This window comes from Hypanus sabinus, unplaced genomic scaffold, assembly GCF_030144855.1.
Source record: "Hypanus sabinus isolate sHypSab1 unplaced genomic scaffold, sHypSab1.hap1 scaffold_338, whole genome shotgun sequence".
Taxonomy (NCBI): domain Eukaryota; kingdom Metazoa; phylum Chordata; class Chondrichthyes; order Myliobatiformes; family Dasyatidae; genus Hypanus; species Hypanus sabinus.
Genome location: NW_026781242.1, coordinates 418989 through 491077, shown reverse-complemented (window position 1 = coordinate 491077; position 72089 = coordinate 418989). Strand labels below are relative to the sequence as shown.

Genomic DNA, 72089 nt, shown 5'->3' with positions numbered 1-72089 from the left:
AGATTAAATTCTATTTACGATTTCCTTCGAAATTTAGTTCCAACTTTACCTGCTTTACCAGCATTTGAGTTGTCACCCGCTTGTTATTGGTACTTTTTCTGTTTTGAAGAATGTATAGCATTATTTAGCAAAAAACAAATAAATATACAAGCCATTCTAAATGTACGGATTGTGCAGTTCCTTGATTCACTTCATTAAACATGGGGATGTTGGTAATGGACACGGCAGGGGTAAAAGATTGAGACGTCTTCCTTCTTCAAAGAACGAGATTCCCCTTCCTCTCTCATTGCTGCTGCTCTCACCCTCTTATATCCCGTCCATTTCTCAGACATTTGCCCTTACCCCATTTTCCCACTGTCATAACACGGTTACAGTTCCCCTTGTCCTTGCTTACAACCTCCCGTGTGCTTCTATCCAGCAAAACATTTTACATAATATCCACTATCTTCAAAGGGATTCCAGCACTAAACACATCCTTCTACCTGCCCCACTATCCACTTTCAGCCGGGATCACTCTCTTCGTGATTCCCTTGTCCATCCATCCCTCTCCACCGATCTCACTGCTGGCACATCCCTGTAATCGGAACACGTGCTACACCTTCCCCTGCACCACCATTCAGAAACCGAAATAGTCCATCCAGGAGAAGCAAACCTTCACCTGCAAGCCGGTTGATATCATCACCTCTATCTGAACAACACACACAAAATGCTGGAGGGACTCAGCAGGCCCGGAAGACTCTATGGAAAAGAGTAAAGTCGGGCCGAGTCCCCTCAGCAGGACTGAAGAAAAACAGATGAAGAGTCAGAGTTAGAACCGAGAGGAAGAAACACAAGGTGAGGGGCGAAACTGTGAGAGGGGGCGGTGAAGTAAAGAGCTGGTGATGTGATACAGGGCTAGAGAGGGATAATCTAGTAGAAGAGGACAGAAAACCACGGAAGAAAGAAAACAGGGACGAACACCAGAGGGAGGTGAGGGGCAGGTAGGAAGATAATCTGAGATGGAAAAGGGAATGAGGAATGGTGAAGGAGGCATGGGACATCACCTGAAGTTGGAGAAATTGAAGTTCATGTCATCAGATTGTTGAAATATAATGTGTTGCTCCTTCAACCTGAGTGCGACCTCATCGCAACAGTGGACGCGGCCGTGGATTACCTTGTCAATTGACCGTATCCAGTGCTTACTGTGTGGCGTCCTCCACTCTTGACAATGGATTCCATTGATTCATGACCCTCTGGCTGAAAAAAATGTCCTCTCATCTCTGTTCTGAGGACACATTCTTCTATTCTGAGTGTGTGCCATCTGGTGCTGGACTAACCCACTACAGGAAACATCCTCTCCACGTTCACTCAAGTGGTTATGATGTGACTCTCCCCTCACTCTTCTAAACTCCAGCAAGTACAGGGCCAGAGGCATCAAATTCTCCTCATGTGTTAACCCTTTCATTCCCGGGGCCATTCTCGTGAACCTGCGCTGGACCCTCTCTGATGCAAACACATCTTTCCTTGGATAAAGGGCCCAGCATTGCTCACAATACTCACTGCAGATTGACAAATGTCAGCGTGGACAAGTGGGTCCCGGTTTTCACATTTCTGTGAAAAAGTAACATTTTCATTCTGATATTTTGCTGATTTTAATCATCTCTCTCAGATGTAATTTCTATTTCACTTCAACAGTGAAGACTTTGCATTCAAAGTCTGCAACATTTCCTCCACAATCACCATCAGCACTGATGTAGCGCAAGGCTGTGTGCTTTGTCCACTACTCTACTCATTTATACCCGTGATTGTGTGGCTCAGTACAACTCCACTGCCATATTTAAGTGTGCAGATGACACCACTGTTGTTGGATGAACCAAAGGTGGTGACACATTCGCACTCAGGAGGGAGTGAACGATCTGGTTGAATGATGCACAACGACAACCTCTCACTCCATATAAGCAAAACCAAAGAGATGATCACTGACGAGAGAAGGAAGAAACCGGAGATCCATGAGCTAGTCATCATCAGGGACTGGAGATGGAGAGAGTCAGTAACATTAAATTTCTCAGCATCATCATTTCAGACCGTCTGTCCTGGGACTAGAATTAAGTGCTATTATAAAGAAGGCAGCGACTCTACCTGCGTATAGTCAGCATGACAGCTAAAACTTTGACATAAAGAGATGCACAGTGGAGGGTAACCTAACAATTTTCATCATGGCCTAATATGGTAACACGATAATCAGGAATAAAAAGGAAAGGTCTACAAGAAGTTGGTGGAGATGACAAGGGTAAGGTTTTTACACAGAGCGTGGTGCATGTGTGGAACGGACTGCCGTCAAAGCTGGTGGAGGCGGATACAATGGAGTCTTTTAAGAGTCTCTTGGATAGGTGCACGGGGCTCAGAAACATATAGGGCTATGGGTAACGTCAGGTAATTTCCAAAATAAGTACGGGTCTGGCAGGGCATCGTGGGCTGAGGGGCCTGTATTGTGCTGTAGCTTTTCTATGCTTCTAACTCGTGGATACATCCCAGTTCGTCTGAGGCAAAACCCTCCCCATCATTCAATACATTTACAAGATGCACTTCTAAAAGTAAACTGCATCCATCATCAACAACATCCTTCAGTCACCTCTTGCGCCTCAGATTCCATGATCTGCAGACACACTTTCAAATATTCTACAATTGAATTTCACTGTACAATATATTTTTTTTATTATTTGAATGATCTGTCTTTTCCTCATTGGTTGTCTGTCAGTCTTTGCTGTTTATAGTTTTCATACATTCCATTGTATTTATTTTCCTGTAAATACCTGAAAGAAAATGAATGTGAAAGTAGTACCCTATTGTGCCAGAAGTCCCAACATACTAGACCTCTACTGCACTACGATAAGGAATTCCTATTGTTTGCCCTCAACACCGCATTTTGCTAACTCAGATCATTTGACAGTACTCGCCTACCTGCATACAGATGGAACCTAAAGAGCAAGACTCCAGAAATTAAGTTTGTGTGGCATAATAACAACAACCACTCGCTCAGTGTCAGTAAGACCAAGGGACAGATCGGAGACTTCAGGAGAGGGAAATCAGACATCCATGAGCCAGTAATTATTGGACAATCAGAGGTGAAGAGAGTCAATAACTTTAAATTCCAGTGTGTCACTGTCAGAGGATCTGTCCTGGACCCATCATATAAATATTATTGTGAAGAAAGCACGACTGCACCTTTACTTCTTCAGGGCTCTCAGAGATCCAGCATGTCATCGAGAACTATGCCAATCTTCTATAAATTTGTGGTGGAAAGTGTGCTGACTGGTTGGATTACGGCCTGGTATAGGATCATCAATGCCTTTGAGTGGAAAATCGTACAAAAGTTAGTGGATTCAGCCCAGGTACATCACGGGTAAAACATTCATAACCACTGAGCATATCTACAGGAAAAATAGCCGTAGTAAAGCAACATCCATCATCAAGGATCCTTACCTCGCAGGCACTGTTCTTTTCACACTGCTTCCATCAGGTAGAAGGTACAGGTACCTGACGACTCGCACCACCAGGTTGAAGAACAGTTACCACCCCTCAAACATCAGGGGCCTGAAGTAAAGTGGACAGTGGCTCTCGTGCAAAGACTCCTTTAGGGGTCTGCTATATTGTTATTTCATGCTCATTATTTATTGCTATTTATTTTTCTGCATTTGCACTGTTTGTTTACAGTGTATAGTTCCTCATATTTACAGTTCACAGTCACTGTTCAATAGATTCGCAAAGAATGCCTGCAGGGTTGAATGTGGTGACGTGTATGCACTGTGAGAATTAACTTCACTTTGAACTTTGAACTATATGGTGAAATATGTGCACTGTGATAACAACTGGGAAATTACCCTTGTCAGGTGTCAGATCTCTCAGTGGGAGAGCATTTTGGAGATAGTGATCATAATTCTATCTCATTTACAAAAGCATTGGAGAGAGATAGGAACAGACAAGTTAGAAAAGCATTTAATTGGAGTAAGTGGGAATTATGAGGTTATCAAGCAGGGAATTGGAAGCTTAAATTGGAAAGATATGTTCGCAGGGAAAAGTACGGATGAAAGGTGGCAAACGTTCAAGGGATATTTGTGTGGAGTTCTGGATAGGTATGTTCCCGTTAGACAGGGAAGTTATGGTAGGGTACAGGAACCGTGGTGCACAAAGGCTGTAATAAAGCTAGTCAAGAAGAGAAGAAAAGCTTACAAAAGGTTCAGAGAGCAAAGGAATATTAGAGATCTAGAAGTTTATGAGGCTAACAGGAAGGAGCTTAAGAAGGAAATTAGAAGAGCCAGAAGGGGTCATGAGAAGGCCTTGGTAGACAGGATTAAAGAAAGCCCCACGGCCTTCTACAAGTATATGAAGATCAAGAGGATAAGATGTGAAAGAGTAGGCCCTATCAAGTGTAACAGTGGGGAAATGTGTATGGAACCGAAGGAAATAGTGGAGATACTTTAATGAATATTTTACTTCAGTATTCGCCATGGAAAAGGATCTTGTTGATTGTAGTGATGGCGTGAAGCAGACTGAAAAGCTTGAGCATGTAGATATTAAGAAAGAGAATGTGCTGGTGATTTTTGGAAAACTTCAAGTTGTTTAAGTCACCAGGACGAGACGAAATGTAACCCAGGGTACAGTAGTAGTCAAGGGAGGAGATTGATGAGCCCCTAGCAATGATCTTCACAGCATCAATGGGGACATGATAGATTCTGGACGATGGGAGGGTTGCGGATGTTGTTCCTTTATTCAAGAAAAGGAGTAGTGACAGCCCAGGAAATTATAGACTGGTGAGTCTTGTCTCAGTGTTTGTAAGTTGATGGAGGAGATCCTGAGAGTCAGGATTTATGAACGTTTGGAAAGGTATAATAAATAGGAGTAGTTGCAGTCAGTATGGCTTGGTCAAGGGCCGGTTGTGCTTCCGATCCTGATTGGAATTTTTGAGGATGTGACTAACCACATTGTTGAATGAAGAACAGTAAATATAGGGTACAAGGATTTCTATGGCTTCCACATCCTTCCTGTAGTGAGGAACCCAGAACTGAGCAAGAAGTTTGATAAGGTACACCATGCAAGGCTTATTGAGATAATAAGGATGCATGGGATCCAAGGGGACATTGCTTTGTGGATGGAGAACTGGCTTCTCCATAGAAGGCAACGATTGGTTGTAGACGGGTCATATTCCGCATGAGCCTTAGTAACCAGTGGTGTGCCTCGGGGATCTGTTCTGGGACTTTGTGATTTTTATAAGTGACCTGGATGAGGAATTGAAGAGATGGGTTAGCAAGCTTGTTAATGACACAAAGGTTGGATTTGTTGTGGATAGTCTGGAGGACTGTCAGAGGTTACAACGGGACATTGATAGAATGCAAAACCGGGCTGAGAGTGGCGGATGGAGTTCAACCCAAATAAGTGTGAAGTGGTTAATTTTGCTAGGTAAAATATGATGGTAGAATATAGTATTAATGTTAGGAATCTAGGCAGTGTGGAGGATTTGAGGTATCTTGGGATCCGAGTCCATAGGACGCTCAAAGCAGCCTCGCAGGTTGACTCTGTGGCTAAGAAGGCGTATGGTGTATTGGTCTTCATCAATCGTGGAATTGAATTAAGGAACCGAGAGGTAACGCTGCAGCTGTATAGGAACCTGGTCAGACCCCATTTGGAGTACTGTGCTCAGTTCTGGTTTCCTCACTTACAGGAAGGAAGTGGAAGCCATAGAAAGGGTGCAAGGGACTTTCCTCCTTGGAGAGACAGAGGATGAGTGGTACCCTTGTAGAGGTGCATAAGATGATGAGAGGCATTGATTGTGTGGATAGTCAGAGGTGTTTTCTCAGGGCTGAAATGGTTGCCACAACAGGACACAGGTTTAAGCTGCTGTGGAGTAGGTGCAGAGGAGATGTCAGGGGTATGTTTTTACTCAGAGAGTGGTGAGTGCGTGGAATGGGCTGCTGGCAACGGTGGTGGAGGTGGATACGATAGGGTCTTTTAAGTGACTTTTGGATCAGTACATGAAGATTAGTAAAATAGAGGACTATGGGTAAGCCTAGTAATTTCTAAGTTAGGGACATGTTCGGCACAAATTTGTGTGCCAAAGGGCTAGTATTATGCTTTGTTTGTATTAACTTACTTTAGATTAATATTTTGGCTTTGACCATGTTTTTCGGTAGCTTTCGTTTCTCAACAAGGGGTCAGTGGTCTAGTTACAATGTTTTATGAGGTTATGACATAAGAAGAAAGAGTGAGGAGGTCCTGAAGAATGAATATAGAGAGCCTGGTAGGAAGTCAAAAAGCAGGGCCTCAAGGGTGGTAATCTTAGGATTCCTACCCGTGCCACGTGCCTGTGAGGGTAAGAATAGGATGCTCTGCAGGATGAACACGTGGCTGTGGAACTGGTGTAGGGGGCAGGGTTTCACATTGCAGGGTCATTGGGACCTATACAAGAGTGACAGGTTACACCTAAACTACAGGGGGACCAATATCCTTGCAGGGAGGTTATTTTAGTGTTATGGGGAGAGGGGATTAAACTAGATTTGCAATGAGATGGGAACCAGAATGCCAGATTAGATAGTAGAGCGGCGGTAATCTTCTGAGGTGTGTTATTTCAATGCGAGGAGTATTGTGGGGAAGGCTGACGAGCTGAGGGTGGGAACTGATGTGGAACTATGACATTGTAGCCAATTGTGAAACTTGGCTACAGGAGGGGCAGGACTGGCAGCTTAAGGTTCCAGAGTTCTGATCTTTCAGATGTGATAGCGGCAGAGGGATGAGAGGTGGGGGGTGGTGGCATTGCTAGTCAGGGAAATGTTACAGTAGTGCTCAGGCAGGACGGATTGGAGGGCTTGTCTACTGAGGTCATATGGGTCGAGCTGAGAAACAGGAAATGCATGACCACATTAACGGGGTTGTTTTATAGTCCACCCAATAGTCAGTGAGACTTGGAGGAGCAAACGGTGGAGAGATAGCAGACCACTGCAGGAAACGTAAAAGTTGTGACATTCGGGGATTTTAATTTTCCAAATATTGATTGGGACCCCATACTGTTAAAGGTCTAGACAAGTTTTGATTTGTAACATGTGTTCAGGAAAATTTTCTAAATCAATGTATAGAGGTCCTGATTAGAGAGGATGCAATATGAAATGAATTAGGACAGGTGACGGAAGTGTGTGTAAGGGAAACTTTGGTTCCAGTGATCATAACACCATTAGCTTTAACTTGATCATGGATAAAGATAGATCTGGTCCTCAGGTTAAGGTTCTAAACTGGAAAAAAGCCAAATTTGAAGAAATGAGAAAGGATCTACAAAGTGTGGATTGGGACAGGTTGTTCTCTGGCAAGGGTGTGATTGGTAAAAGGGAGGCTTTCAATGGAGAAATTTTGAGAGTGCAGAGTTTGTATGTTCCTGTCAGGATTAAAGACAAATTGAATAAGAATACAGAATCTTGGTTCTCTAGGGTTATTGGAACTCTAATAAAGAAGAAGAGAGAGATGTATGACATGTATAGGAAACAGGGGGCAAATAAGGTACTTGAGGAGCATAAAAAGTACAAAAAATACTTAAAGAAATCAGGAGGGAAAAAGGAAGACATGAGGTAGCTTTGGAAGTCAAGGTGAAGGATAATCCAAAGAGCTTCGACAGGTATATTAAGAGCAAGAGGATAGTAAGGGATAAAATTTGTCCTCTTGAAGATCAGTGTAGTCGGCTATGTATGGAACCAAAAGAAATGCGGGAGATCTTAAATGGGTGTTTTGTGCCTGTATTTACTAAGGAAACTGGCATGGAATCAATGGAAATAAGGCAAACAATTAGTGAAGCCACAAAGCCTATACAGATTGAAGAGGAGGAGGTGCTTGCTATCTTGAGGCAAATCAGAGTAGATAAATCCCCAGAACCTGACAGGGTATTCCCTTGGACCTTGAAGGAGACTGGTGTTTGAAATTGCACGGGCCCTGGCAGATATATTTTAAATGTTAGTATCTACAGTGAGGTGCCGAAGGATTGGAGGAGAGCTCAAGTTGTTCTGTTGTTTGAAAAAGGCTCTAAAAGCAATCTGGGAAATTATAGGCCAGTAGGATTGACGTCAGTAGTAGGTAAATTATTGGAAGGAGTACTAAGAGATATGATCTACAAGTATTTAGACAGACAGGGACTTATTAGGGAGAGTCAACATGGCTTTGTGTGTGGCAGGTCATGTTTAACCAATCCATTAGAGTTTTTCAAGGACGTGACAAGGAAAGTGGATGAAGGGAAGGCAGTGGATGTTGTCTACATGGACTTCATTAAGGCCATTGACAAGGTCCACATAGGAGGTTAGTCAGGAAGATTCAGTCAGTAGGTATACATGGTGAGGTAGTAAATTGGATTAGACATTGGCTCATTGGGAGAAGCCAGAGAGTGGTAGTGGAGGATTGCTTCTCTGAGTGGAGGCCTATGACGAGTGGTGTGCCACAGGGATCAGTGCTGGGTCCATTGTTATTTGTCATCTATATCAATGATCTGGATGATAATGTGGTATATTGGATCAACAAATTAGCTGATGATACAAAGGTTGGAGGTGCAGTGGACAGTGAGGAAGGTTTTCAAAGCTTGCAGAGGGCCCTGGACCAGCTGGAAAAATGGTCTGAAAAATGGCAGAGGAAGATTAATACAGACTAGTGTGAGGTACTGCACTTGGGAAGGAAAATCTAAGGTAGAACATACAAGGTAAATGGTAGGGAACTGCGGAGTTCAGTAGAACAGAAGGATCTGGGAATACGGAACCAAATTTCCCTAAAAGTGGCGTCACCGGTAGATAGGGTTGTAAAGAGAGCTTTCGGTACATTGGCCTTTATAAATCAAAGTGTTGAGTCTGAGAGTTGCAATGTTATGTTGAGGTTGTATAAGGCATTGGAGAGGCCGAATTTGAAGTATTGTGTGCCGTTTTGGTCACCGAATTACAGGAAGATATTAATAAGTTTGAAAGAGTGCAGAGAAGATTCAGAAGGATATTGTCGGTACTTTATTCCCTGCAGCATAGAAGAATGAGGGGAGATTTGACAGAGGTATATAAAATTATGATTGGTATAGGCAGAGTGAATGCAAGCATGCGTTTTCTACTGAGGTTAGGGGACATGGCTTAAGGGTGAAGGGGGAAAGCTGAAAGGGAACATTGGGGGGGGGGTGGCTTCTTCACACCGAGAGTGGTGGGAGTGAGGAATGAGCTGCCAGATGAAGTGGTAAATGCGGGCTCACTTTTAACATTGAAGAAAAACCTGGACAGGTACATGGATGAGAGGTGTATGGAGGGATATGGCACAGTTGCAAGGCAGTGGGACCCTGCAGAAAAATGGTTCAGCACAGCCAAGATGTGCCTAAAGCCCTGTTTTTGTGCTGTAATGTTCTATGGTTCTATGGAATAATTTTTACACTAAACTATAAAGATTATCCACACAAAAGTATACAAAATACAAATATTAGGTATTATAAGACCGAATTATAAAAATTATAAGACCGAAGGGTCAAATTAAAATGTGAATATTACTGTCTATAACACTGGGTGGGGTCACCGTTCCCGGAAATTGCCCGCAGTACCCACTCTGTGACAATGCTCGCAATTTCTCAACGGTTCCACTGATTGACAGCTCACTCTGCCCCACCTCCTGGGTTGCTGATACAGATTGCCGTTCTGTGACGAGCTGACATCACAGCGGTCCCACCTTCACCGACGTCGTTTCCAGGGGAACGGTCCGGGGTTGTGGTAAAGTGGAGTCGGTTTCTACTTTGGGTTTCGGCACCACTGTGGGAATCGGCCTCTCCTCTTCCTGCCCACGGAGCAGTGAGTGTCTGTCAGCGCCTCACCGCACCGGCCCTCTGCCTCAGGTTTAAACCATATTTGCACAGTTGCATGGATAGGAAAGGTTGAGAGGGACGCGGGCGTAATGTACTCGGATGAGACGTGTTCAGGTCGACAACTTGCTTGGCGTGGAAGAGTTTTCCCGAAGGGGCGGTTTCAGTTCTGTATAAATCACTGGGCAGGATGTACACAGAAAATGACATGTTCCTGGGAAGGTTTAATGAACAGAGACTTTGCGGGTTTCTGCCCCCACACCTCCTTTGGCAGCTGATTTATGACAGCAGCTATTTCCTGTGTGAAGGGTCTACCCTTCAGATTCCCTTGAAATATGTCTTTAGACAGTTTTGTACAATCCTATTGAGAGGCAATTCTTTAGCTGACAAGGCAAGAGGAACACACGACCCTGTCTAACTGTGATGCCACATACAGGGAACTGTGTAACTATATTAGAGACACATGCACAGGCACTTCAGTGAGCAAGGCCTGGAGGGATATGAAACTAATGAAGGAAAGTTGGATTATATAGCTGTGCGTGATGGGGGAGCATAAATGTGATGGGCGAGAGGGTTTGCTTCTGTCCCGGACAACCCTGGCAACAGCAGTCCTCCACTGCAGTGGGGTTTGTTACTTTCATTCTGAGCGGTGAGCTTGTTCCACTGAACCCCTTCTCTTCTGAGAAGATATTTGCATCCTTCCATTGTGACCAAGCTGTCCACCATCTCTCCTGATGCTAACCACTGTTCTTCACCAAATTCCCATTTAAAAGTACTGTTACCTGAGCATGGGGAATGGGTGCATTTTGGTAGCCATTTGAGGGGGGTGATTCGCTACTAACCCTAATGCATTAATAACTTTTTCCAACAAAAATTCATTATCCTGAGTTCTTAGTGTTTTAGGTAAGTCCACCCTGAAGTTCTGTGTTCCAGGTTCCCACTGCACCTTCACAGTCAGTGGTTTTTGTATGTCTATTCTGAACATCGAGAATCTGTCTCCACTAACTCAGCACTTGGTCTGTCTCCTCCCCTGCCCTGGTGATTCAAATACTCATCCTGATGGTTCTGAAATACCAGCCTACACAACCCCTCAAGCAGAGTGCTCCAGATTGTAACCTGCTTTATTCTTCCAGCTGCTCCACATCCCACATCAAGGATTTCAAGCAGCCTTTGCTGGCCATCATACCTCATAATCCTGGTGTCATCTGCAAACTTGCTGATCCAGTTTACCACATTCTCATCCGGATCGTTCATACAGATGGAAAACAACAATGGACCCAGCACCGGGGAGGTAAACCAGGGCAGGATGAACACAGTAATGACAGGTTCCTGGGAAGTGTTCATCAACAGAGACTTTTTGCGGTTTTGCATCCACCACCTCCTCTGGCAGCTCATTCAGGATACCAGCTATTTCTGTGTCAAATATTTACCCTCCAGATCCCCATTAAACCACTCCTCTCACCTTACAACTTACAACTATTCCCTTCAGACGGCCACAACACTGGAAACAGTCTCTGCACAGACAGCACAAAGTCTCTAACCTTTGTATGCCTCACGTAATTTTATCCACCTCCATCAACTCACCCTTCAGAGTCCCTTTCAAACTCCGCCCTGTCACAACAAAACTATTCTGTGCAGTTTTAGGATGCAGAAAACTGTTCTTTCCCTAGAACACCCGAGGTAGTGAACAATTTCTGCCTACCCATCCCTGGAAGATGTCCCATTGATCTATGAAACTGGCTCTCTGCCCCCTGCACCTGCTCCTCAGCCACACATTCATTAGTGGTATCTTTCTATAATTCACCCCACTAACAAGTGTCACTGGGAGTAATACAGAGTTTACCACTTTTTAGTCAGTGTAAACATAGTGGAGGATTACAAATACCTGGGGGGGGCGGATACGAATGGGCAATAAACTGGTCAAAGTACCATGAGGCTGTCTACAGGAAGTGTCAGAGCCGTCTCTATTTCCTGAGGAGACTGAGGTCCTTGAACATCTGCCGGACGATGCTGAGGATGTTCTACGAAGCTGTGGTGGCCAGTGCTATCATGTTTGTTTTTGTGTGCTGGGGCAGCAGGCTGAGGGCAGCAGACACCACCAGAATCAGCAAGCTTATTTGTAAGGCCAGTGATGTTGTGGGGGTTGAACTGGACTCTCTGATGGTGGTGTCTGAAAAGAGGATGCTGTCCACGTTGCATGCCATCTTGGACAATGACACCCATCCACTCCAGAACGTACTGGTTATGAACAGGAGTACATTCAGCCACCGAGATGAAACACTGAGCGTCATAGGAAGTCATTGCTACTTGTGGCCATGAAATTTTACTACTCCTCCCTCGGAGTGTCAGAGACCCTGTGCCAATAGGCTGGTCCTGGACTTATTTCCACTTGGCATGATTAACGTATTATTTAATTATTTATAGATTTATATTGTTATATTTCTTCAATATTCTTGGTTGCTGCGGCTGTACCGAAATCCAATTTCCCTCGGGAGCAATGAAGTATGTCTGCCTGTCTTATTGCTCTAAATTCTCTGCACAGGACCAGATCCCTCCTCCCGCCTATGCTGCTATTAGCAACATGCACCGTCCACCACGATGTCCGGCTGCTCAGCTTTCCCTTTGAAATGTGCTGCAGCTGCTCCGAGACCAGTGGACCGTAAGACACAGGGGCAGAATTCGGCCATTTGGCCCATCCTCTCTGCTGCCCCATTCTGCCAGGGATAGGAGACCGTGATAGAGCTCTAAACCCTCTCGAACACTCTTATACCTCCCACACCCCCCGCCCAAACAATCGAGAACATCCACATTCCATGTACCCAATAAATTGGCCACATCTCACTGTGGGGATGAATTCAGATTCAGGACCAGAATCAGGTTTATTACCACCGGCAGGTGTCAGGAAATTTGTTAATTTAGCAGCAGCAGTTCAATGCAGGACATGATAATATAGAAATAATAAATAAATTACAGTATGTGTGTTATGGATATGTATATTAAGTAAATTAATAAACAGCAAAAACTGAAATAATATATGAATAATATATATTGAATACATCTACAACAGTTTCTGGGTGTTTTAAAATGATAACCCAAATATCTTCAAACTCCTGATGAAATATATCTGCTGTGTTGCCTTCTTTATTCTGTAGCTGCACCAATAGATCCTCAGAGATGTTGACACCCAGGAACTTGTAATTGTTCACTGTCCACTTCTGATACCTCTATGAGGATTGGTTCGTGTTCCCTTGTCTCAATCAGCTGTTTTGTCTGAAGCACAAGGTTGTTGCTGCGACACCACTCAACTTGCTGGTATGTCCCAGTCCTGTATGTCCAATCATCTCCATCTGAGATTATACTGACAAAGGTTGTATGCAGCATATTTATAGATTGCATTTGAGCTATATTTAGTCACGGGTATAGAGGGAGTAGAGCAGTTGGCCAAACACAATCCTTGAGGTGCACCAGGGCCAGTGCTGTTCATCAGTGAAGAGGAGATATTTGAATTGACTTTATTTCTTGCATCTTTCACGTACTTGAGGAGTATAAATCCACGTTATGTCTCCATCTAAATATGCAATGTGCAATCATAGTAATTTATAATAATTGATAATAAATAGAACAACCATTGTACATACAGGTTCCTTCAAATAAGCGTGAGTTAATCAGTCTAATAGCCTGGTGGAAGGAGCTGTCCAGCAGCCTGTTGCTCCGGTCTTTTATGCAGCAGTACCGTTTCCCGGATGGTTGCCGCTGGAATAGATTGTGCTTGAAGTGACTCGGGTCCACAATGATCCCTCGGGCCCTTTTCTCACACCGGGCTTTGTAAATGTCCTGAATCATGGGAAGTTCACAACCACAAATGCGCTGGTCTGTCCTGCGATTAACGGAGGTACAATTCCCATAGCAGGCAGTGAACATGCAGCCTGTCGGGCTGCTCCCAATTGAGCCCTTGTAGAAAGTTCTTAGGATTTGGGGGCCCATAGCAAACGTCCTCAGTCATCTGAAGTGAAAGAGACGCTGTTATGCCTTTTTCAACACTCAACAAGTACGCACAGACCACGTGAGATCTTCGGGTATGTTGATGCCGAGGAACCTAAAGCTGATTACCCTCTCAACCCCAGATCCATTGATGTCAATAGGGGTTAGCCCGTTTGATCACCAATCTGCACAGACTGTCGTCTCCCAGTTAGGAAGTTGAGGATCCAATCGCAGAGAGAACAGGTTCCGTCGCTTATTGGTCAGGACTGTGGGAATGATGGTGTTAATCGCTGAGCTATGGTCAATGAACAACATGCTGACATAGACAGCACAGATTAGGAAATTACTCCATATCTTTGTTCTAACGGTATGTGCCCGGTGGTCCTAGACTGCCCCACTATCGGAACTACCCTCCCCGCTCCACTCTAGGCCTTTCAATATTTGATCAGTTTCAGTGAGATTCCGTCATTCTACTCTTCCCATCGCCTCTCCTGAAAAAAACTTAATGATCTATGTAACTAACCTGCACCAGCTTGTTAGCCACACATATAACTGTACCACCTTTTTTTTTTTCTTCCCTCGCTAGCAGGTGACACTGGAATTACCCCCACCACCCCCCCAAGAGATTCTGCTTAACTTTTTCCCGAACTCTCTAAGTCTCTTTGCAGGACTATGACTCATTTGTTTGAACCGATATGGACGCGTCCTCTGGCTGCTCACCCTGCCCTTCCAGAATGGCCTGTACTTGTTCAGTTACATCCTTGGCTCTGGTACCAGGGAGGTAATGCACCATCCTACAGTCTCTCTCCTTGCCACAGATACGCATGTCTGTGACCCCGGCTAATGACTCCCCCGTCACTGAGGCTCACCGAGAACACAGAACAGTACAGCACAGGAACAGGCCCTTTTTCTGTCTGTGAGCCCAGATAAAGACTCCCCCGTCACTGAGGCTCACAGAGAACACAGAACAGTACAGCACAGCACAGGAAGAAGCCCTTCTTCCCATGATGTCTCTGCTGAACACGATGCCAAATGAAACTAAATCTCTTCCGCCTGTGTATAATTCATGTGCTTCAATTCTCTGAATATTCATGGCTTATCTAAACCCCGATTAAATGTCATTATCATATCTGCTTCCATCACCACCACCCCCCCCCCCCCCATGGCAGCCGAAACCTGGCCCTCTCCGCTCTCTGTACAGAAACAGAAATCTTACCTGCCCTGAAATCCAACGTTAAATTCTCACCCTGCCATTTTAAAGCTGTGCCTTCTCGTATTTGATATTTCTACCCTGGGGAAGTGATTCTGACTGTCTACCTTGTCTGCACCTCTCAAAGTTTGAAAAACTTCTGTCTGGTCTCCCCTCAGCCTCCCTCACTCCAGGGAAAACAGTCCCAGTCGGTCTGATCTTTCCTTGTAACTCCAGGCCCCAGTCCAGGTAACATTCATGTGAATCGTTTCTGCACCTTTCCAGCTTAATCACATATCACATCCTTACTGTCGTGGTGACCAGAACTGCACAGGGTACTCCTGGTGTGGTTTAATTATTGATTTGTACAACTGAAATGTGATGTCCCAACTCTTCTCAGAACCTTTGCCGATGAAGGTAAGCATGACGTGAACCTTCTTCCACACCTTGACTACCTGTGCTGGCACTTTCCGGGAACTATGAACCTGTGGCTCAGGTTTATCTTTTCATTAACACTCCTGATGACACTGCAATTCACTGGGTATGTCCTGACCTGCTTTAACTTCCCAAAATCCATTATTCTGTGTTTGTTTGACTCTGTAACAACACTTCTCTGTTTCTCTGCATTAATGCCCCAGCAATAAATGTTAATGAACCATTCACCTTTGAACCTTGATCATTTATGGTCCTATGAACCCTTCACTGCACCAGTCTCTATTTCGTTTTGCAGGCAGCATCTCGACCCCTCTCTGTTTCTCTCATTTACAATTTATCTTTTGATACTTTTGATTCTTCGTACCACGTCATTAAACTTCACACATTAACTCCATTTCCCAAGTATTCTAGTCACCAGCTTCGCCATATCCGGTTGGAGAGACTAAATGTCCAATCACAACATGCCCATATCACATTCCCTGTCATTGACAATCATGGATTCCTCACTCTCTGCCACTCCTCCAGATCATTAATATCAATAGTAAATACTGGAGGGTACAAAACAGTAGGGACACTCCAGTAGTTATGTCATCCCAACCTGAAACAGACCTGTTATTCTGTCTCAGTATGATAACCAGTCTTCAGTCAATATTAACTCACTTCCATCCCAGTACTGAGATCTGGTCTCGTGCACCAGCCTTTCATGTGGCTCCTTGGCAAATGGCTCCGATCAATCCAAAATCTCAACTTCTCCAACTTCCCCTGTAAAGTCTCAAATCTCTGGTATGTTTGTCAAACATGACTTAACATTCAGTGTCCCCACTGTGAACACTAATTCCCTGTCGGTCCTATGTTCAATGCAAGCTGGTAATCATGCGACCACCCTGGGGCCTGACTCCATCGGTCTCTGCTGTTGCTCTGAATTCATCAGCTGCATGGTGAGCAGGAGCCACTGCATGGGCAACAGCTTGCTTTACTTATCGTACTACCCTGGCTTGCATATTGACTTTCACAGTGAGGGCACAATATCCATGGGCGACCCTGTCCAGCAGTGCGCCATTACCAACAGGTCTGTCTGTAGCCTTCTCTCTTCCCACCATGAGGCCAAATACAGGCTAGCCAAACAACATCTCATATTCTGACTGTGCAGCCTCCAATCCTGATGATATGAACATTGATTTCTCCAATTCCGGATATCACTGCACTCTGTTTCCCCCATTCTGTTGCCATTTAACCCCTTCACTTCTCCTCACACACCCTCATGACCCGCCCATCATCTCTCTCAGGTTCTCCAGCTCCTTCCATGTCATCCCATGGTCCAACATTCTGACCTATTAGATTACTTTATCTTCCTCTCTTTGTCTTTTCTACCTGTCACCCAGCTCCTCACATCATCATCCCTCCAGAAACCACACCCCCCCCCACTCACTTGTCCTCCTCCCCCTCCCCCACCACCTTATTCTGGCTTTTGTCCCTTTCTGTCTCATCCCGATGAAGGTTCGCAGCCCGAAATGTCGACTGTTTGCTGAGTTCCTCCAGCATTTTATGTGTGTTTGCTTCAGTCTGTGTATTGATTAAACTAATCCAACTGGTACAGTGGAAGAGGAATTAGTGGAGTGGTCAGAGACAGTTTCTTACAGCAGTATCTTACCCAGGAACAGGACATTTCAGATGTAATCTGTGTAATGAGGAGGGATTACAGAGAGTCCTGGTGGTGAAGGGTCTGTGAAGATGTGATCACAATGAGGGAGAACTCCAGAGCCAGATTGAGGGTGAACACCAGGGTCCAGGTTTGAGGTCAGGGTTTCCTTCCACTAGATGAGCTGCCAAGCATGGTTGACGAGCCCATCTGCCCATAGCAGTTGGTTATATGATGCTCGTTAACCGATTTGCACCTTCCCCCAACACTAGAAACTGTTCCGTCGGGCTTAGTAGCTAAGCCAAATGTTAAAGTCAGGAGCTGGATTTAGCTGACGGAGGCAATTTGAGGCGCACACCATTTGGACCATTTAATGGGAAGCGGGAGCTTGTCCCATTACCACCCCATCACAGGTTAAGACAGCTGTAAGGCACCGATATGCTGGTATGTGAATGGGAAGCTCAGTTGGAATGGGTTGCCACCGGCAGATCGTAGTTGTTGCTGCACTCAGAGCAAAGTTACTCAATGCAGCAGTACTTCATTCTGCTTCTGATTATATCTCTCCTGACAATCACAGCTCCATTCTCATCTCTCTAGGATATTTCGCTTTTTGTGTTTTATCCCATCGGGAAGAGCACCTGGGGATCTTGAGACCATTCCTCCCCGTGTCTTCTTTCCCTCCCCTTTCTCATCACTGTCCCTATATGTAAAGTGCATATGAAAAGTATTCATGCCCCTTAGAAGTTTTCATGTTTTATTGTTTTACAATATTGAGTCACAGCAGATTAAATTTGGCTTTTTCTTACTGATCAACAGAATAAGTCTCTTCTGTCAAAGTGAAAACAGATCTCTACAAAGTGCTCTAAATTAATTACAGATATAAAACACAAAATAATTGTCTGTATATGTATTCACCCCCATTAATATAACACACCAAATCATCTCTGGTGCATTATCAGTTAAATGGAGATCACCATGTGCAGTCAAGGTGTTTCAATTGATTGTAATAAAATTACACTACTGTTGGTAGTCAGTATCCCCGCAAAAACTAGACCATGAAGACAAAAGAACACTCCTAGTAGCTCTGCAAAAAGCTTATTCAAAAGCACGTCAGGAGATTGGTACAAGAATATTTTCAAGTCACTCAATACCCCTGGAGTCCAGTTCAGTCATAGAAACAAAAAATCCTACAGCACAATACAGGCACTGCAGCCCACAATGTTGTGCCAAACCTGCCCCTACCTCAGAAATTACCAGGCTTAAATATAGCCCTCTATTTCGCTAAGCTCCATGTACCTTTCTAAAAGCCTCTTAAAAGACCCTATCGTATCTGCCTCCACCACCATTGCCGGCAGCCCATTCCACGCACTTACCACTCTCTGAGTAAAAAAACTTACCCCTGGCATTTCCTCTGTACCTGCTCCCCAGCACCTTAAACCTGTGTCCTCTTGGGGCAGCCATTTCAGCCCTGGGAAAAAGTCTCTGACTATCCACATGATCAATGCCTCTCATCATCTTGTACAACTCTATCAGGTCAGCTCTCATCCTCCTTCGCTCCAAGGAGAAAAGACCATGTTGACTCAACCTATTCTCATAAGACAAGCTCCCCATTCCAGGCAACATCCTTGTAAATCTCATCTGCATCCTTTCTATGGCTTCCACGTCCTTCCTGTAGTGAGGCAACCAGAACTGAGCACAGTACTCCAAGTGGGGTTTGACCATGGTCAGGTATAGCTGCAACATTACCTCTCAGCTCCTAAATTCATTCCCACGATTGAAGGCCATTACACCAAACGCCTTCTTAACCGCGGAGTCAACCTGGGCATCTGCTTTGAGCATCCTATGGACTCAGACCCCAAGGTCCCTCTAATCCTTCACTCTGCCAGAAGTTGACCTACCTGGACGTGGTCCATTCCCTGTACGTTTGTATGCCTGTCTTAATACAGGACTCCCTTACTCTTATACTCCACACCCTGACCAGTGGGGACCAGCATTCCGTATACCTTAACCCGTTGTTTTGCCACGTTCTGAGAACTATGTGCCTGGATCCCAAGATCCCCAAGATCACTCGTTTCATCAATGCTGTGAAGGGGTCAATCATTAACATTATACTTCCTTCTTCCATTTGATCTCCCAAAGTGCAATAACACATTCTCTCCCAGATTAAGTTCATTCTGCAATTACTCTGCATATGTTTGTGATCTAAGTCCCACTGTGTGCATTGATCAATAGTTACACTGTCCACAATTCCACCAATCTTGCTGTCACATGTAAACTTGTAAACCTCCCATCAACATTTTCATCCAAACATTGATATATATCAGAAACAACTTAATTCCCAGCATCAGTCCTCGTGGATCACCTCTGCACACGGACTTCCAGCCCTACATAGACTTCTATGAGGAACCCATTTCTGAATTGAAATTGCAATCTATATTGAATCCCACTAAGGTCTATAGAGATCATGGTCACAGTCACGGCTTCATCAAGCACCAAGGTGTTGGGACTGATTATTTTTACGTTATCTGTCAATGACTTCTTTACCCATTCTTTTCATCTGCCTGTCGTTCCCTATTTCCTCAAAAATACCTGCGCCTCCACCTGTCTCTTACAACCGTATAAAAATTACAGTCCGGAAACAGGCCACATCGGCCATTTTAGTCCATGCCGAACGCTTACTCTCACCTGGTCCCACCAACCTGCACTCAGCCCATAACCCGCCATTCCCTTCCTGTCCATATGCCTATCCAAATTGACGATTGATTTGATGGATTTGTTGCAAAACTTGCAGATGATATGAAGAGACATGTGGAGGTGCAGGTATTTCTGAGGAAATAGAGAAGGACAGATGGATGAAGAGAATGGGCAAAGAAGTGGCAGATGGAATACAGAACTGGGAAGTGTATGGTCATGCACTTCAGTTAAAGAGATATTAGGGTCGACTATTTTCTAAATGGAGAGAAGATACAAAATGAGTTGCAGAGGGATTTGGGAGTCATTGTGCTGGTTCTCTAAAGGTTAATTTGCAGGTTGAGTCTGTGGTGAGGAAGGCAAATATGATGTTAGCATTCATTTCAAGAGGATTAGAATATAAAAGCAAGGATGTAATGTTGAGACTTTATGAAGTACTGGTGAGGTCTCACTTGGAGTATTGGGAGCAGTTTTGGGCCCTTTATCTTAGGAAGGATGAGATGGAACTGGATGGGTTTCAAAAAAGATTCTCACAAATGATTCCAGGATTAAACAGCTTGTCATATGAAGAGTGATTGATGGCTCTGGGCCTTTATTCCCTGGAAGTTAGAGCAATGAGGGATGACTAATTGAAACCTATCAAATGGTGAAAGGCCTTGATAAAGTTGATATGGAGAGTATGGGAATGTTTAAGTCCAGAGGACACAGCCTCAGAAGAGAGGGGCTCACTTTCAGATTGGAGATGAGGAGGAATTTCTTTAGAGTTGGTGAATCTGTGGAATTCATTGCCACAGGCGGCAGCTGTGGAGGCCAGGACTTTAGGTATTTAAGGCAGAGCTTGATGGATTCTTGAATGGTCAGTACTGGAAGGGGTACAGGGAGAAGGCAGGAGATTGGGGCTGAGAGGAAAAATGTATCAGCCAATATGAAATGACAGAGCAGACTCGATACGCCAAATGGCTTAATTCTACTCCTATATCTAATAATCTGTATCACCACCACCGAAACCTCGATCAATTTTGTCAAGCGTGATCTGCCCACACAAAACCATGCTGATTGTCACTAAGCAAGCCATGCCTTTTCAAATGTGGATAAATCCTTTACCTCAATTTCAAACTCGGATCTGCTGGTCTTTAAACAGCTCCCGCACGTCAGATGTGGACTTGTCTGACGGTGGCTGCTCCCAATCAATGCCCCTTGGCTTCTGTCTTACTCCCAACTAACTTGCACTCCTGCAATTCAGTACCTTCATACAAGATCTGATTTTATTCTTCCTCATCACTAAGAAAGAAAATAAGATCCCAGAATATTCACTGACTCTTAGCTGTCAGCTGGCCTGGCTCATTTCCCAAAACTAATTCCTCCTGTCTGTTGTCTCCTCTGGTTGGGCTCTGTACATAACGTTTCAAACACTCTTCAGATTCAGTGAAGAAATCTTGTGCATCTTAGTATTGAGCAAGATCCAATCAATTCTAGGGAAGATAAAAGTCCCTGCACTGGTCAGTGGGGTCCAATATGATAATCCTATCAGTGTAACTGCAGATTGCCTCTGCAAGTGAGCCTTCCAGTTCGTTGGGACATTCCCAGTGGGGTAACCTCTGCTCCTGCTAAATCCACCCTACCCCAACTCACGTGTAGGACAATGAAAGCCAGGAATGTTGAGCTGCCAGCCTTATCCCTCCGACAACATAATGTTGAAATAAGCTCATTTCAGCCCATCAGTTCCAGCATGTTTATTAGCTCTCGTTCTTTCCAGACGGTCTTGTCATACGTATATTCTCCCACTTACTACTCGAGTTCAAACTCTGTCAAGTGACACCATTAAACCTCCTGGTGAGGAATTTGGTTCCCCTCCGGTTCAGATGCAAATGGCCTTGTTTGTCCCGGTCTCCCACCTGCCTGGAAGGGAGCCCATTGATCCATGAATCTGAAGCCCTCGCTCCTGCATCAGATCATCATCAACATATTAAAGTTATGGAATTCTCACCACACCAGCACATAGTTTGTGGCAGAATTCCGAGATTGCAATGCTGGAAGTCCTGCTTTTTTCTGAGTTCCCGAAAATCACTTCGTAGGACCTCATTCCTGCTCGTTTAACCCCTTCCGTGTAGCAAGAAGAAAGCACCCCTCTCGATGTACTCGTTCCATCTTCCCTTTGAGAGGCGTTGTAGCTGAAGCCTCAACCACTGTGGTGAACTATGTGCCTGTCTGGACACGCCCCCTTCTGACTGCTCCTGTGGCTCCTCCCACAGGCCCCTGTATAAAGGCGATCGAGGTCTGATCCTCTGCCTCATTCTCCAGGATGTAGTATGATGGTCACTCGCTGCTGGTTCCTTCTTCAGTCAATAAAAGCCGATATCTCGCCTTTCGTCTCAGAGTGAGTTATTGATGGTGCATCAATTTTATTGACTGGAAGTTTTAAAACATGGAAACCGTTTTACGTCCGGAAAGGTTGGATTTGGACACTCAAGACCCTGAAGCAGCTCTCGCTTTTGAACACTGGCTTGCATGCTTCCAATCATACTTGGAGGAGGTTCGTACAACTGAAACCGCCGTTATGCACAGAATTCTCCTCTCGAGGGTCACTCCAAAAGTTTATTCCATTAGCCGGGACCTGCCGACCTACGAAGGGGCACTGGACGCCCTCAACAGACAGTACGTGCGGCATGTGAACACCGTCTACGCAAGACATCGTTTAGCTACAGCGGCCTGGAGAATCGAGCGCGGAGTTTCTGCGAGCACTACAGACACTCGTCCGAGCTTGTGACTGCAAGACGCTCGCGGCAGAACAACATGCGGAGCTGCTAGTGCGAGACGCCTTTGTGACGGGACTGAGGTCAGTGTACGTGCGCCAGCGACTGCTGGAACATTCCGATCTTACCTTACGCTCGGCGATCGAGACGGCCAACGCTCTGGAAGCTGCGCTGCACTACGCCGACGCTGTCCAGTCGCGCGATTCCCCGCCGGTTCCGTGGACGCATCCGACCCCGCCACCACCGGCTCCCGCGAGCGAAATCGACGCTGCCAGTGCGATTCCACCAGCTCCCCGAACCCGACCATGGCGGTGGCCCGTCAGAAGCCTGTGCTTTGTTATTTCTGCGGCCTCAAAATACACCCCCGAAAACGCTGTCCAGCGCGAGAAGCGACCTGCTCCAGCTGCGGAAAGCGGGGCCATTTCGCCGAGGTCTGTAAGTCTAAACTGCGAGCGGAGTGCAGCACTGCTAGTGAGACGTGGGGGCCGCCATCTTGCATGCCCGGATGTTGGCGGTCTTCTTTGTCCGCGTCAGCATGCCCCACCCCCGACCCTCGGATGCTTTCCGGGTACCCCGGATGTGAGCGGCCATCTTTGTCGGCGTCACCATACCCCGCCCCCGACCCTCGGATGCTTACCGGGTACCCCGGATGTGGGCGGCCATCTTTGTTGGCGTCAGCATGCCCCGCGCCCGACCAGCCGATGCTTACCGGGTACCCCGGCAGCTCGTCTCTGGCCACTGTGACCCTCGACCAAAGCGCCCCACACCAGCTTGCAAGTTCAATGATGGACATCCGGGTGGAGGGGCACAGAACTACATGCCTGTTTGACACGGGCAGCACTAAGAGTTTTATTCACCCGGACACAGTGCAACGCTGCGGACTCGCAACACGGCCAGTAAGTCAGAAGATCCATTTGGCTTCTGGGTCGCATTCCACAGACATCCCGGCGGGTTGTGTAGCGACATTGGTGGTGCAAGGCACAGCATATCGGAACTTTGCGCTGCTGGTCATGCCTAATCTGTGCGCACCTGTGCTATTGGGGCTGGACTTCCAGAGCCATCCCGAAAGTGTGACTGTGGTATATGACGGGCCCCTCCCACCACTCACTGTCCGGAATCCTCAGTTCTGTGGAACTTCATCACTGCTGACCACACACACACACAGCGGCACACACATCCCATCCAGCACGACAGCTGCGCTACCGACACCACTTGCAGTCTCTCCACTCTCCAGGTCCCTCCCCCACCGTTGTCAGCCAACCTGACCCCGACTGTAAACCTGTGACGACTAAAAGCAGGCGGTACAGTGCGCGGGACAGGGCCTTCATTCAGTCAGAGGTGCAGCGGCTGCTCAGGGAGAGGATCACTGAGCCAAGCACAAGCCCTTGGAGGACCCAGGTGGTCGGATGGCGGCCCCAACCCCCCCTCACGAACTCCTATTCTATTTTCCCAGGAAGTCTGTCACTGGGACCACTCTACCAGTTTGGCTGACGTCCCCGGGGCCAGTGCTGCTCCGGAAACATGTGAGGAAGAATAAATACTCCCCGCTGGTCGAGAGTGTTCACCTTCTGCATGCGAACCCCCAGTATGCCTACGTGGTCTTACCTGATGGGCGGGAGGACAAGGTCTCCATCCGCGACCTGGCGCCCGCAGGTGCAGCAAACCACTACCCTGAACACTCTCCGGTAACTATGAACCCTGTACCCGAGGTGACACCGCGCTCACCAGGCCCTACATAGACTCCTCATGACACCTATATACCAGGTGCCTCGCACATGCATGAGCTGGAACCAGCACAACCTCCGTCTCCTGTGCAATCACCAATATCGCCGGCATCGGTGCAATCACAGCCGGAGCTACGGAGATCGCAGCGACAGATTCGACCACCTGATAGACTTGACCTGCAAGAAACTTCGCCACATGAGTACACGTTTAAACAAAGTGGGGGGGGGGGGGGGAGGGTGAATGTGGTGAACTATGAGCCTGTCTGGACACGCTCCTCCCACAGGCCCCTGTATAAAGGCGATCGAGGTCTGATCCTCTCCCTCATTCTCCAGGATGTAGTATGATGGTCACTCGCTGCTGGTTCCTTCTTCAGTCAATTAAAGCCGATATCTCGCCTTACGTCTCAGAGTGAGTTATTGATGGTGCATCAACCACCTCACACCAGCTCCTCAGCCACCACTTTACCTGGGGTTTAGAAGGCGCCAGAAGCGTGGTCTATATATCCTAATATCAGTCTTATCCTGTTCCTTTATGTGACCGGACTTTCATTTCCCTCGCGACCCAGAGGATCAATTGTTCTGATGAATTAACCCTCTTATCACTGGAAGTGACGGCACCCTCGCCCACCAACTGCTGTGTGTGAGGGCGCTCGCACTGGCCATGGGGCCGGGGAGCGACAGACCGAGTTTCTCGGTATTTGCGGAGTGGAAAAGCACTTCCTATAATTTAAAGCATGAGAATCAGCAATTTTCCAGAAAACCTTCAGTGTGTCCGTGTTGTGTGAGGGAGTTTTTTTTCGCTCGAGCGCTGTGCTGCGGATAGGAAATTGCCGGGCCAAGTAAAATGAAGGCGGAGAACAACACAAAGACTATTCTAAGAGCCACCCAACACCTCACAGAGGGAGCCGTGTCCACAACCTTTTAATTATTTTTATCGATATATTTGGCTTAGTTACTTTTGAAACAGATTAATCCATGATACAATTAATGGTAAATAACATGAAAAAGTAATCAAGCACCGTTGCTGGGTGCTGTGAAATTGGCGGGCGATTTGAAATTAATCCTGCGCCAATCACACTGTATTCTGATTGCGAAGTCCGACAGCCAGTAAATTCCTAGGAATCTTTCACTATGCACGTGGTATGTGAGGGAGTTTTCTTTCCCCTCTCTGGAGCTCTGTGTTTCGGATAAACCATTGGAAATTGCCGGGCCTAGTAAAGTGAAGGCGGAGCTGGACGATGAGAGGCCGCTCTCGGCTCTGTCCGTCACTCTGACTCTGTCCCCTCACCTCCCCGCTCTGTCTCTCTGTGTGTTTCTTGGGCAGGAGTGGTGGCAGAGGATTGGAGGATGGGTTATGTTATCCAGTAACTTGGGAAAGGATCGAAGGAAAACCAAACATTGTTCAGATTCTGGAGGGTCTCGGCCTGAAACGTCGGTCACAGATGCTGCCTGCCTGCTGAGTTCCCCCAGCACTGTGCGTGTATCGCTGCAAGGAAAAGCCTGGGAGCTGAGTCAGGTCTGCTGCTGCAGTTCATTCATTAAAGACTCGGCTGACAATGTCAATGCCCGGCTCAGCAAATATGCAGATCCCTTTAAAGAGTGAAAAAATGTAACTAGCAATACAACAGGACGGTGATCAATGAGCTCAGTGATTTGAGGAATGTGAGATAGAAACATGGAAAATAGGTGCAGGAGTAGTCCATTCTGCCCTTCGAGCCTGCAAACAAGAACAAGAGATGTTCCATTGTCATTCACGAACCAGGGCAGAACTGCCGTGGGGAATGGTCGGTCCCTGGGAGTGCTGTAAAACAGAGATATCGGGGTGCAGATATCGAATTCCTTCAAAGCGTAAACACAGGTAGGCAGGACGGTGAAGAAGGTGTTTGCCACACCAGCATTCATCGGGAGAGTATTGGTCACTCGGCCGTGACGTCACATTACAGCTCTACCAACCTTGGGGAAACGACTCTTGGAGCATGACGTACATTTATAGTTGCCCTGTGATTAGAGGGTGACATTAAACTGGAGAGTGTGCAAAAGGGATTTAACAGGAGGCTGGATAGGCTGGAAATTCCTCATCAGAGTGTATGTGACATTAGAGAGGTTGATAAAATAATGGCAGACATTGATATGTTCAGTAGTGAATCTGTTATCTCCAGGGTCATGGAGTTGGACGCTAGAGATTCCAGGTATAAAGTGAGAGAGGGAAGATTTAAATGGGACCATGAGGAGCAGGTTTTGTACACAGAAGGCGCTATTTACATGGAACAAACTACCTACAGTGATGGCATAGGTCGGCACCATTGCAATATCTCTTGCACTGTGGAGAGGGAAGTTTCACAGGGACATGGGCCAAATGTAGGTAACTGAGAATGGTTTTGTTTGTCCACTTTGGCAGCATGGATATGTTGGGCTGCAGGGACTGTTTCTGTGCTGCACAACTCAGCGACAACGTCTGTTGCTCTGGCAGAGCGGGACGGACAGTGTCAGTAGTGAGAAGGTTTGGGGGAAGTAGAGAGGAGAGTGAATGGTTGAGGATGAGGCGGATGGAATAGAATGTGGGGAAAAGTGAGATCACCTATTCCCAGGATCAAACTGTAAGAATCATTTCCACATGGGGATGTTCAAAGGGACCTGGGTGTCATTGTAAACAAATCACTTGAGTTAACATGCAGATACAACAAGTAATGAGAGGGGCAAACAGTATTTTGTCCTGTGATCCAGGAGGAGTGGAGAAGAGGGGTACAGATATCTCAGTGGGTTCTGTAGGGTCCTGGTGAGAGCACACCTTGAATGCAGGGTCCGTGTTTGGTCACACTTCCTCAGGAAGGATATCCCTGCAATAGAGGGAGTGGAGTGACTGTTCCCCGCACCGACTGGGCTGGTTCCAGGGATGGAGGGTTGGTTATGTGAGAGGACAGTGAGTGGGCTGGGTCTGTATTCCTTGCAGTTAATGAGAAAACGAGGAAATCTGTTAGATTCTTTCAGGATGTGACAGACAGTAGGCAAAGAGGATCTTTCCCCTGAATGAGAGTTCCATAATTGAGGAAAATACCCTCAGAATGAGGTGTAAATCGCAAACACGAGAGAATCTGCTGATGCTGGAAATCCAAAGCAACACAAGATGCTTGTGGAACTCATCAGTACAGGCAGCCTGTATGACAAAGAGTAAACAGTTGACACTTCGGGCCAAGACCCTTCCATCAGATCTCAGGGTGAAGGTTCTCAGCCCAAAGCATCATTACTCATTCACATCAGAATGAGGTGACATGCATTCAGGATGGAAATGGAATGATATCTCTTTAATCAGAAAATGAAGAACTTTTGTATTTGCTGTATAAGTTATCTGGAGCCTCAGGTGCTGGGTTGTGTCAAAGCTGAGATCACCAGTCTCTGGGAGAGTTTTCGTCACTCAGTCCATAAGACCACAAGATATAGGAGCAGAATTCAGCCATTTAGGCCATCGAGCCCGCTCTGCCATTTCATCATCACTGATCAATTTATCCTCTTACCTCTTATCTGCCCTTGTATCCCTTTATGCCCTGACCACTAAAGAATCTATGAATCTCTGCCTATACCCAGTGATTTGGCCTCTCCTGCTGCCTGTGGCAAAAATTCCACCGATTCACCACTCTCTGTCTGAAGGAATTCCTCCTCCTCTCCATTCTGAAAGGATATTCTATTTTGAAGCTGTGTGGTCTGGCTTTAGACACTCCCACCACAGGAAAAATCCTCTCCACATCTACTCAATCAAGCCCTTCCACTATTTGATAGGTTTCAATTTGGTAACCCTTCTTTCTTCAATGTCACGGGGAGAGAGGCCCAGAGCTATGAAACGCTTTTCATATGACAAGCCATTTAATCCTGGTAAAATTCTCCATTTGTGACGTCATGTCAGCAGAAAAAGTTCTGGATTTCAGAGATTTTTGTATTTTGGAATTATGGACAAATCTGCAAACCTCAATCATTAACCCATGCTATCCCAGGCACACAGATGCAAAATAAAGACAGATGTAAATTTAAAGCAGGAAAGTGGAACCTTACGAGGAGGTAAAGCCTGATATCAAGGCCTCAGAACATTGTACTCTCCAATTGGTCAAAATACAGCCAAGTAACAAGTTCGAAAATACCCACAACATGCAGAATTACAGTGCTTCACATTATCTTGGTCCATGGGATAAACACAAGCTGGGTCTAATCAACCCTGGCTCGGTCACCTGGGCAAGAGAGTCTCATGATTAACGACCCGAAACCCCCAATGACTCCAGGTTGCAGTACTGATGATGTGTCCCTTTGCACACCCGGTTCTTTAAGCCAAATGGGAGTCAGGCCACGTTAATGAAAGGCATCGGCTAGATTAAATTGGCTCCACTACACTACTCTATCCACCATAGTCCCACATATCTCACCATACTAAACTCCACAGCTTTATCTCTTCCAGCCTCACATATACATCCACAAGCCCTACCCTCAAACCCAATCCTAAGAAGTGGCACCCACCCTTTCTAACCCTGGCCACACACCCACAAACTCGAAGACTAGTGTAAGGAGGAGTAAGATCCAACAAAGGCAAGTGTTGGACCTGGTGGATGAAGGCATGTGCCGGATCAATGTGGCAGCGTAGCGTGACACTGAATCGAGAGTGACGAGATGAAGAAACACAAAAGGGGTGATTCTCCGACTGCCCGCATAATCTCTTTGTTATTTTGATTTTGTTCTGATAGTCCTCTGTCTATTTGAATATGTTGGTATAATTTATATTTAATTCCAGTGTTTCTTGTCAATGTTGTGTCAGATGAAATGTGTCTGTGATGCTGCTACAAATCCGTTGTTCCTTTCACCTGTGTGCATAAATAAACTCGATTTGAACTTTACTTTGAAATGTCCAAATCTCTCCTTCGCTCTCCTGCTGCCCTGTGTCATGAACTGAACGTCTTCGTGTTTAATTTTACAATATTTCATCTAATTTTATTTTCGTACTGCTTTTAAATTTGCGTTTCCCTTTTCAATTGCAGCCCGCACCCCCGCCTGTCTCTGCCCTCTGTCCTTCCTCCTGTATTAAACGCAGCGCGAACCGTCACACATTGGTGCCGCTTCCCATCCCCCAGCGTTCCGCTTGGTGATTCCTTTCTCCAAGCAGCCAATCGGAATGCTCAGCGTCGCCATTCTAATTAACATACCATTTTGTGCGCTGCCCATTTAGTCCGGGCTCCGAACAGTTTCTGATTATTATTGTGTTTGAAACCGACGGGGAAGTGCCTGATCCACCGAAACCCGCTCCCAAGAAGGGCGCCAAGAAAGCTCCGTCCAAACCGGCGAGCAAGTCTGGCAAGAAGCGCAAGAGGTCGAGGAAGGAGAGTTACAAAGTGATGAAGAAGGTTCACCCCGACACCGGCATCTCCTCCAAGGCCATGAGCATCATGAATTCATTCGTGAACGATATCTTCGAGCGCATCGCGGGTGGGGCTTACCGCCTGGCCGACTACAACAAGCGGTCCACCATCAGCTCCCGGGAGATCCAGCCGTGCGCCTGCTGCTGCCCGGGGAGCTGGCTAAACACGCCGTGTCCGAAGGGACAATGGCGGTGACCAAGTACACCAGCTCCAACTGAAGACAAGTTTACTGACAAAACAAACGGGAAAATCAAAGGATCTTTTAAGAGCCACTCACGGTTTCATTAAAAGAATATTGCGACATGGACTTGAGGTAAGTTTGAAAATTGCTTTATGATGCGCTCATTCAGAATCTTATCTCCGTTACTCAGAAATTGCTGTCCACTATTCAGCAGAATCCCGATTTCTCTGTTGCATTCCTGCGTTCTGCACAGGCACGGAATCGTGACGCACCCCTTCCCTGTCATTTCCTCTCGGTCATCAGGTTTCTCTGAAGAAGACACTAATTGTTGCTTCTGTTTTAATTACCGTGGAGAATGCGGTTCTTTGAGTTTTGTCCCATTTTGGTTACTTCTCTTAACCCCATTCCAACACGAGAGCTGAACACTCACGGTTTGTTCACACTGTATTTGTTAAAGCTCCACTTTCTGAAGGGCCATCCGCTGGTAAACTGACGTGAGTTTACACAATGACCGTCCGCTAACATTTATCAATTGAACTAAATCTTCAGACACCGTGGCAATATTAACTACACTTAGTTTAAATCTGTTTCACCAATCATAAACGTCCCGCTACATTTCTCCAGACTGTATATGAAGGGAGAATACGCATATTTCCGGAAGCCAGAATTTTTCAAGGTCAAGACTCCAAGTTTATTTCAGAATTATCAAATCTATCTGACGTTGTATGTATTCAGGAAACCTAGTTTCCCACATTTAAATTCTTCCTTCCAGGATTATATTGTAATTACGCGTGATAGATTATTTGGTAGAGAATGTGCTATTGCAAATTTTATACAGAAAGGGAGAAGGCATACAGTTGTGGATGTGAATGAAATGTATGAGACACTTGTAGAAGTATTTGATTCAACAGGGAGCGACATTAAAGAGGTATATTATTATAACCATGGTGGAAAGCTTTCGATTGATGTCTTGGAGAGTATATGTAGCTCCAGCTCACTAAGGGTTGTATGGTTGGGGATTTTAATGCATAGACTTCACTGTGGGCTTGTTCTCAGAATGATGGTGCTGGTTTGATTGCAGAAGAGTTTTAGATATTTCACTGTGTCTAACTGGTGGGAGAGTTATGAGATTTAATGTTCATAATAGTTCTGAAATTGCTGTAAATTTAACTTTGGTTTCAAACATTCATGCTGCAGTGAGTGAGTGGTATGTCATGGGAGATGAAACATTGGGGAGTGATCATTTTCCTCTATTTATAAGCCTGGGTTTAGACCAAGATGCCACTTTGAGGAGGTGGAATTTCGGTAAAGCAAATTGGAGAAGTTTTAATGTTTTATGTGATGAATGGAACATCTGTGTGGATGGAATGGAGAGCATGATGTCGATTTCTGCAAAGAAAGGTTGTCACGTTATTCCTCAAATTTGCTGGAAGAGACTCATATTAAAAAGTGCATTAATAGGAGAAAAGCTGTACCATGGTGGACGGAGGAGTGTGCCGAGGCAATTATTGAGAAAAATGTGGCATTTTGGAAAGTTAAGAAGTATCACTGTCCGCGTGATCTTATTAAGTGTAACAGGTCACAGGCCGTGGTGAGGAAAGTAATGAAGGTTGTGAAAAATATTTACTAGAGGTCATATTGTGCTAGAATTCGAAGGACTATTAAACTTGGAGGTGTTAGGGGAATGATTAAGAAAATGGGGGTGAGGGATTCATAGGGTTCCCAGTATTGATTAAAGAAGGTGATACAATTGTGACTGAAACTGAGAGGGTTTAGTTACTGGCTTGGTCATTTGCTGTAACTCATAATCAAAATAATGAAGAGACTAAACAATGTAGGGATAAGCTGTTAAGTGAATACCCAGACGTGTTGGAAACCTGCTGTAGCAATGACAGTGATGTAGAGTTTTATTTGTGTGAATTTAGGAAAATGATTATTAATACAGGGCTGACGGCTCCAGGAAAGGATGATATAAGTTATTGCATGTTTAAACGTATGGCCCGAGCTCTTTGGAGATAATATTACATTTTTGAATCCTATTTGGCATTCAGGCCATCTTCCTTCCTCATGGAAAATTGCAATTGTAGTGTCTATTCAGGATCCTGGTAAACCCCTGTTGGATCCTCCTAGTTATAGACCAATATTACTGATTTCCCATTTGTGTAAACATATGGGATATATGGTATTAGAGTGGTTGAATTATATTTTGGAAAAGGGAGGGGACATGTTGTTGTTAATATACTGGATTAGTTTGAGGGGACAACTGCTGGTTCAACAGCACATGTCCCAAAAGCAGTCAATGTTTTTTTTTTTTTTTTTTTAATGTTTTTTACGCAGAAATCTCAGCATCTACTTCAACACAGCAAGCTTCCAGAAACAATATAGTCAGTGGAAATGTCAATCCATCGCCTCCTATATTGTCGCGATGAGGCCACACTCAGGTAGGAGGAACAACACCTTGTATTCTTGCTGGTCAGCCTCCAATCTGATGGCATGAACATCGATTTCTTGATCTTCCGGTCATGCCTCCCCTCCCTCATCAATCCCCATCCACTTTTCCCTCTTGTCGCCTGCCCATCACCTCCCTCGGGTGTTTCTCCCAACCCCACTTTTCTTTCTTCCACGGACTTCTGTTCTCTCCTATCAGACTTGCCCTTCCCCAGCCCTGTAGGTCTTTTACCAATGAACTTCCCAGCTCCTTACTTCATCTCTCCCTCTCCCAGTTCCAGTTATCACTTTGTGTTTCTCTCCCCCTCCCCCACCTTTAAATTTACTCCTCATTGTTTGTTCCCCAGTCCTACTGAAGAATCTTGGCCCAAAATGTAAACTGTACTTTATCCACAGATGCTGCCTGGCCTGCAGAGTTTCTCTAGCATTTTGTGTGTTCTTGGATTTCAATAACTGCAGATTTTCTCCTCTTTATTACTCAATGTCAACAGGCATTCTGTATGACAACTGTCAAAGTCCCACTGCAGATATGAAACTCGAGGTTCGGCAGATGCTGAGAATAAACTGCAAAGTAACACACAAAGTACTGCAGGAGCTCAGCAAGTCAGGCAGCATCTCAGCAGAGAAATAAACAGTCTAGGTAGGATGAAGTGTTTGGGCCCATAATATTCACGGTTTATTCCTCTGCATAGATGCTGCTGGGGCTACTGAGACCCGCCAGCATTTTGCAAGCATAAACCTCTTTTTTTTCAGTCAATCAGTTTCCAGATGTTGCTGAACTTTCATTTGTAGCCTCATCCTCCTGCTCTGGTTCCCTCTTTCTACTCCCCATCAACTCGAGCCTCCATCACATCTAGAGCCTCCTTTTTGCTGACCCCACTTGTTTCTGCTCCATCGAATATTTACCCACCATTCTGCTCATACCTCAGAGGAGAGTATTGTATTGCAACAGTCTGGCTGTGTGAGGCACGGCCCTTCAAAATCAGTGAAAATCCCCCAAAACAGTGAACAGAAAAGGGGAGAGCCTATATTACCAGCAATATCGAGGAGCAGATAGGGAAAGAGATTCCGGAAAGGTGTAAGAATAACAGAGTTGTCATGATGGGAAATTTTAATTTGCCAAATATAGATTAGCATCTCTCTAGAGCAAGGGTTTTTATGAGGTGGAGTTTGTTAGGTGTGTTCTGGAAGGCTTCATGACACAATACGTAGTTAAGCCTACAAAAGGAGAGGCTGCACTTGATTTGGTATTGGGAAATGAACTTGGTCAGGTGTCAGATCTCTCAGTGGGAGAGCATTTTGGAGATAGTGAATATAATCCTATCTCCTTTACAATATCATTGGAGAGATATTCGGAGCAGACAAGTTAGAAAAGAATTTAATTGGAATAAGGGGAATTATGAGGCTATCAGGCAGGAATTTGGAAACAAATGCTCTCAAGGAAAAGTACGGTAGTGTGGCAAATGTTCAGGGAATACTTGAGTGAAGTTCTGCAACAGTTACGTTCCCATGAGACACGGAAGTGATGGTAGTGTGCAGAAACTCTGGTGTACAAAGGCTGGTCAAGAAGAAAAGAAAACATTACTTCTTACTTCTTACTTCTCCTTTGATTTGTAAATATGTGGATTTCATCTTCAGGCACAGTGAGGATATAAAATCCCCATTTGAATACACTCAGATATGAACTGATTGTTCATAGTCACAGTGCATTGATTACTCTTCACAAACATGTCTATCCAAATAGAAACTATTTGCGCCATTGCAAAATACTCCACTTCAGGTTCCTCCCCTCCCTGAATCTCAATATATAGGGGACAACCACCTAAATCTGATACACCAGCTCAAAGAAAGCAACTTCCATTTCTTTGTTACAGGTATATCTGATTTTTCTGAGTCTTTCTGAAATAATTATTGTCAAGCATTAAATGTAGATGGCTTCATTGGTAAATTGGCAGATGAAGAAACAATTGATGGAGCTGTGGATAGTGTGGAGAACTGGCAATAAATACAGCAAAATGTAGATCAATTGCAGATATAGGCTGGGAAATGGCAAATGGAATTTGACCCAGATAAATGAGACAAATTGCACCTCAGTAAGGCAAACGCAAGACAGAACACTGTTATGGGCAAGGTCCTTTGGTGTTGCTGAGCAGAGAGATCATGGCATCCTAGTTCATTGCTAGTTGTAAGTAGCTACACAAGTTGGTATGTTGTTTAGAAATAGGCTTACAACATGCTTGCATTTATTATTCGAAGCATTTAGCTCAATAGTCATGTTCCTACTTTGTAAGACTCTCGTTGGGCCACATCTGGATGACTGCATACAGTACTGGTCGCCCCACACTTGGAAGGATGTGGAGGCTTTGGAGAGGGTGAAGAATATGTTTACCAGGATGCTGCTTCATTTAGAGGGAGTGTGCTATCACAGAAGGCGTAATAAAATGTTGTTTCCACTGGAGCTCCAAAGGCTGAGGGGTGATCTGAGAGAGGATTGCAGGAAGATGGAGGGTATGGACATGGTATAGGGGAAGGATTAGTGTTTGGGTGTTTTTGATTTGCTTTATAGCTAGTTCATCACAACATTGTGGCCCTAATGGCCTGCTGTTGTGCTGTACTCTTCATTGTTCTATGTTCTCCTTAGTTCTCAAATTATTTTCATAGCAAACTGACCCATTTGACAGTTACCTTGTAGCTGTTGGTTAAATCCTTTGCGATTTACAATTTGCTATTTCTAAACTCAAGGTAAAGATTCCATTTAGTATTTTAAATCTCTCACAATATCATTAGACATTTTGGATCTTAAACCACACAAGCAGCAATGACGTTAAATTAGTTTCGTCTTTCCATGTTCATGAGATGTTCTTCTGCACACCATTGATTTAACATGTGGTAACTTAATAGCACCTTTCTGTCAGCTTAAACAGTCTGACATATCACAGAAACAAACGTTTTCACTGATAGAACTGCCAATGATCAAATGACTTATCTTTAAACGCTTTAAACTCTTGTACATGAAAGTCGCTGAAGGCTCTGATATTCTCAATCCACCTTGCCTGGTACAAATGATCAATCCATGGTCAAAGTCACTAAGATCTCATTTCTCTCCTATGGTGATGTTTGGTCTCAACAACAAATGAATCTCTTGACCATTCTTGCATGCTTTTATGCATTAAGTTTCATCGACAATATTGGATGATGAGATATCGGCACTAACAAGTGTAATGGGATGTACGGGTGTTCCTAATAAAGTGGTCACTGAATGTACTATGCTCTGCTTGGGCTGTCCTGAACCATTTCTCTGTCATTGAGGTATTTTAGAAGTAGAGTTTCTGATAAATTGGAAACACAGCAACCAACCTCACACATGCAGCAATGTTATGCCCTGATAGAAAGGAAAATGACTCAAAACCAGGGAGAACTTGCCCATCTTTTCCAAGGTATATGGAAATCACTCAAAAGGCTTTAACATATCTGCCTGGATTCATTCAGGATGGCATTGAAATAGCATCCTAGAATTTGAACTGTTCACTCGATTGGACCTCAAACCCACGCTATAGCCTCAAGGAAATAATCACACCACCTTGTCACTCTTGACACTGTTAAGAACTCAGCATAGAAACAACTTTAGGGAAATGGAAAACAATCAGCTCAGCAAAGGCAGCAGTACAGGAACTTGCAGCTCATACTGAATGGAATCTAAATTCATACTCTCTGTGATTAAAGAAGAGAATAGTAAATTTAATATTATTCTATCTACAATTGAAAGGTGTCCTAAAGTTGTCTTCAAGGCTACCAGAGTCTGTACTTCTGCAGATAATCTATTACCTTCAGTGACAGTGTCTGATTGTACAAAACAATATGTGGGAACCGAATTCAGCACAGATATACTATAGCCCATTGTTGAACACACACAACTTAAACTAGAAAAATACAGTATTGCCTTTAAAACTGATCTGATTTACTGTCCCAGCTATCCAAAGATAAGTCATTCTTGTCATATAGTAGTATGTCTGTATTCATTTTACCTGTATTCTCAGTTTTCTGAAATATCCTCCCTCTCAATTTGTAGTTTCCAAAAGTCATAGGAGCAGAATTAGGCCATTTAGAACCAACGGGTCTGCCCATCATTCCATTTTGGATGATTTATTATCCCTCTCAACCCCATTTGCTTCCCCTGCTGCGGAACCTATCACAAACATATTAATGAATAATCTATCAACCTCCGCTTTACCCATCCCCAATTACATAGCTTCACAGCTGTCTGTGGCAAGCAATTCCACAGATTCACCACCTTCTGGCTCAAGAAATTCCTCCTCATTCCTGTTGTAAAGGGACATACTTCTACTCCAAGGCTGTACCGTCTGGTCCCAAACTCCCCCACCACAAAGTACATCCTCTCTACTTCGACTCTATTTAGGTCTTCCAATATCCATAAGCTTTCAATGTCCTTCTTTTCTCTTTACCAGAGCTATCAAAAGTGAGATTTCTTCCTCCAGATAATTGCCTTCCAAAAAACTCTTGTCATCCTGGTGTTTCTCCTGCTGATTGTTAACACTGAGTTTTCCAAAGCCCGAGGGGTCAGACGACTTGATATCAGATTAAACAGTAATGCAGAGGGAATTTCTTCACAGGTAGGATTGTCTTAGCTCCACTTCTTTAACCAAACGAAACAACATTCCTCTGCAACTTGCTCCAACCACAGATCATTGATCGCACAAAGCACGTAAAACTAAATATTGTCAAAAATAAGTGCATAAAATATAACTCACAATGCATGCAGTGTGCAGCACATTAAAAAAACAACTAACAGTAGAGAGCTCACTGTCCTGTGATGAGAGGTCGGTTGTGGCAGGGCATTCATTGGTTTTGTAACCTAATGGAAGAAGCCTATTACCCAGTCTAGCAGTCATAGTCCTCAAGCTCCAGTGCCTCCTTCCCGATGATTATAGGTCAAAGAGATTGGGAGATATGTGCCAGGGATCCTCAATGATGCTTTGGGCTTTGACTAAATCAAATGTGTCAGATCATTAATATTCCAAACAACATTTTATTTAAAGTCAAACATCTATTTTTTGATATAATGAACATACTGAAATGCAATAAAAAAACATTAATTTTTCCAAGTCAAATTGAGTTTATTCTTATTATCATAAGTTGAGTGAGGTACGGATTCAGTACCAAGGAAAATTTGCATGCAGCAACATCACAAAGATGAAGGGACAGACAGCACACAGAATATAGATTATGCATTAGGTCTACCTTAAGTCATGTCATATGCAATAAAGTCGATTTGCCATCATGAGTATATATTTTCAGAAGTTAATTGGCTGGAATAGTAATGAATGGGAGATTGGTTTGACTAGACAAAATAGATGAATGTCACTTGAGGCAGGCATCCCCAAGAGTGCTGAAAACATTGTCAATTACGATTTCCCACGAGACGTTACTCACGGACAGTTATACAAAATCGTGTAGGTCTTGTAATGGAAATGTTCCCATGATAGTTCAGGGTTTATTCACCGAGAAGATACTTTGATTGATGCACAAGAGGGGTGGGAGGTGGACGGGGTAATATTTTGGAAATATTTTCTGAGGAGCTGACTGGTCAAACTAAATAGTGAGAACTGGTGCCGAATACTTTCCTGTATTCAATGGTGGGTGAGGTTCACCAATGACGGACTGGGCCATATTTAGTACTTATTACAGGCTTTTCCGTACAATGGCATTGATGCTTCCATATCAGGCCAAGATGAAACTCGTCAATAAACTCTCTAACAGACATCTGTAGAAATTAATCAACGTTTCAGGTAATAATTCAAATTTTGTCAAGCTTCCAAGAAAGCATAGCGTTTTTGGTGACATTCCAAATCTCCTCAAATTCCTATTGAAATATAGCCGCCGTCACACCTTCTTTACAGCTGTATCAATATTTTGGGTCCAGGTTAGCTCTCGGACATACTGGCACCCAGGATCTTAAAATAGCTCCCTCACTGCATTTCTGATTCCTCCATGAGGATCAGTGTGTGTCATTCACTCAACTATTATGTGTCATCTGTCCTCATACCCGAACTCCGGAAAACACGTTGAGGAATTCTTCCATGGGCAAAAAGTCAATGGTCTGAGATAACTGAGCAGCAAGTTGACTTCACAATTCTTTGTTAATTGTCAATTCAAATATGAGCGAAAGTCTGAGAATCAGATTCCCACGACACAATAGGTGACTTTGTGGTTTGTTAGAAGTAAAGGTCTGTTAAGATCTATTAAGAACTGTGCATTCCAGTGATCCACCACTCTCTGAATAAATAAAACCCTACCCATCACATGCCCTTTGAACACACGCCTTCTCACTGTAAATGCCTGCCCTTTGGTATTTGACATTTCAACCCCGGGAATCAGATACTCCCTGTCTACTCTATCTATGCCTCTTTTAAACTTATAAATCTTCATCGGAATTCCCCTCAGGCTATGGTGCTCCAGAGGAAACAACTCACCGTCCTTTCCAATTGTATCCAGTCTCAATTGTAAGCCAGACTGACGCTGTGGAAATACAGCTCCAGAAATATGATTTTTATTTCTACAAGGAGCATGTGTGTGTGTGGCAAATATCCGTCGACATTTCCTGGTACATGCTTCAGAGCATCGACTGATGATAAGAGGATGCTCACCATGACACTGGAGTAAACTCCAGATGTCTCCTTCTCCTGTATAGTAAAGGACTTCAATTTGCTGCATCCTACTACAGGTTCTGAGTTATCATAATTCGAAAATGAGCAATGCTAAAAGTTCAGGTGCAACTGTTTTATTTAAATTTTCTGCCCATTACACTACTGGTGTTTTGGCAGCAATAAAGGTCTTCCTTCTTTGGCTGTGTTCAGGGCTTCCTTCATCATGTCAGTGTTACGCCTGTGACAATAGACAATAGGTGTAGAAGTAGACCATTCAGCCCTTCGAGCCTGCACCGCCATTTTGAGATCATGCCTGATCAATTACTATCAATACCCTGTTCCTGCCTTGTCCCCTAATCCCTTGATTCCCCTATCCATAAGATACCTATTTAGCTCCTTGAAAGCCTCCACTACCTTCCGAGGCAGTGCATTCCAGACCCCCACAACTCTCTTGGAGAAGAAGTTTTTCCATAACTCTGTACTAAATGACCTTTTTTAATGATCCTCTTTTTAAAACGTTTTTATTGCGTTTTCAAATAATTACAGAAAGAAAAACAAATATACCCTTAGCCCCTCCCCTCTAACAACCCTACAGAAAAAAAGAAAATGAAAAAAAAGAAAGAAAGCGAGAGTGCCTGTATATCTGAAGATCCCCACATGCTCCACGGAGTTCGTAATAACTTTATTATATATACTTGTTTCTTTCCCCAAATAACCAATTATTTTATCTTCGGAGCAGTCATTTGAGATCTTAAGCTGTGTTGCCTTTAAGGCATTTGTTTAGTTTATTATACTTTTGCTTTAGTAATTTGTTTGTTATCATTTTCTAGTTAAAGTTAAGGTTGTTTAAAGTAAATTCGTTTTCTGTGATATATAGCGGCATGCGATGACGTCACTCCCGGTTTCGCCGTGTGTTGTGGGAGAATACCGGTTTGGAGAAACAGGAAGGAGGGGGCTTATGTGTACAGTATCAGCGCGAGAAAAGTTTTCTTTCTACGCACGAGAAACATTAGTGAATCAACGCCCTAAGTTCATGAGATAATCGATATGTTGAATTAAAAATGTTAACGCTGATTCTGTTAAAAGTAATGATGATTGATAAAGTTTATGTTTTTTGTTATTTAAAGCGTTGCGGATAGTTTGTGTTGAAATGTATTTAAAGCCAGTCAATGGCATGGGTAGATTCTGACTGTATGTTGCACTTCAATGTAAGATTGTTGTTGTCGTTTTACTTTTGCAAGTGTTTATGATGTAAATGTGATGTCAAGAAGGAAACAAATACAGTATGTTTTTTGTATTGTTTTATCAACAGTTTTCACCATACCTTAATGTGGAAGAGTGAACATTAAATGGTTAATCTTACTGGGACCGCCTCATTGATTGGTTTATGCTTGGTGTTTAGTTCAGAGTTATTTTACAGCTGTGCGAGAACACTACATAAGCATTTACGAGAATGACACCATCTGATTTCAAATCCCAGAAAATCCTGCAGTCTCGTTCCTGCAGTTCTTCCATTGGAGTGAAAATCATATAGATATTGGAGATGATGTATGTTGCCGTATGTCGATTACAATAATGACATTTGTGCTGTTCATTTTTTTCAGACAGCTGCACCATAGACCCTGAAAGTGACATCAGGAATATCTTCTCCGCAAGTTACAGTGAGCATCTGGGTTAAATCTGATCAACAGCACAAGGTCAGAAACTTAGTGTCACTACCAAAAGTTCCAGCCAATAGAAGTTCAACACTGTATAATGTGTGTTAAAGAAATGTGAAATAGTGCAACACTTGTAATAATAATTAACAATCAATGAAGCATACAAACAATGTGTTCTTCATTAGCATTTATTGTAAGACTGGAAGTGGTTACTACTGATATTGGCAACATTTATTCACCATACCTAATATCTGTGCTCTTGAGATTGTCCCCATTAAACACAAAATTATTATAAATAATTAATTTTAGACGTACTTATTTAAGACCATATGACATAAGAGCAGAATGAGATAATCTGGCCCATTGAATCAGCTCTGCCATTCAATCACTGATGATCCTTTGTTTTATCTCCTCCTCAACCCCATGAGAAAGTAAGGATACATGGGATCCAAGGAGACACTGCTTTGTGGATCCTGAACTGACTTACCCCAAGAAGGCAAAATGTGCTTGGAGACGGGTCATATTCTGCATGGAGGCCAGAGTCCAGTGTTGTGCCTCAGGGATCTATTCTGGGACTCCAACTCTTCGTGATTTTTATAAATGACTGAGACGAGGTAATTTAATGAGATGAGGCATTAATAAGATGCAAAACTGGGCTGAGAAATGGTAGATGGAGTTCAACCCAGATAAGTGTGGCCTGGTTCATTTTGGTAGGTCAAATATGATGGCAGAATGTAGAGTTAATGCCTAGACTCTTGGCAGTGAGGAGGATCAGAGGGATCTTGGGGTCCCAGGCCCAAATTTTCTTTAAATAACTATTTATGGTTCTTAGTAATTGTTCCATCCAAATAAGTAAGTTTATTTCTTACAATTTTAAAAGGAAGGTTAGTATTAATTGATACTAAATGATTCAATAGAATAAGTTCACTCTTATCCTGAATACTGACTAAAACTGGAGACAAAAGAATGTACGATAGCTAATAAAGTCTCAACATTAGGAATATAAAGCAAAAGGTCATCGGCATAATGCAAAATTTCTAAGGTAAGGACATGTTCGGCACAGCTTTGTAGGCTGGAGGGCCTGTATTGTGCAGTAGTTCCGTGTTTCTATGTTTCTATAATATCTGTTTCCTCAACATTTCATGTCCCTCCACCAATATTCCTAATATCTGCAAACCTGGCAGGAAAGCCATCTATTCCTTCATCTAAGTCATCATATACAGCATAAAAGTAAGTGGCCCCATAGGAACCCTGCGGATCACCACTAGCCACTGGCAGCCAACCAGAACAGGATCCATTTATTCCCACTCGCTGCCTCCTACCAATCAGCCAATGTACTACCCATGTTAGTAACATTCTTGTAATACCATGGGCTCTTAATTAAATGCGCAGCCTTCTGTGTGGCACTTGTGTCAAAGGACCTCTTAACGCCCAGATATACAAAATACACTGCATCCCCTTTATCTATCCTACTGGCATTCTCATCAAATTATCGCAAAAGGTACATATTTTTAGCCAGATGGTGGAGGAATTATGGAATTCGTTGCCACATACAGTGTGGAGGCCCAATCATTGAAGGTGCTTAAGGAGGAGATTGATAGGTATCTAATTAGTCAGTGTATCAAGGGATATGGGGAAAAAGTCGGAAATTGGATCTAGATGGGAGAATAGTTCAGCTCATGGTGGAGTGGCAGAGCAGACTCAATGGGTCGAATGGCCTCCTTCTGCACCTTTACCTTGCTTGAAATGTAATATGAATTATTAATAGAGTAAACGAATAGACTATAACAGAGACAGTACTTAGCTCATGACGAATTAATGTTGTCACAAATAAAGTGACTATGAATCACTGATTATTTCTACTTGGCATAATTTATAATTATTTAATTATTTCTGGTTAAATATTGCTATATTTCTACACAATTCCTGCTTAGTATGAATGTAACGAGACCCAATTTCCTTCGGGATCCATAAAGTATGTCGTTCAGTCTGTCTGTCTGACTGAAGTTTCTGGCAGACTGAATTCCTTCCGATGGATCATTGCTGGGAGTGCTCGTTCCTTTTGGGCAGCTCGCCATCTACAACACAAGTTCAGAAATATTCATTTGTTACTGAAAGCATAGTACCTTAAAACCTGGAATACAACAAATGATTAATATTGAATAGGATAAAAAAAAACCTGACACATAAAGGTTTGGAACAAGAGGAAGTGGATTATGATGAATGTTAAATTGTGCCAATGCTTGAAATAAGGGATGGCAATAAATAAAGGGCAGCAAGAAGACCACAGACATGTCATCAGGTTTGAAGGACCATGTGCCTCAATGACACTGAGTTCTATGTTGTCTGGAGTCAGGGCCTTCTGCTTTAGCTCTTGGTAGTATCAGCCATACCTAACAGGTCAATAAGTAGAGGCCAGGCGAAGAGATGTCCATGGGTCCTGCCCGTTCAGGGTTTCAGTTCAGCAATAAAAATTCAGACTGGTAAATCAAAACTGGTCTGGAAAAGCAATAAAGAATAATTCTACATCTGAGTGTAACTGTATTCCTGAGTCTCCACATGAAATGCATACTAGACAGTAGAGAAAACTAAGTGGAAGTACTGACATGATGAAGGAAGCCCTGGACACAACCAGAGAGGAAGACCTTTATTGCTGCCAAAAACACCGGTAGTGTAATGGGCAGAAAATATAAATAGAACAGTTGCATTTGTCTTTCAGCATTGTTTGTTTTCGAATTATGATAACTCAGAACTTATAGTAGGATGCAGAAAATTTAATTCCTTTACTGCACAGAAGAAAGAGACATCTGGAATTTACTCCAATGTCGTGGTGAACATCCTCTTATCATCAGTCGTGTGCTCTGAATCATGCACCAAAAAATGCTGCTTGATATTTGCCACACACACATACTCCTTGCAGAAATAAAAATATTATTTCCGGAGCTGTATTTCCTCAGTGTCAGCTTGGCTTACAATTGAGACTAGATACAACTATTGTATTATACAATATTAATTAAAGTTCATAATGTGCTCCTTTGTTGCCTTTACATAGATCTAGTTTTATCAAGAGAACAGAAACATTCCCCGATATGTGACACAGCAGACTCTGCTTAGCTAATATTATAGACTGATTACTTTTGTTGAAAGTTATCAATATACGTTATCAATGACAATTTTAATTAAATTACAAAGCAGTTCAAATCACTACAACAGGACTGACGATTTGGTATTCACTTAATGAGTGACATGTCAACAGAAACATTGAGAAAGTTTGTAGTATGATACCAAAGCAAAACGGATTATTGTGTAATGTGGGCATTGATTGCAAATTGATTGGAACTCATTGTCCTGTAATTCTGTTTGAGGCATCATGGTCGTGGAATTATGGAATTCGCTGCCACATGCAGTGTGGAGGCCCAATAATTGAGGGTGTTTAAGGAGGAGATTGATGGGAATCTAATTAGTCAGGGTATCAAGGAATATGGGGAAAAAGTCGGAAATTGGAGATGGGAGAATACTTAACTTCATGGTGAAGTGGCGGAGCAGACTCAAGGGGCCGAATGGCCTACTTCTGCTCCTTTACCTTGTCTTGTCTTGACATGTGAATTATTAATATAGTAAATGAATAGACTAAACTCAGAAACAGTGCTTAGCAGATAACGAATTAATGTTGTCACGAATAAAATGACTATGAATCACTGATTACTTCCACTTGGCATAATTTATTATTATTTAATTATTTATGGTTTTATATTTCTATATTTCTACGTGGGCTTTTCTGCCGGCTTTCACTATTACGCTGTTACAGGAGTTCTAGCCTTTCTTCTGGTGCGTCTCAAGGAGCTGTTCCCCAGACCCTCTTTTATCCCCACTCATAGGGTCTCAGATGTCACTCAGGGTGGAATGATGCCATCCCCTAACCTGCCCACGTTGCCTGAGGGCTTCCATGAAGCAGAGTACTCAATACACAATTCCGCCTCCAAGAAACAATGACCTTTTCCGTGGCTTTGTATCGCTGGGGGCCAGGACATTCCAAACTTCTCTCTCTCATTTCCTGGGTCTCCTACCCTGACTTAATAGCGATCTTGCAATTCTCAAAAATGAAGAGGGAGAAAACAGAGAACTATCGACCTGTCAGCCTGACATCGGTGGTGGGAAAAATGCTGGAGTCCATTATTAAGGATGAAATAGTGGCATATCTAGATAGGAGTGATAGGATTGGCCCGATCCAGCATGGATTTACCAAGGGTGAATCATGCTTGACTAATCTGTTGGAGTTTTTCGAGGAAGTAACCAGGAAGTTAGGCGGGGGAGATGCAGTGGATGTAGTGTACCTTGATTTTCAGAAGGCATTTGATAAGGTCCCACATAGAAGATTGGTGGGTAAAATCAAAACTCATGGCATCGGGGGGAAGGCATTTACATGGATAGAACACTGGTTGGCAGATAGAAAGCAAAGGGTAGGTGTGAATGGGTGTTTCTCGGAATGGCAGGTGGTGACTAGTGGGGTGCCACGGGGCTCGGTATTGGGACCATAGCTGTTTACCACTTACGTTAATGATTTGGATGAAGGCATAAAAAATAACATCAGCAAATTTGCTGATGATACTAAGCTGGATGGCAGTACGACATGTGATGAGGATGCTGGGAGAATTCAGGGTGACAGATAGGCTGGCTGAGTGGGCAGATACTAGGCAGATGGCGTTTAATGTGAATAAGTGTGAGGTTATCCACTTTGGGAGTAAGAACAGGAAGGTAGATTATTATCTGAACGGTTTAGAGTTGGGTAATGGAGCAATAAAATGAGATCTCGGAGTCCTTGTTCATCAGTCACTGAAGGTGAATGAGCAAGTGCAGCAGGCAGTGAAGAAGGCTAATCGAATGTTGGCCTTTATTGCAAAGGGAATTGAGTACAAGAGCAAGGAAATCCTTCTGCATTTGTACAGAGCCCTGATGAGATCTCACCTGGAGTATTGTGTACAGTTTTGGTCTTCAGGGTTAAGGAAGGACATCCTGGCTGTAGAGGAAGTGCAGCGTAGATTCACGAGGTTAATTCCTGGGGTGTCTGGACTGTCTTACGCAGAGTGGTTAGAGAGACTGGGCTTGTACACGCTGGAATTAAGGAGATTGAGAGGGGATCTGATTGAAGCATGTAAGATTATTAAGAGATTGGACTAGATAGTGGCAGGAAATATGTTCCAGATGCTGGGAGAGTCCAGTACCAGAGGGCATGGTTTGAGAATAAGGGGGAGGTCATTTAGGACAGAGTTAAGGAAAAGCGTCTTCTCCCAGAGAGTTGTGGGGGTCTGGAATGCACTGCCTTGGAAGATAGTGGAGGCCAATTCTCTGGATGCTTTCAAGAAGGAGCTAGATAGGTATCATGGATAAGGGAATCAAGAGATATGGGGACAAAGCAGGAACAGGGTATTGATAGTAATTGATCAGCCATGATTTCAAAATGGCGGTGCAGGCTTGTAGGGCCGAATGGTCTACTGCACCTATTGTCTATTGTCACAGGCGTAACACTGACATGATGAAGGAAGCACTGAACACAGCCAGAGAAGGAAGACCTTTATTGCTGCCAAAAACACCAGTAGTGTAATGGGCAGAAAATATAAATACAACCGTTGCACGTGAACTTTTAGCATTGCTCATTTTTGAATTATGATAACTCAGAACTTGCAGTAGGATGCAGCAAACTGAAGTCCTTTACTACACAGGAGAATGAGACATCTAGAGTTTACTCCAGTGTCATGGTGAACATCCTCTTATCATCAGTCGATGCTCTGAAGCATGTACCAGGAAATGTCGATGGATATTTGCCACACACACACATGCAGAAATAAAAATCATATTACTGGAGCTGTATTTCCTCAGCGAAAGCTTAGCTTACAATTGAGACTGGATACAATTGGAAAGGACGGTGAGTTGTTTCCTCTGGAGCACCAGATCATGTGTGGAATTCCGATGAAGGTTTATAAGTTTAAAAGAGGCATAGATAGAGTAGACAGGGAGTATCTGATTCCCGGGGTTGAAATGTCAAATATCAAAGGGCAGGCATTTAAAGTGAGAAGGCGTGTGTTCAAAGGGCATGTGAGGCGTAGGGTTTTTTTTTTTTATTCAGAGAGTGGTGGATCACTGGAATGCACAGTTCTTAATAGATCTTAACAGACCTTTACTTCTAACAAACCACAAAGTCACCTGTTGTGTCGTCGGAATCTGCTTCTCAGACTTTCGCTCATATTTTCCTGTGAATTGACAAGAAACAAAGAATTGTGAATTCAACTTGCAGCTCAGTTATCTCAGACCATTGACTTTCTTGCCCATGGAAAAATTCCTCACCGTGTTTTCCGGAGGTCGGGTTTGAGAATATAGAGTTCGGGTATGAGGACAGATGACACATTATAGTTGAGTGAATGACACACACCAATCCTCATGGAGGGATCAGAAATGCAGTGAGGGAGCCATTTAAAGCCCCTGGGGGCCAGTATGTCCGAGGAGCTAACCTGGACCCAACATATTGATACAGCTGTAAAGAAGGTGTGACGGCGGCTATATTTCAATAGGAATTTGAGGAGATTTGGAATGTCACCAAAAATGCTATGCTTTCTTGGAAGCTTGACAAAATTTGAATTATTATCTGAAACATTGACAAATTTCTACAGATGTCTGTTAGAGAGTTTATTGACTGGTTTCATCTTGGCCTGATATGGAAGCATCAATGCCATTGTACGGAAAAGCCTGTAATATGTACTAAATATGGCCCAGTCCGTCATTGGTGAACATCATCCACCATTGAACACAGGAAAGTATTCGGCACCAGTTCTCACTATTTAATTTGACCAGACAGCTCCTCAGAAAATATTTCCAAAATTTCCGTCCACCTCCCACCCCACTTGTGCATCAATCAAAGTATCTTCTCGATGAATAAACCCTGAAGTGTCATGGGAACATTTCCATTGCAAGACCAACACGATTTTCTATAACTGTCCGTGAGTAACTTCTCGTGGGAAATTGTAATTGACGTTGTTTTCAGCCCTGTTGGGGATGCCTGCCTCAAGTAACATTCATCTATTTTGTCTAGTCAAACCAATCTCCCATTCATTACTATTCCAGCCAATTAACTTCTGAAAATATATACTCATGATGGCAAATCGACTTTATTGCATATGGCATGACTTAAGGAAGAGCTAATGCATAATCTATATTCTGTGTGCTGTCTGTCCCTTCATCTTTGTGATGTTGCTGCATGCAAATTTTCCTTGGTACTGAATCCGCACCTCACTGAATTTATGATAATAAGAATAAACTCAATTTGACTTGGAAAAATTAATGTTTTTTTATTGCATTTCAGTATGTTCATTATATCAAAAAATAGATGTTTGACTTTAAATAAAATGTTGTTTGGAATATTAATGATCTGACACATTTGATTTAGTCAAAGCCCAAAGCATCATTGAGGATCCCTTGCACGTATCTCCCAATCTCTTTGACCTATAATCATCGGGAAGGAGGTACTGGAGCTTGAGGACTATGACTGCTAGACTGGGTAATAGCTTCTTTCATTAGGTTACAAAACCAATGAATGCCCTGCCACTCCCGACCTCTCATCACAAGACAGTGAGTTCTTTACTGTTAGTTGTTTTTTTAATGTGCTGCACACTGCATGCATTGTGAATTATATTTTATTCACTTATTTTTGACAATATTTAGTTTTATGTGCTTTGTGCGATCAATGTTCTGTGGTTGGAGCACGTTGTAGAGGAATGTTGTTTCGTTTGGTTGTATATCTGTGAAGAAAATTGAATTTGAACTTGAGTTCCTGAACCTGTTCAATTTTTGGGATTGCAGGCAATTTCAACAATGAACACTGTTAAAGAAGTGGAGGTAAGACAATCCTACCTGTGAAGAAATTCCCTCTGCATTACTGTTTAATCTGTGTTCAAAATGTCCGGTCATTTGAGCTTTGGAAAACTCAGTGTTAACAAGCAGCAGGAGAAACACCAGGACGACAAGTGTTTTTTGGAAGGCCATTATCTGGAGGAAGGTATCTCACTTTTGATAGCTCTGGTAAAGAGAAAAGAAGGACATTGAAAGCTTATGGTTATTGAAAGACCTAGATAGAGTTGAAGTAGAGAGGATGTATTTTGTGGTGGTGGAGTTTGGGACCAGACGGTACAGCCTTGGAGTAGAAGTATGTCCCTTTACAACAGGGATGAGGAGGGATTTCTCGAGCCAGAAGGTGGTGAATCTGTGGAATTGCTTGCCACAGACAGCTGTGAAGCTAAGTGATTGGGGATGTGTAAAGTGGAGATTGATAGATTATTCATTAGTATGTTTGTGAAAGGTTCCTGACCAGGGGAAGCAAATGGGGTTGAGAGGGATAATAAATCAGCCAAAATGGAATGGTGGGGCAAACCCTTTGGGTTTAAATGGCCTAATTCTGCTCCTATGACTTTTGGAAACTACAAATTGAGAGGTAGAATATTTCAGAAAACTGAGAATACAGGTAAAGTGAATACAGACATACTTCTATATGACAAGAATGACTTATCGTTGGATAGCTGGGACAGTAAATCAGATCAGTTTTAAAGGCAATACTGTATTTTTGTAGTTTAAGTTGTGTGCGTTCAACAATAGGCTATAGTATATCTGTGCTGAATTCAGTTCCCACATATTGTCTTGTACAATCAGATACCTGTCACTGAAGGTAATAGATTATCTGCAGAAGTACAGACTCTAGTAGCCTTGAAGACTACTTTAGAAGACCCTTCAATTGTACATAGAATAACATTAAAATTACTATTCTCTTCTTTAATCACAGAGAGTATGAATTTAGATTCCATTCCGTATGAGCTGCAAGTTCCTGTACTGCTGCCTTTGCTGAGCTGATTGTTTTCCATTTCCTTAAAGTTGTTTTTATGCTGAGTTCGTATCAGTGTCAAGTGTGACCAGGTGGTGTGATTCTTCCCTTGAGGCTATAGAATGGGTTCAAGGTCCAATCTTGTGAACAGTTCAAATTCTAGGATGCTATTTCAATGCAGCTCTGAAGCAATCCAGACAGAGATGTTAAAGCCTCTTGAGTGATTTCCATGTACCTTGGAAAAGATGGGCAAGTTCTCCCTGGTGTTCAGTCCTTGTCCTTTCTATCAGTGTCATTATCAAACACATTGTCGTAACATTGCTGCATGAGTGAGATTGGATGCTGTTTTTTCAATTTATCAGAAACTCTACTTCTAAAATACCTCAATGACAGAGAAATGGTTCAGGACAGCCCAATCAGAGCATAATACATTCAGTGGCCATTTTATTATGGACACCCGTACATCCCATTACACTTGTTAGTGCCGATATCTCATCATCCAAAATTTTCGATGTAACTTAATGCATAAAAGCATTCTGGAATGGTCAAGAGATTCATTTGCTGTTGAGACCAAACATCAGCATAGAAGAGAAATGAGATCTTAGTGACCTTGACCATGGATTGATCACATGTGCCAGGCAGGGTGGTTTGAGAATCTCAGAACCTTCAGCGACTTTCATGTACAAGAGATTCCAGCGTTTAAAGATAAGTCATCTGATCTTTGGCAGTTCTATGGGTGAAAATATTTGTTTCTGTGATATGTCAGACTGTTTAAGGTGACAGAAAGGTGCTATTAACTCAAATTACGACATGCTAAATCAATGGTGTGCAGAAGAACATCTACATCTCATGAACATGGAATGTCGAAACTAATTTAACGTCATTGCTGCTTGTGTAGTTTAGGAGCCAACATGTTTAATGATATTGTGAGTTATTTAAAATTCTAATTGGAATCTTTACCTTGAGTTTAGAAATAGCAAGTTGTAAATTGCAAAGGATTTAACCAACAGCTACAAAGTAACAGTCAAACATGTCAGTTTGCTATGAAAATGCTTTGAGAACATAGAACAATGACGAGTACAGCACAGCACCAGGCCATTTGGGCCACAATGTTGTGATGAACTAGCTATAAAGCAAATCAAAAACACCCAAACACTAATCCTTCCTGCCTATACCATGTCCATACCCTCCATCTTCCTGCAATCCTCTATCAGATTACCCCTCAGCCTTTGGAGCTCCAGTGGAAACAACATTTTATTACGCCTCCTGTGATAGCACACACCCTCTAAATGAAGCAGCATCCTGGTAAACATATTCTTCACCCTCTCCAAAGCCTCCGCATCCTTCCAAGTGTGGGGCAACCAGAACTGTATGCAGTCATCCAGATGTGGCCCAACGAGAGTCTTACAAAGTAGGAACATGACTATTGAGCTAAATTATTTGAATAATAAATGCAAGCATGTTGTAAGCCTATTTCTAAACAACATACCAACTTGTGTAGCTACTTAGAACTAGCAATGAACTAGGATGCCATGATCTCTCTGCTCAGCAACACCAAAGGACCTTGCCCATAACAGTGTTCTGTCTTGCGTTTGCCTTACTGAGGTGCAATTCGTCACATTTATCTGGGTCAATTTCCATTTGCCATTTCCCAGCCTATATCTGCAATTGATCTACATTTTGCTAAATTTATTGCCAGTTCTCCACACTATCCACAGCTCCATCAATTGTTTCATCATCTGCCAATTTACCAATGAAGCCATCTCCATTTAATGCTTGTCAATAATTATTTCAGAAAGACTCAGACAAATCAGATTTACCTGTAACGAAGAAATCGAAGTTGCTTTCGTTGAACTGCTGTATCAGATTTCGGTGGTTGTCCCCTATATATTGTGATTCAGGGAGGGGAACAACCTCAAATGGAGTATTTTGCAATGGCGCAAATATTTGGATAAACATGTTTGTGAAGATTAATCAATGCACTGTGACTATGAACAAACAGTTCATATCTTAGTGTATTCAAATGGGGATCTTATATACTCACTGTGCCTGGAGATGAAATCCACATATTTACAAAATCAAAGTGAACACTCTTACTGTTAGGAGAAGTAAGAACCAAGATGCACTTATACCTCATCCGTAGCATGGACTCTCAAATTGCACCGTCCACTGCAATCTTGGTCAGCAACCAATAATTTCCTATCTTTTTCCTTCCTGTGTTCCTCAGGAGTAGAGTGACATTTGTGATTTCCCGGTCACAGGGAGCAATTCCTGACTAATTATTCTTGCACTATGAATGCCTTCACAATCGCTTCAGCCTCTTTTTGCGAATCCGTGGTGTCTTGTCCATCCACCGTCAGGATTTACAACTCTCCAAGCAATATCTCCTTATTAAAAGTGATGATACTCAATGCCGCCCAGGCTTCAATTTCTGGCATCTCTTCATGACGGAAAACATTGGAGACTGACACAAAGTACGTGTACAGTTCTCTGCCGTTTCAGTGTATCTGACAACTTCTCCAGTGTCATTTCCCAGAGGTCCAATATCCATTCTACACTCTCTTTTACTGTTTATACATCTGTAAAAGTACTCTTTGTATCCTCTTTAATATTCACAAAAAGAATTAGGTTTAATATCACTGCTATATGTCTTGAAATTTGTTATGCTCGAGAAGTACATCGTAATACATTATAATAAAACCAGTAAATCACAGTGAGATTTCTATAAAAATAGTATAAAAAATTAAATAAGTAAGAAATCCGATGTCAGATGGGAAGAGGCTGTCGCTGAACCATTGAGTGTGTGCCTTCAGGCTCCTGTACCTCCTCCATGATGGTAGAAATGGGAAGAAGGCATGTCCTGGGTGGTGGCGGTCCCTCATGATGGATGCTGCCTTTTTGAGGCAGCGCTCGTCAGTGATGTCATGGATGCTATTATTTCATCCATACTTTTCCTTAATTCTATTGTAATTATTCAGCACATTATTCTACACCTTCTGCATTATTAATGTTTTACCTTATCCTACCTCATTACACTGTGTAACGATATGATTTGATTTGTCTCAAGGGTACACATGCAAAACATTCACTATTGCGGTACCTATGGCAATAATAAAAACATTCCAATTCCAATCTGTTGAACCGACTTCCCTGCTATTTAGTGAAATACAGTCCACAGCCCTAGTTATGTGATTTGTCAGGACTTCAGACCTAGCATGTTTCAGCTGGAACCTGTCCAATCAAATCATCTCCATCCTTCCCCAATAGTGGAAGCAAAGTACCATGAATCTAAGCACTCTTCTCTTCCTCCAGCCAGCCCTCCTGTCACCCGGAGCCATTGGATCGTCCTGACTTAAGGAGGGACAGCTGTCGCCTAATAGGGGGCAGGTGTTTATAAGGGACTCGCGGACTGAGCCTGGGTGTGGGTTGTCCTACTCCGAAGCCGGTTTTACCCGATCTGTACCTGGGCTGCCGGCTCTGAATTCTGCTCTTTCCCTGGTTGCCGGCCTGCTCGGAATCCTGTTTTGCCCTGGTTGCCGGCCTCTTCTGCATCTGTTCTGTCCGGTTGGTCTTGTTCCACTGCTTCTCTCCTGTGCGCTGGTCCCGCTGTTCCGCCTTAGTCGCCTTGCCTGCGCTGTCACGCTGTCGGTTGCCCTTCCCAATAAACCGGTGTATCATGGTAGCCCTACTGCTCTCCCTGGACCCAACTTTCTTCTGATTCCTTGCCTTCCTCGGGCAGGACTGGCTGGACTGCCGCTGCCCGGTGGGGATTCTGCCCTTTCCACCCATTACTCACTAAGGGTTGTGCCCCGCACCTGCCCAGGTGTCCGCTCCTTGCAGATGCCTCCGTGTTTTTAGCCTGGGAGGTGGCCCTGCCCGGGATCCATGCGGCCCGCCACGAGCTCTGGGATCCTCCTGCCCTATCACGAAATCGGGGATCCAGCCCCGCCTGCATAAGCCCCTGCATGCCATGGCATCCCCATCCTGTCCTACCCCTAGTACTTCAGTGCCTGCGTTCTGCATTTGGGTCCAATCCTGTCCCCGTCCTGACAAGCTCCTGGAGACTTGATACTATCAAAAGGCTTGTCAGGAGGCAGATAAGAGTCAGGAGTCTAGATGTAGGGATGAGAGTGAAGAAAAACCAGAATGGGTAAGGATGGGATTTCTCTATTAGGTCTCCAGATAGAGTTTGAATAACCAACAGACTTATGATCTGTTATGGCTTCTGTCACATGAAGTGGATGCTTTTCACTGGGTACTGTAAAACAAATGGAAAGTTAAAAACAGTATATTCCCTGAATGGATGGTTACGTACTCGTGACATGACAGTGGTGCCCTTGTCACTTGACAGGGGTTGAAGCTGTACTGGACTTGAGGTAATGGTCTTGTGATGGTGAAATAACGTCAGTTTCCCACCAGTAGAGATCATGTGACAGTTTTTTTTTAACTGGTTATAAAAGGAAGACTCCACCCTGTGAGGAGGGACAGCTCGTGGCTGGATTTGTCAAGTTGATTTCATGCCACTGCGTGATTTAATGGGATGACGCAGTTTAGCTGAAGGGTGAAGTTTTATCAAATGCCAAAAGTTTAAAAGATCATTGCCAGCAGGTTCTTGAAATACTGCTAGTTCCGAAATCAGTGGAGAGTGAAGATCGAAGATCGAGGAGGATCTACTTCGACGGTGAAACGGGTTCGACCTTATTTAATCCTTATTCGAAAGGATTTCGTGGACTGTTCACGTGTTAATCTCTGCGGGAAAGCAGGAGATTGAGGACAGTGCGATAAAGGAAAGGTCAGTGCCTTTAAGCCGTTCCGTTTTGTAAATTCGTCGTGGGAGAAGTTCGACATCGGGTATCGAAGTGAAGCGACGTGAAAGAAAATTTAAATAGTCTTATAAAGTCTCTCCTTTTAGCTGAACTGTGAGCATATCGAACTTTTGGCAATACTACTTTAAAGAACTCTTTTTGCAATATCGCTTTAAGGACTGTTTGAGCTGCCGCACAACAGCTGTTTCCGGTTACGTTAGTGTTTGGTTACTTTTGGGGGGTTTGTTTTCTGTGTTTAATAAACGTGTTATTTGTTATACAGAACCCCTTGCCGAACTCATATATTCATTGTTGCCGGAATATGTAACAGGATGACATCAGCTTTTCTGTCAATGCAGAAGCATCTCACCCACTTCCACGTAGCAAATCAGTGGTCAGCACTTTACACCACTTAATATCTTTGAATCCAAACCCCAGCTCCTGAAGGGAAAAAGGTAGGTCATCAGGCATCGTGAATAAATTATTGAGATTTATTTCTCGTCAGCTGAGGAATACTATGTTACCCTGCAGACTTTGTATGAATTGAACGAGCTGGTCTTTGTGCAACAGATGTCAAGTCTGATCTCTCATTGCGACTAATACGTATCTGTGGAGGGAAATCCCCATAAATGGACAGCTGTAAATCCTGCATTGGACTCAGCCGACGGCCCCTGTGCTCCACCATAGACTTTCCATAGAGTCCAAAAAGAGAGAGTGACATTTCACAGATCTTCCCAGTTCACAAGCTGGGAAATCCCCTGGCTAAATTCATCTCAGATTTACTAAGTACAAACTAAGTTAATAGACATGTTTTTACCATTTAGAAGACATTTGGACATGTGCATTGATTAGAAAGGTTTAGAGGGTCATTGAGGGCAAATAAGAAGCTCATTCAGGTAACTTGCTCAGCGTGGATGTGTTTGGCCGTAGTGCCTGTTTTCTGTGCAGTATTTTTCTCCAAATCTATTTTATTAAGTAGTTCAAAATTATTTTCTTTTTGTAATAGTGGACATGTGTTTTCAGCCGATGAATCTTTAACACTGAGTTTGTGGAAAAAGCTCCTCACTGATTGCCGATGTCAGCAGAGCAGCTGTTTGCTCTGGAACTGGCCCTGTGCTCTTTGAGTCCAGCTGATGTGCAGTCAGCTGGCAAACCAGTGCAGAGGATAAATTGTCAAACTGATCTACTGTCACTAGTGCTTCCAGCTCCCCTGTAAGCTGACTCCGTTATCGAGTGTGACTTTATATATAGTAAGCAGCACTCAGCTTTCGGGCTTAATACTGAATTAACCCCATGGACTGGCGTTATGAAGTGTCTGTGGGCCAAGATGGAAACATACCCAGATGAATTGTCCTAGGCCATTCTGTGCAGGTTCTCCAGAGAACAATTGTAGTAAGAGGACAGCTTGCATAATGTAGATTTTGAGAGAATGATGAGTGATAATCTCAAACACTTTAGAATCTCAGTGTTTCCTGTGGGACTACTAAACCTGTTCCACTGTCCAGCAGAGATCAGAGGCTGGTCACTGTCTGAACTTGATAGATTCATGGTGTTCTTTGCCTTACATCCACATCAGGTTTAAAAATGTTACTGGTGTTTATCTGCTGCACCTATATTTCCAGTACGCTCATCGCTACCCTTTCAGTGACAGATCTGAATGCCACTCGTATTGACCCAGACATTTACATTCGGACCTAAAATATCCTCTTCTACACCTCACCAATTGTTCACTTACATCGAAACAGTGCATCGTATTCCAATATATTTTCTGTGCAGTCATAAAAAGTACAAATTGATCAATGTATATTTCACCCTTTGTGTGTTCTACTGGTGCCTGTCGACCATGTGGCCTTGCTTATCTTGTTGCTGCTCAGTTCTGTTATTCAGCTGATGGAAGACTGACGTATCATAGAGGGAGAAAGATGAACTTAGAGAAATGGAGACTGCAAGAACTGCTTCTGTTCCCAGCCATTCTCCATGACAACAAGAATTCTGGACTGGCTGGTTGACAGGACACGCTCAAGGAACAAAGACAGAATGAATGTTAACAACGTTTGAGGGCAGCATTCGTGAAATAACGAAGTTGAATTTGTTCAGGTCTCGTACCACACATCCGCCAATCTCTTTGACACCCACAATCTTTAGGAATTAAATGCTGGAGCATCAGATCTACGACTGCCAGACTGGGTAACAGCTTCTTCCCTCAGGCTGAGAACCTAATAAATATACTCGCACCACCAAGGTCTCATCACGAGCAATGTGAGCTGTTTATTGTTTACTGTTTACTCTTTACAATTCACCCGTGCTGCCCACTGCATGTATTTGAATTTTATTTTAGCCATTTATTTGTGACAATGGTGTGTTTTATGTGCTGTGCTTTGTGGGTATATGTTTTCTGAGTGCACCATGGTTTGGAGGAACATTTCTTTATTTGGTTGTCTGTACAGAGGAACAGAGGGTCCAAGTCCATAAGACACTCAAAGCTGCTGTTCAGTTTGACTGTGGTTGATGAGACATACGGTGCATTGGCCTTCACCAACTGTGGGATTGAGATCAAGAGCCGAGAGGTTAATATTGCAGCTATATAGTACGCCTGTCAGACCCCACTTGGAATACTGTGTCCAGTTCTGGTCGCTGCACAAAAGGAAGAATGTGGAGACTACAGAGAGAGTGCAGAGGAGATTTACGAGGATGGTCCCGGTAGTGAGGAGCATGCCCATTGAGAATAGATTGAATGATCTTGTCCTTTTCTTCTCAGAGCAACGAAGGATGAGTGGTGACATAATAGAGGTGTATAAGATGATCAGGGGCTTTGTTTGTGCAGATAGTCAGAGGTCTTATCCCAGGGCTGAAAAGGCTAATGAGTGAGGGCACATTTTGAAGGTGTTTGGAAGTAGATACAGAGGAGATGTCAGGGGTAAGTATTTTAAGCAGTGAGTGATGAGTTTGTGGAATGGTGCAGGAGGATACAATAGGGTATTTGAAGAGACTCCTGGGATGGAACATGGAGTTTAGAAAAAAATAGAGGGCTATGTGTAATCCGGGGTAAATTCGAAATTCAAAAAAATGTTCGGTAAACCATTGTGGGCCAAAGGACCTGCATTGTGCTGGAAGTTTTCCATGTTCTATGTTCTAAATGCTCTTCATATTACAAGACATTCAATCCTCGGTTTTATATTCTGATTCTCTTGAAATAAAATTTTACACGGCATTTACCTTCCTGACCACAGAATCAACCAACAAATTAAGTTTTCAAATGCTGCACAGGAATCCCAAATGCTTTTGCACTTCAGATTTTTATGTTTTATTTCCATTTAGAAAGCAGTAAAACTTTCATTTCTTCTAACAAAGTTTACAACCATAAACCTCTCAACATTGGATTCATCTGCCACTTATTTGACCATTCCCTTAATGTGTCGAATTCTTCTGTATCTTCCCTATTCTTTCAAATCTACCTGCCGATTCACTTCTCTTTGTATCGTCTGCAAACTTTGCAACAAGGCCATCAATTCCATCAGGTCCATCAATCCCATCATTCAAATCATTCTCATATAATAAAAAAAAATTGGTCACAACACAAAGCCATGAGGAACACCAATAGTCAGGGTAATGAATCAGAAAAGGATCCCATTCTCCCCGCTCTTTTCCTCCTGCTAAGCAGCACTTCTTGAATCCGTGCTGGTATCTTTTCAATAATACCATGGGTTTATAGTTTGTTAAACAGCCTTATGTGTGGCAGCTTGTGAAAAGCCTTCTGAAAATCTATGTCCACAACATCAACGTATCTACATCGACACAACATCAACATATTTGTCTATCTTATTTTTTTCTTTCTTCAAAGAATTCCAACAGATTAGTCAGGCATGGTTTTCTCAAGGAAACCATGCCTCCGACAAGCTATTCGTGCCTCCCAGAATCCCTAAACCACATCCTTTACAATCAACTCCAACATCGTCCCTACCACTAAAGTCTGATTATCTGGTCCCTTGTTTCCTATCTTCTGCCTTTCACATTTCTCAAAGAGTGGGGCGACTGGGACGTTCCGGAGTTTGGAGAACAATTCCAGTCCCATCATGCTCGGAGTCTCTTTACATCCACTGAGTGGAAAGCTTGGGATATTCCCGACTGATCGAGTTTCTTTTCACGGTTCAAAGACCGATAGGCTTGGGAATTGATCATTACAAATTGTCCTGTGATTACACAGCTTGTACCTTGGTTTACTAGGTGGCGCAGCTTGAGGGGATGGAAGTCCTTGTTCCATCTTGCATCTCAATAAATAAGTAAATAATAGATTTGGGGCATCACATCTGAACTGCGGAGGAATTTGGGGTGGGAGAAAAAAAATGATCAGTGGTCCTGGTCCAGGTGAGTCCAGCAAATAGGATAACCACTGAAAAGTGACTGCTAAGCAGCTAAGAAATAAATATAGGAATCAGAATCAAAAGGTTAATATACTCTGCATTGTTATGTAAAGTGCGTGCGCTTGTTACAGGATCAATTAGATTAGGGAGTTAAAAGTGTGCCTCAAAGACTGGAGGAAGATTGCTGATATTCATGATACTTTGGTCCCACTTTTGGGGAGGAATGGAGATGTATCTTGTTTCTCACTTCTTCTGGCAGCAATAGTGTTAACTTTGATGTCTAAATATGTGGATTTGATCCCAGGGACAGTGCGGACATACGACCCCCAACTGACGACACTGAGTCAGGACCTGTTTGTTCATGGTCACCTTCAATTGATTATTCTTGGCAAACTTGTTTATCCAAATAGAAGCTATTTACATAGAGCTTGATAAGGGTAGGCAGTGCGTGTATCTACATTGATTTTACTCAGGCGCTGGGCAAAGTCTTTTTGGATGGTAATCCGGAAAATTCAGATGCATGTGGTTGGCAAGGAATTGGCTGTTTGGAGTCAGTACTGGCTTTCGCATAAGAGATGTCCTGGATGAAAATGTAGATGGATTCGTTAGTAAATTAGCAGATGATACCAGGATTGACGGAGCTGTGGATAGTACAAGGGAGTGGCAATAAATACAACAAAATATAGATCAGTTGCAGATATAGGCTGAGAAATGGCAGATGGAATTTGACCCAGAGAAATGTGAGGAACTGCAACTCTGCAGGGCAAATGCAAAGAGACAGAACTCTGTTATGGACAAGGTCTTTTAGAGTGTTGCTGAGCAGAGATCATGGCATCCCCATTCATTGCTAGTTGAATGTAGCTACACAGGTTGATATGTTGCTTCAGAGAAGCTTACAGAATGCTTTCATTTATTTGTCCAGGTACTGAGTTCAAAATTCATGTTCCAACTTGGTAAAACTCTCGTTGGGCCACGTCAGGATCACTGCATAAAGTTCTGGTGGCCCCACACTTGGAAGGATGTGGAGGCTCAGTAGAGGGTGCAGAGTATGTTTACCAGGATGCTGCCTCAGTTAAAGGGTGTGTACTAGCACAAGAGGGGTAATAAAATAGTTGTTTTCACTGCAACTCCAGAGACTGAGAGGTGATCTGATGCAGGAAGATGGAGGGATTTGGACATGGTGTAGGTAGGAGGGATTAGTGGGTTTGGTTTACCAATGACGGACTGGGCCATATTTACTACTACTGACAGGCTTTTCCGTACAATGGCATTGATGCTTCCATATCAGGCCACGAGAAAACCAGTCAATATACTCTCTAACAAACAACTGTGGAAATTTGTAAATGTTTCAGCTAACATGTCAAATTTTGTCAAGCTTCCAAGAAAGTATAGCGTTTTTGGTGACATTCAAAATCTACTCAAATTTCTATTGAAATATAGCCGCCGAAATACCTTCTTTACCACAGCATAAATATGTTGGGTCCAGGTTAGGTCCTCGGATATTTTCACACCCAGGAACTTAGCTCCCTCATTTAATTTCTGATCCCTCCATGAGGATTGGCGTGTGTTATTCTCTCAACTATTTTCTGTCACCTGTCCTCATACCTGAACCCTTTTCAGTGCAACAGCACTCCAGAAAGCATGCTGTGGAATTCTTCCATGGGCAACAAAGCCAATAGTCTGAGATAACGGAGCTGCAAGCTGAATTCACTGTTCTTTGTTTCTTGTCAATTCACAGGAAAATATGTGCTAAAGTCTGAGATGCATATTCCCACATAGCTGTCCAGAACACAGCAGGTAACCGTTTGGTAAGTAAAGATCTGTTAAGAGCTCGTAAGAACAATGCATTCCAGTCATCCACAACTCTCTGAGTCAAATCCTACCTCTCATGTGCCCCTTGAACCCATGCCTTCTCACTCTAGATGCCTGCCCTTTGGTATTTGACATTTCAACCACGGGAAACAGATACTCCCTGTCTAATCTATCTGTGCCTCTTTTAATCTTATAAGCTTTTATCTGATCCCGCCTCAGTCTCTGGTGTTCCAGAGAAAACATTTCAGCTTCCTTTCCAATTGTATCCAGTCTCAATTGTAAGCCAAGCTGATGCTAAGGAAATACACCTCCAGAAATATGATTTTGATTTCTGCAATGAGTATGTGTGCGTATGGCAAATATCCATCAGCATTTCCTGGTGAATGATTCAGAGCACACGACTAATGATAAGAGGATGTTCATCATGGCATTGGAGTTGTTTCCTTCTGTGTAATAAAGTACTTCAATTTGCTGCATCCGACTACCACTTCTGAGCTGTTATAATTTGAGAATGAAAAATGCTAAAAGTCCAAGTGCAACTATTTTATTTATATTTTCTGCCAATTACACTACTGACAGTTAGGGCAGAAATAAATGTCTTCCTTCTCTGGCCGTGGTCAGGGCTTTCTTCACCATGTCAGTAGCTTCCTCTTGGGTTTCAGTGCAGTCCAGTACACATCCCACGTGGAGACTGAGGAGAAGTCTTACACTCAGATCTAGAATAATTCTTCATTGCTGTTTCTGGAGCAGTTTGGTCTTACCAGTCAGAGTTGTTATTCCTTGGCTGAACGCCCAGACCCGTGGACCTCTCTTAGCCTGGCCTCTACTTATTGACCTATTTGGTACAGCTGATACTGCCGAGAGCCAAAGCGGAAGCCCCTGTCTCCAGACAACATAGAACTCGGGGTTATTGAGGCACAATGGCCTCCAAACCTAAAGCTTGTGGTCCTCTTTCAGGCCTTTATTTTTTGCTATCCCTTATTTTAAGCATTGACACAATTTAACATTCATCATAAACCACTTCCTCCTGTATCCAAACCTTTATGAATCAGGTTTTCTATCCGATTCAATGTTAAATGTTTATTTTATAACATTTTTATGGCTCCAAGCTTTCAGTAACAAATGAATATTGCTGACCTTGTATTGTAGATTGGGAATTGCACAGAGGGTTAGGATCACCTAAAGTCTGGATGGTGACAATCTTCAAACTTCCACGACTCTTCAGTCAGTGATAAATGGATGCTTTAGTTGTGTCAAAATAATTCGTCATCGGCTAAGCACTATCTCTGGGAGTCTATTTATTTACTCGTTGAATAATTCACGTCTTCCTGTTGGAATTCTTTGAGGAGAATACAAGTAGGATAGATAAATGGGATGCAGCGGATTTTGTTTATCTGGACGTTAGGAAGGCCTTTGACAAGTTACCACACAGATGGCTGATTACCAAAGTAAGAGCCCACGATATTACTAGAATGTGATTAACATTGTTAGGTCATTGGCTGATTGGTAAGAGGCAGCAATTGGGAATAAAATGCTCCTTTTCCGGTTACCTGCCAGTGGCCAGTGGTGTTCCACAGTGGTCGGTGTTGGGATCACTTCTTTTTTTTGCTGTATATAATGACTTATATGATAGAATAGATGGTTGTGTTGCCAAGTTTCAGATGTTAGAAAGATTCGTGGAAGGGCATGTAGTGTTGAGGAAACAAGTAGAATAGGAACATACAGAACATAGAATTGCAACAGCACAATACAGGCTCCTTGGTCCACAAAGCTGTGTCAAATATGCCCTTTCTTTAGAACTTTTGCATTATGCCGATGACCTTTTGCTTTATATTTTTAATGTTAAGACCTCATTATCTTTCGTATTTCCTTCATTCTCCTGTTTTTGCCAGTTTTCAGGACATAAAATAAATTTTCATAAGAATGAACATTTTCCTTTGAATAATTTGGTATCAATTAATAGCAACCTTACTTTTAAAATTGTAAGAAATCAATGTAAACACAAGGAAATCTGCAGATGCTGCTAATTCGAGAAACACACACAAGATGAAGGTGGAACGCAGCAGGCCAGGCAGCATGTATAGAAAGAAGCATTGTCGATGTTTCGGGCCGAGACCATTCGTCAGGACTAACTGAAAGAAAAGATAGAGATTTGAAAATAGGAGGTGGAGGGGGAAATGCAAAAATATAAGAAAAGACCTGAGCGCGTGGGTTGAAGCAAAAAGCTAGAGAGTTGATTGGCAAAAGGGATACAGGGCTGGAGAAGGGAAAGGAACATGGGACGGGAGGCCTAGGGAGAAAGAAAGGTGGAGAGGAACACCAGAGTGAGATGGAGAACAGGCAGCATGATGGACAGAGAGAGAACAGAAAGTGGCGGGGGGGGGAAATAACTAAATCAGGGCTAGGGTAAGAAGGCGAGGGGCATTAACGAAAGTTAGAGAAGTCAATGTTCATGCCATCAAGTTGGATGCTGCCCAGACGGAATATAGAAAAAGGAAGACATCTCCTTCGTCCTGGAATGAAAATCCTCATCCCAAGAGCAGATGCGGCGGAGACGCAGGAATTGCGAAGAGGGGATGACATTTTTGCAAGAGACATGGTGGGAATACAAATAGTCCAGGTAGTTGTGAGATTCAGTCGGCTTATAGAAGATATGTGTAGATAAGCCGTCTCCAGAGATGGAGACAGGAAGATCAAGAAAGGGGAGGGAGGTGTCGGAAATGGACCAGGTAAATTTGAGAACAGGATGGAAGTTGGAGGGAAAGTTAATGAAATCAACGTGTTCAGCATGCGTGCAGAAAACAGCACCAATGCAGTCGTCGATGTAGCGAAGGAAAAGAGGGGGGCAGATACTCGTATAGGCTTGGAACATGGACTGCTCCACAAAGCCAACAGAAAGGCTGACGTAGATGGGACCCATGCGGGTGCCCCTGCCTGCACCTTTGGTATGGAGGAAGTGGGAGGAGCCAAAGGACAAATTATTGAGAGTGAGAACGAATTCCTCTAGACGGAGGTGAGTGGTGATAGACGGGAATTGGTTTGGTCTGGAATCCAAAAATAATTGGAGAGCTTTAAGACCTTCTTGGTGGGGGATGGAGGTATATAGGGACTGCACGTCTATGGCGAAAATAATGCAGTGGGGGGCAATAGAACTAAAAATCACTGAAAAAATTCAGAACATGAGAAGTGTCACGAACATAGGTGGGAAGGGATTGAACAAGGTTGGTAAAACAGTGTCAGGATACACAGAAATGAGTCCGGTCGGGCAGAAGCAAGCTGAGACAATAGGTCTACCTGGACAGGCAGGTTTGTGGATCTTGTGCAGGAGGCTGAGACGGGAAGTACGGGGTGTGGGAACTATGAGATTGGTGGCAGGGGATGGGAGCTCCCCTGAGCTGACAAGGTTGGTGATGGTGTGGGAGACAGTGGCCTGGTGCTCCTTAGTAGGGTCATGATCGAGGTGTAAGTAAGAGGAGGTATCAGTGAGTTGTCGCTGTGCCTCGGCCATGTAGAGGTCAGTACACTAGGCCACAACAGCGCCCCCTTATCAGCGGGTTTGATACTGAGTTTGGGGTTGGTGCGGAGGGAGTGGAGAGCAGAGCGTTCGGAAGAAGTGAGGTTGGAAGTGGAACAAGGTGCGGTGAAGTCCAGATGGTTGATGTTCCGTCAGCAGCTAGCAATAAAGAGATCCAGAGCAGGCAGAAGACCAGAGCGGGGTGTCCATGAAGAGGAGTTTGGTTGAAGACGGGTCATGGGTGGGGGTGGGAGTCCTTGCCGAAGAATTAGGCTCGTAGACGGAGCCGGCGGAAGAGAAGTTCAGCATCATGGCGTACGTCGAACGCGCTGAGGTGTGGGCGAAGGAGCACAAAGATGAGGTCTTTACTGAGGACAGAGCGCTCTGCCTCGGAGAGTTGAATGTCGGAGGGGATGGTAAATACCCGGCACGGGTGAGAGATGGGATCACGGGGAGAGGCTGGTGAAGTCGGTGGAGAGGGGAGGATTAGGGTGAGAGGAAGGTGGAGCCAGGAGCTGACGATTGGATTGAGGGAGAGGAGATTGCAGAGTGGTGCTTGGGGAAGGTCAGACAGGAGTCACAACCGCTGCACGTGAAGACCCAGCCTGGTGTTCAAGGCTGGAGTCGCAGTTGGGGTCTGCGCAATCGCGTTGAAGGTGTCCATGGTCGTTGGAACTGGCATTGATGATGCTGGAGTCCGGATTTTGAATATGCCCCGGGTTGCTGTGGCAGCCGAGATCGACGGCGGGGCCATTCCATGGTCTTTGGAACCAGTATTGATGGTGCTGGAGTCCGGGTATGAGAGAGTGTGAGATGTTTGAGAGAGCCATGGTTTTCAAGGGACATTGGAAGATTATTTTGAAAAAGAGAATGCTCTATAATAAATATAGGCAGCATGGTGTAAATGACGTGTTTGAGGAATATAAAGAATATAAATAAATCTTAAGGACGAAAATAGAAATGCTAAAAGAAGATACGAGGTTGCTTTGGCAAGTATGGTGAAAATAAATCCTAAAGGTTTCTACAGTTATATCAATAGCAAAAGGATAGTAAGGGAGAAAATTGGTCCCTTAGAGAATCAGAATGGACAGCTATATGTGGAGCCAAAAGAGATGGGGTCGATTTTGAACAATTTATTTTCTTCGGAATTCAATAAGGAGAAGGATATTGTATCGTGTAAGTTAAGGGAAACAAGTATAGTAGTTGTGGAAACTATGCTGACTAAAAAAGAGGAAGTACTGGCGCTTTTAACGAATATAAAATGGCAAAAGCCTTCGGGTCCTGACAGGATTTCCCCTAGGACCTTGAGGGAAGTTAGTGTAGATTCAGCTAGGGCTGTGACAGAAATATTTCAAATGTCATTAGAGACGGTCATCCCTACTTCGATGCACACCCCTAATTCTGCGACACCTCTGGTGCCTGACTGCATCGGTCTTGACCATTGGTCTGGATTCATCAGCTGCGTGGAGAGCATTCACCCCTGCATGGGCAACAGCTTGCTTTATGTATCGTACTACCCTGACTTGCATACTGACTTTCATCCGCGAAGGTACAATATCCATGGTCGAACCTGACCCGCGGAGGGCCATCAACAGCATGTCTGACTATGGCCTCCTCTCCTGCTGCGATGAGGCCAAGTGTAGGTTGAATGAGGAACGACTCATATTCCGATTGTGTAGCCTCCAATCTCGACGGCATGAACATTGATTTCTTCAAATTCAAGAAATGAATATCCTGTGCTTCTTCCCCCCACTCTACCTCAACGTTCCTTCGGATCCCCCCGCCCCATTCTGGTGGCTTTTTACTCCTTCACTTCCCCTCACGCACCGCCATGACCTTCTCATCAATTCTGTCTGGCTCTCCCTCTCTTTTGTGTAATCCCGTGGTCCTGCGTCTCTCCTGTTAGATTCCTTTCTCTTCATCTCTTTGCCTTTTCTGCCTGTCACTCAGCTCTTCACATAATCGTTCCTCCAGAAACCAGACCCCTCCCGCACTCACTTGTCCTTCTACTCCTCCCCCATCACCTAATTCTGGCTTTTGTCTCTTTCTCTTTAATCAGAATGAAGGTTCCCAGCCCGAGCTGTCGACTGGTTGCTGAGTTCCTCCAACATTCTCTGTGTGTTTGCTTCAGTTTGTTTATTGATTAAAATAATCAGACTGGTACAGTGGAAGAGGAATTTGTGGAATGGTCAGAGACAGTTTCATACAGTAGTTTATTTACCCAGGAACATGCCATTTCAGTTGTAATCTGTGTAAAGAGGTTGTATTACAGAGAGTTCTTGCGGTGAAGGATCCTGAATATGAGCAGTGGCAGATGTTTAAGGGGAAGGTTCGTTAAAGCCGAAATTTATCCCGATCAGACAGAGGAATCACAGAGAGCAAACAACAGTCTGTGGTTAAAAGAGTTCAAGGTAAATATTAACTCAGAGAACAAACAAAGAGGCAACGACAGGGTGGACAAAACAGTCGGGATTTTTCCAGTAACTCATGATGCGACAAAAGATAAAAATATCAAGGAAAAACAGATTAGTTAACTCAATAATTTCCATTCGTGTTTTCAGTGGGGACACAGCAAACATCCTACAGACATCTAACGGTGACATTTCAATGCTGTGCCATAATGTGTAGCAATCACCATCAGGGGTGATAAACTAATGGGACTAAAAGCAAAAATATCCAGTTCCCAACGACCTGAACCAGACGGTTTCACAGGAAGTCTGGAGAGAAAGTAGAGACATTGGAATCTGTCAAAAATCACTGTTACAGAAAGGTCCTAGTGGAGCTGAAAACCATTGCTGAAGGGTGGAAGAGAAAGGAAAACAAAGTAGGTAACTGTACTGGAGTCTATAATCTGTGAAGAAATGACAAGTCATTTAGAAAAGTTTAATGTCATTGAACTAAACCAAGAGGGTTTACAGTCAGATTCAGACAGCACAGAAACAAGTCTTCAGCTCAAATGGTCCACACTGACCAAAATTCCCATCTGAGCTTCTGGTCTGTAACCGCTTCACAACGATATTATGAACAATGTTATCCTCCGTCCATTTCCCATTTACCACCTTTTGACCCATATCCTTCAAAACCTTTCCTTCCCATTAGCCTGTCCGAGTACTGCTTCAATGTACCTGATTCAACCACTCCCCCAGTAGCTCATTCCATTTGCTGACCAGCCTGTGCTTGGAAATGTTGCCCTTCAGGTTCCTATTAGATCTCCTCTTACACCAATGCCTTCCGGTTCCTGATTCCCCAACACTGGCAGAAAGACTGTTTTATTCGACCCACACTGCAATACACCTCTGCAATACCAGCACTCATTCTCTGACATTCCAGGGAAAATTGTCCAAAACACCTTTCACAATTCAGTCCTTTGAGATCCAGTCACATCCCAGTAAATCTCCTCTGCACTCTTTCCAGCTGATTGGTGTCTGTCATACAGCAGGGCGACCTGAACTAAACACTATTTGCAAAATGCGGCGAAACCAACGTGGTGTACATCTGCACCATTTCTTCCCAGCTTCTATATTCGGTGCCCTGACTGAAGGACAGTGTTCCAAACCCCTCTTCACCACCCTGTCCATCTGGAACCTGGTCTTGGACCCTGTAACCTGGGTTACTGAATATTAAAACAACACACAGAAAATGCTGGTGGAACACAGCAGGCCAGGCAGCATCTATTAGGAGAAGCACTGTCGACGTTTCGGGCCGAGACCCTTCATCCCACACTCAGGTTGGAGGAATAACACCTTCTATACCAGCTGGTTAGCCTCCAACCTGATGGCATGAACATTGACTTCTCTAACTTCCGTTAATGCACCTTCTTACCCCATCCCTGACATATTTAGTTTTTTTCCCCTTTCTCCCTTTATTTTTTCTTTCTCTCTCTGCGCATCACTCTGCCTGTTCTCCATCTCCCTCTGGTGCTCCCCTCACCTTTTCTTTCTCACTCGGCATCCCGTCCCATGATCCTTTCCCTTCTCGAGCTCTGTAACCCTTTTACCAATCACCTCTCTGGCTCTCAGCTTCACCCCACCCCCTCCGGTCTTCTCCTGACATTTTGCATTCCCCCCCCCCCACTTTCAAATCTCTTACTATCTTTCCGTTCAGTTAGTCCTGACGAAGGGTCTCGGCCCGAAACTTCGACAGCCCTTCTCCCGATAGATGCTGCCTCGCCTGTTGCGTTCCACCAGCATTCTGTGTGATACCAGAGTTTTGAGACTTTATAGGGGAAGTTGGAGAAGTATGTCTTTGTACTTTCAGGGGCAATTACCACATGTAAGGCAAGTGCACAAGACAAGAGCTCTGTGCTGGGAAGGAAGTGTGTTAATATTGATTGAAGTCAGGTTATCATACTGAGACAGAATAACGTGTAAGGAGGATATAATTGGTGGAGTTTTCCAGGGACCAGTTCTGGATCATCAATGACTTATTGATATTAATGACCCGATGGAAGGGCAGAATGTGCGGAATCCACGGTGTCAATGATGGGGAACGTGATGAGGGGACGTGTTGTGATTGAACATTTGGTCTCTCCAACAAGACATGGGGAAGCTGGTGAGAAGAATACTTGGTAAATGAAGCTTAATGTGGTAAAGTGTGATGGCATGCAGAGAAGCAGGAGGAAACAAAAGTCAGACAATTATTTATGTAGAGATAAATTGTCAATGAGAGAAATAGAGAGGCGGCAATGTCTTCTCCTGCACAACAAAGTAGAGATGGGTGTAGTGAGTGGTTCATAAAAACATATATGACCAAGGTTCAGAGGTGAATGGTTCATTGATATTTATTGCAGTAGAGAAATAGAGAGGTTTTGTTACAGTGTCAGACAAATGCACAATGATGGATTTTGGAAAGTTAAAGCAGGTTATGAAACAGACAGAGAACAATAGGTTCCTGAGGATTGTTGACGAAAAGAAAGACTTGGGGTACAGGTACATAATTTCATGAAGGTGCCAACACAGGTAGACAAGGTTGTGAAGAAGGTGCACGTCATGCTTGCCTTCATCGGCAAAAGACTTTGAGAGGAGCTGGAACATCATATTACAGTTGCACAAATCAATAATGAAACCACATCAGGAGTACCCTGTGCAGTTCTGGTCACCACGAGAGGAAGGATGTGGTTAAGCTGAAACGATGCAAAAATGATTCACAGGAATGTTACCTGGACCGCGGGATTCAGTTACAAGGAAAGATCATACTGACTTGGACTGTTTTCCACGAAGTGAAGGAGGCTGACAGGTGAAATGGTAGAAGTTTATAAAACTAAGAGAGGAGTAGACAAGCAAAATCACTTACCCAGGGTGCAAGTATCAAATATGACAAGGTGCAGCTTTAAAATGCCAAGGTGAGTAATTAAAGGTGGGCAATAGTGGAGGTAAGATTAGTGTCTCTGTAAAAAGGGAGGGTGGGGAATAAATCAATCAGGGATGGGCTAAGAAAGGGAGGAAGGTTATCAACGGGTTAGAAAAACCCGTCTGACCCCGGGAGTGTGAGATGGGGCGGTGTAGAGGGAGATTCACTCTGTGTCTGACCACGGGATTGTGCGATGGGACGGTGTGGAGTGAGATTCACTCTGTGTCTGACCCCGGGTGTGTGTGATGGGACGGTGTGGATGGAGATTCCCTCAGTGTCTGACCCCGAGAGAGAGTGATGGGACGGTGTGGAGGGAGATTCACTCTGTGTCTGACCCCGGGAGTGCGTGATGGGTCGGTGTGGAGTGAGATTCACTCTGTGTCTGACACCGGAGTGTGTGATGGGACGGTGTGGAGGGAGATTCACTGTGTGTCTGACCCCGGGAGTGTGTGATGGGACGGTATGGAGGGAGCTTCACTCTGTGTCTGACCCCGGGAGTGTGTCATGGGTCGGAGTGGTGGGAGATTCACATTGTATCTGACCCCGGGAGTGTGTGATGGGACGGTGTGGAGGGAGATTCACTCTGTGTCTGACCCCGGGTGTGAGTGATGAGACGGTGTGGAGGGAGTTTCACATGTGTCTGACCACTAGAGTGAGTGATGGGGCGGTGTGGTGGGCGATTCACTGTGTCTGACCCCGGGAGTGTGTGATGGGACGGTGTGGAGGGAGATTCACTCTGGGTCTGACCCCGGGAGTGTGCGATTGGACGGTGTGGAGTGAGATTCACTCTGTGTCTGACACCGGAGTGTGCGATGGGACGGTGTGGAGGGAGATTCACTCTGTGTCTGACCCCGGGAGTCTGTGATGGGACGGTGTGGAGGGCGATTCACTCTGTGTCAGACCCCGGGAGTGAGTGATGGGACGGTGTGGAAGGAGATTCACTCTGTGTCTGACCCCCGGATTGCGTGATGGGTCGGTGTGGAGTGAGATTCACTCTGTGTCTGACACCGGAGTGTGTGATGGGACGGTGTGGAGGGAGATTCACTCTGTGTCTGACCCCGGGAATGAGTGATGGGACGGTGTGGTGGGAGATTCACTCTGTGTCTGACCCCGGGAGTGTGTGATGGGACGGTGTAGAGGGAGATTCACTCTGTGTCTGACACCGGAGTGTGTGATGGGACTGTGTGGAGGGTGATTCACTCTGTGTCTGACCCCGGGAGTGAGTGATGGGACGGTGTGGAGGGAGCTTCACTCTGTGTCTGACCCCGGGAGTGTGCGATTGGACGGTGTGGAGTGAGATTCACTCTGTGTCTGACACCGGAGTGTGTGATGGGACGGTGTGGAGGGAGATTCACTCTGTGTCTGATCCCGGGAGTCTGTGATGGGACGGTGTGGAGGGCGATTCACTCTGTGTCAGACCCCGGGAGTGAGTGATGGGACGGTGTGGAAGGAGATTCACTCTGTTTCTGACCCCGGGATTGCGTGATGGGTCGGTGTGGAGTGAGATTCACTCTGGGTCTGACAACGGAGTGTGTGATGGGACGGTGTGGAGGGAGATTCCCTCAGTGTCTGACCCCGAGAGAGAGTGAGGGGACGGTGTGGAGGGAGATTCACTCTGTGTCTGACCCCGGGAGTGCGTGATGGGTCGGTGTGGAGTGAGATTCACTCTGTGTCTGACACCGGAGTGTGTGATGGGACGGTGTGGAGGGAGATTCACTGTGTGTCTGACCCCGGGAGTGTGTGATGGGACGGTATGGAGGGAGCTTCACTCTGTGTCTGACCCCGGGAGTGTGTGATGGGTCGGAGTGGTGGGAGATTCACATTGTATCTGACCCCGGGAGTGTGTGATGGGACGGTGTGGAGGGAGATTCACTCTGTGTCTGACCCCGGGTGTGAGTGATGAGACGGTGTGGAGGGAGTTTCACATGTGTCTGACCACTAGAGTGAGTGATGGGGCGGTGTGGTGGGCGATTCACTGTGTCTGACCCCGGGAGTGTGTGATGGGACGGTGTGGAGGGAGATTCACTCTGGGTCTGACCCCGGGAGTGTGCGATTGGACGGTGTGGAGTGAGATTCACTCTGTGTCTGACACCGGAGTGTGCGATGGGACGGTGTGGAGGGAGATTCCCTCTGTGTCTGACCCCGGGAGTCTGTGATGGGACGGTGTGTAGGGCGATTCACTCTGTGTCAGACCCCGGGAGTGAGTGATGGGACGGTGTGGAAGGAGATTCACTCTGTGTCTGACCCCCGGATTGCGTGATGGGTCGGTGTGGAGTGAGATTCACTCTGTGTCTGACACCGGAGTGTGTGATGGGACGGTGTGGAGGGAGATTCACTCTGTGTCTGACCCCGGGAATGAGTGATGGGACGGTGTGGTGGGAGATTCACTCTGTGTCTGACCCCGGGAGTGTGTGATGGGACGGTGTAGAGGGAGATTCACTCTGTGTCTGACACCGGAGTGTGTGATGGGACTGTGTGGAGGGTGATTCACTCTGTGTCTGACCCCGGGAGTGAGTGATGGGACGGTGTGGAGGGAGCTTCACTCTGTGTCTGACCCCGGGAGTGTGCGATTGGACGGTGTGGAGTGAGATTCACTCTGTGTCTGACACCGGAGTGTGTGATGGGACGGTGTGGAGGGAGATTCACTCTGTGTCTGATCCCGGGAGTCTGTGATGGGACGGTGTGGAGGGCGATTCACTCTGTGTCAGACCCCGGGAGTGAGTGATGGGACGGTGTGGAAGGAGATTCACTCTGTTTCTGACCCCGGGATTGCGTGATGGGTCGGTGTGGAGTGAGATTCACTCT

The 72089-nt window shown here is 44.2% G+C and overlaps 1 long non-coding RNA gene across 1 annotated transcript; it reads right to left on the bottom strand.

Moving 5' to 3' along the window:
• Positions 1-42528: 42528 nt before the first annotated feature.
• LOC132388514 (uncharacterized) lies at positions 42529-48967 on the bottom strand. Its single transcript, XR_009510250.1, has 3 exons — positions 48483-48967; positions 46782-46828; positions 42529-42658 (listed from the first exon to the last, which is right to left on the bottom strand). It is a non-coding gene; the product is annotated as an uncharacterized LOC132388514 (long non-coding RNA).
• Between the last annotated feature and the right edge of the window lie 23122 nt (positions 48968-72089).